The sequence below is a fragment of the Corvus cornix genome, chromosome 1 (assembly GCF_000738735.6).
Source record: "Corvus cornix cornix isolate S_Up_H32 chromosome 1, ASM73873v5, whole genome shotgun sequence".
Classification (NCBI taxonomy): Eukaryota; Metazoa; Chordata; class Aves; order Passeriformes; family Corvidae; genus Corvus; species Corvus cornix.
The window spans coordinates 92,677,066-92,748,916 of record NC_046332.1 but is presented as its reverse complement, the minus strand read 5'-3'; the positions used below and the strand labels follow the sequence as shown (position 1 = coordinate 92,748,916).

At 45.3% G+C, this 71,851-nt stretch overlaps 1 protein-coding gene and 2 long non-coding RNA genes across 3 annotated transcripts in view; all 3 read left to right on the top strand.

The window, feature by feature from the left end:
- The first annotated feature begins 18,873 nt into the window (after positions 1-18,873).
- Positions 18,874-51,004, top strand: LOC104686121. Its single transcript, XR_005601548.1, has 2 exons — positions 18,874-19,134; positions 47,746-51,004. It is a non-coding gene; the product is annotated as an uncharacterized LOC104686121 (long non-coding RNA).
- Positions 27,233-29,025, top strand: SOX1 (SRY-box transcription factor 1). Its single transcript, XM_039549882.1, has one exon. The coding sequence runs from the start codon at positions 27,831-27,833 to the stop codon at positions 28,950-28,952; it is 1,122 nt and encodes a 373-aa protein (XP_039405816.1). The 5' UTR covers positions 27,233-27,830; the 3' UTR covers positions 28,953-29,025.
- A 15,990-nt stretch (positions 51,005-66,994) lies between the features above and the next one.
- Positions 66,995-71,851, top strand: part of LOC104686120 — a 6,363-nt gene continuing 1,506 nt past the window's right edge. The window contains exons 1-2 of the long non-coding RNA XR_751265.4: positions 66,995-67,470; positions 68,790-69,200. This is a non-coding gene — a long non-coding RNA (uncharacterized LOC104686120). The remainder of the gene's footprint in view (positions 67,471-68,789; positions 69,201-71,851) is intronic.

The window sequence follows — 71,851 nt, the reverse complement described above, 5'->3', positions numbered from 1 at the left end:
GTGGCTGATGACGATGAGAGTTTCAGCAAACTAGCAGAGACAGTGTGAACACTTGCCATTTTTGTTTGGAAAAGGCTTCAGTAATAATGTCACTGAAATGACTCATCAGCCTTTCTATCTCTCTGTGCAGTGTTTTTCACCTTTCTCATTCTAAGGGGATGTTAACTTGTTAGTGAAAATCTAATAAAGGTCACATAACCTGAGTTCTCTGATGGTCTCCGCATATTCATCACCATCCTTCATAACCACAGTGATCCAGAGTAAATTATACACCCCTTAATAGGCCCAGGGAAGCTTCTGGAGGAGCAGGTTACAACACAGCCACCATCTCCCTGCAGGTAGTCTGCCATGTACCAGCACTTTTACTACTGTCTGAACACAAAATTTGAGGCTTTTTCATCTCTGTTGCCTTTGGGAATTTTCCTAGGGTGATGTATATCTTTGTAACATTTAGACTGACTGTGTATTTTCCCCAAAACCCTTCCAGTTCTTGAAGTATCTTTTTTTGCTGGTAAGTTCAAGAGCCCTGGCAAGGGTGTTTCCCTGTTCATTTCACTGAATTAGTTGACTTTACTCCAAAAATAAGTAGACTGGAGAGGAAGTACTAGGGAAGAGGCAAGGATGTATTACTTAATCTATAACATAGCTCTTGTTACGGGTAAAGAAAACACAGACGCTCTCTTAGATTTGCCTTAAACCAGCTCCTTCTTCTATGTTACTTTTAAAAACCTTCAAAACCATGATGACAAAAAACTAGGGCTAATGTCTTCCCTTCTGTACTATCTAATTTAAATGTGAGTTCAAACAATTATTTACATTAATAACTCTGAGTTAAATCTACCAGCCTTGCCAGAAATGTCAGAGAAACAGCAGAAGCACCAGCTGAACACAATTCTAAATAGGGAACTTCTCCCACAGCTTTTGCCTCATTTGAGAGCTCTTTCTTACTGGTAGGGATGACTTAGCCTATAGATTCTGGCAGCTTCCCTTCCGATTGTTTTTTTTGTGCCAGCGTGTAATGGGAGTGTTTAATTTCAGTTAGCAGGTCTTGTTTCCTGTTTCCTGTATAGTAATTAACATATCACCTTCTGTGCAGAGAGATGAAAAGTTTACATTTTAACTGCTAGGATCAAATCAGAAAGCAACTTTCTCTCTCTAAGAGTAGCTATTCCAAAAAGGTATGCTCAAATTATCAATAATTTAGTAGCTTGTGTGCTAACTCAGACTGTGCTTTCATCTTTATGATGATTGTTGTCACTGTTGCCATTAAACACTGTAGTTGCTTTCTGCTGTTTTCTTTATGGTACTTAGGTGTCATTGCCTCTGGCATCTCTGTGAATAAGCTTTGCTCTCCCAATCCCATAAAATTCGATGTCTCTTCCCACTCTGTCCTAAACTGTCCTGGCATTGGACCTCCTGCCAGGGTTCCATACCTACAGCTGCTCCACTCCCATCATGGGGACGCCAGCAGGGCTGTGCCTGGCCAGATGCGCTCAGGCAGGGAGGATGCTGTGAAGAACTGAGAGCCTTCTCCTACTGCAAAAAGGGCTGCTCTTGCAGGTTCAGAAGTCAGAGAGCAGGTAGGGTTATGCCAGCAGCCTCAGGATCCCTGTAAAGGCAGTAAAATCCTAAAGCCACTCATGTGCTCATTGGTGTCAGGACTTAGGAGTAAGTCTTTCTCTGGCTGGCTTCCACACAGTGGTTCTGAAGGCAGAGGTCTGTATTGAGGCAAGATCTGCCACATGATCTTTCCTATACATAAAGTTTGGCTTAATGTTACCTATGGATTTTTTCCAGGTGCAAGGTCACTCCCACACCAGTTCTATCACAGTCTGTTCTCTCCATATGGCTACGTGTGTGACAAAAAATGTCCCATTGTTTTGTGACTCCATCATGCTCCAGCAATACAGATTATAGATTCTCCAATGCCTGGAAAATTGGTTTTTGGTTTTAGGCCTCCTGTAATGGTGCATGGACATTTACATGAATTTTATCTTTCTCTACATACCAGTGTTTATTTAGTGCTTTTATTTGATATTATCATTTTTATACAACCTTCCCCCTATGATCTTATCTCCATCACATGCTCTTTAGTTGTTGTATGAGTTTTAGAGGGTTACTTTTGAATTCCTCAGTCTATCTGTAATTGTTACAGCTTTTATCCTTGGGTGTTACCCATTCTAAAAAATGCTGCTAACTTTGAATGTCAAGCAGATGTCTTAATAGAACCTCAGTGCTTCTCAGCACCTGTTTCTTCCCACTCCTGGTTTAAGTAAGCACACATAGTAATTAGTCTTCCAAGCCAGTAATCTGGATTCATTTTTGTTAGGCAAAAATATAACCTTTCTGTACAGGTGTTCTCTTTTAAAAAGAAGCCCAAATACCTTACAATAAAGTTCTGTTCTCTTTCTACCACATTCACTCTTTAAGTGAGGATTTTGACTTCTGTCCTTGTCATCCCATTATATGGTCCTTTGCAAAGAACTGTCAGAGAAAACTGCCTGAAGGCCTGCAGCATCAGTGTATGATAATATAAGCATAACTCCTAGATCCTTGTATTCCTCTCTGTCATTAGTTTCATTCTATATCTAAGAGCACAGATATCTGCTCTGTCTATAAATCTAGACATTAACTGAGATACATAGCCTGCACAGTCATAGAAGTACTGATATTTCTATTAAAACCCCTATTTTAAAAACTCATCTTTAGCAGGACACTTTCTTGGAAAGTCCATTTTAAGATAGAAGCTCTTGCTTTCTTCTCTCTGTCCTTTGAAGTGGACTTGTTTCTTGTGTATGCCTGTGGTCCTCTTTCACCATGGGAAAAAAGGGATCTTTAGGATCAGCAAATTGAGAACCCTGGTTTTACAAGAAGTGTGTCATGCAGAAGCCTTGCTGACCTTTCAGGGACTTTTTACAAAGCCAAGACTTTTAGACCATGTGGAAATAAATACCTAGTGTGTGAAGATTCAGTAAATTAAAGAGTAAATTCAGTATATCAATAAGAGATACAAAGCAGTAGTTTTTACACAGAAGACTTTTTTAAAGCTGCTTTGCCCCAAAGAGAGTGTCAAATTAGTTCAAATTTCTTAGACTTGATTGGAAGAATTTCAATGCCTGTATCAACAGTATTTTCTCAGTCTGGTTAAACTTGCAACAGCATTATAACCATTCTGTGACATTTGATCATGCCACAGCATTAGTATATGATAAAGGTAATAAATTAACTGAGTTAAACAGTAAACAAGCTAGATGAAACAAATAATCAAAAGCTGGGCTGTAATTCTTAGATATCTTCTATGATGATATATAATTAAGATACCATAACATAGACAAGACATGCCAGATTCTGTGTGCTTAAGTAGAAGCAGGGAAGGAGGAATTTTACCTACACAAACTGACACAACTGCCAGCATACAAAATTATGACATTTTTAAGCATTTGTTCACTAGAGAAAATAAAGAATAAGAAGTATTCTTGCCCCAAGATAGCACCAGAGAATTGATAGAAAAAAGGTAAGAGTTGGGTTTTACAGCACAGTGGAGAACAAGTCTTTGTGCATGTTGGTGGTCTGATGGGGAACAAGATGCTGAAGGGAGGAGAATATGTTGTTCAGCTGAAGAGAGGCCTAACCTTCTATTTTGTACTTGTGAAAGAGCCTTTTCAACTTCATGATCACAGTATAGGTAAGTGAATATACATCTGAACACTTGCACTTTCAGCTACCTGTTTGTTAATGGCTATAGCCTGGGAAAGCAGGCTGGTGCCCAAGATGGAATTGTGAGTGCAAAGCATTAACCTTTCAAATATCCCAACTGCTGAAAATCACAGTGTAAAAATATTTTGGTGATAATGCAGATTGCAAAGCACAGTATTAGAGTTCATTCCCCAGTTCAAAGGAAGTGCAGTAAAATCCGCAGGACATATCAACTTCTAAATAAACACCTCCAAAGCCTAACTTGAAAACAACTGAAGATGTTTGGGAATCTGTGAAGTAGATTTGTCTTCAAGGAAGCCTGTGACCAGCCCTATCTACAGACAATGTCTTCATCTCAGTGTATATTTTTGAGTCAATGGTAAAAGCAAGACTAAGGCTTCTTAGGATTAAAGATTTGTGGTCCTGCTCCAGCTGCTTCATGCATCACTCACCAGTGTAAGAGCATATATTGCTTCCTGAGGATTTCTCCTGTCAAGACTACTTTGATGCAAACTGCCAATTTAGTACTTCATACAGAAAGTTTGATCTAGAAACAGAATCGTGAAACAGGGATCTTCTTTCTAAGTTCGGAACCACAGTGTATAGTCTGGATATATTCTATAAAACCAAGAACTGGCACAATTGCTAAGGTTATGTAGTGTCACTGGACAGTCTTGAAGTTCCCCACTGAAGATCTGGTGTGGCACCAGTTGGTAGGTGTCCAAGGCTGTTACTCCCTGGTCTTCCCGTGTCCCACCTATACTGCTAATGGTCTTCTGGGATCAGACATGCCTGTGGTAGGATTTCTATCATCTAGTTTTAGATATTCACATCTGAACTTGTCACCTCCAGGTCTTAACTTCCAGTGAAGAAAAATACATGTAGTTCTAGAGAACTACATTTTAGACATGTACTTTGGTAAGAAACCATTTGTTTCCACTGACTTTACAAGGTGTTCAGATCACCAGCTCAGATACAGACTTTGAGAACACAGACTTTTGGCAAGGTACATCTCACTCAGTTTGTCTGTATGAATTGTCAATCACAGAACCATCTGCAACTTCAATTACCCGAGAATAAGAAAATGGTATGTCATTTTTCATTTTCTTCAGTGCAGGTCACCCATATGTCCGTTCTTTGGCAGCTATTTCACTTCCTAGTGTTGCTTGCTGTGCTACTGTTAAATTGAGCAAAGTCCTTTTCTCTTCATTGACCTTCTAGCAATTAACTGGCTCTCTTTATTACATCCTATTTTAATGTCAACAGTTTTATGCTAGAGTTCAATCACTTGGACACTCGAATGACTTCACAGGAGACTAAGAATGAGAAAGAAGTCCCTTTAATATATTTAGATTGGAATTATAGTAGGTAATTAACTTTAAAACACATTTGTATAAGTGAGATTTTCTGAGTACAGCCAAACCAAACATAATTGAAGTTATTCCATTCCTTACTTGAACTGTGGTTTTGCTTTCTGTGTTGTATAAGATATGCCACTGATTTTCATAAGATAACTTTTTAGCTTTATTTCCAAGCCAGGCTAACAAAAATAAAAAGTCATGGAGTTTGAGGGTCTCTCAGTTCCTAAAGATTCTCCATGTACTCCCATGTCTTTAAGCAATACCTGGTTTCACTTTGAGTAGCAGAGCTTAACACATAAACTCTCTTTGGGAATGTAGAGAGAAACAGAAGAAGTAGAAATAGAGATTAAGAATTACCCTATTTTGAGTAAGATTCCTTTCTCAGTACTGGATATCACCCACTTCTGGCTCCTCAAAGGAATCACAAGCTTTTTGTTATCACGAGGCTTCAGAAAAATAAAACTAAAAGATCCTTCTCACTTATTTTGGTGTCTTTAAATAAATATCATGAAAATCATGAACAAGCACAGTGTTCCCTGTAATTAATCTAGTATTCTTGCATGCTTTTGTATTTTTTTCTGGTATTTGTTGGACATAGATGGAATAAGGGGAATCTTTATAAATTTCTTCATGGAGTTTGTCTGCAATAAAGCACCCAAAGAGAAGTGCATAAAAACAAAACAAACAAAAAATATCTAAAAAACTTCTTGTGGACCAATAGTATATTACACTGTCTCTAGTACTGGCTTTCACCTTCTCCTCAAGAGAACATTATCTTAATTCTAGATATATTCAAGTGTACTCCACATCATCCACTCATGCCATTGTTTTCTCCCATTGAACTCTGTTTTGCATCCAGCAGGAGTTCTGGGAAAAAAAAGACTGATGAATCAGCACCATGAAAACCATTTTAGGATTTGGGAAATAGCTCTTCTTCTGGGATGTCCATCTCAGTACCTGTCCACAATTTGGTCTTAAGTTGTGTTTTTCTTTGCCCCCTGGACAAATGACACTGTCCAGGCAACACTGGAAGCAGCATTTTACAGGTATAGCCAGGGGTGGTATTTAATGCAGAGGTAATGTCTTGAAGACATGAAGAATACCTCTTGGTCTTGTTGGAAGTTCAGTTCAGCTTTCCTGAATTTATGGATTAACAGCATAAAACCTTTGGTGAGTTTGTTTGTGGTCTTGGCTCAGCAAACAATGTCAATGTTGTTACAAATTTATGTTGATGCTTCCTTTCATTACTAAGCCATAGTACAGTCACAAAACTAACTTCCTTATAAAAATCAAGCATAAAATTACATATCTCTACTTCTACCACTGACAAGAGATAGAATATTGTCCCTTGTTCCTGAAAAATGCCAGTGTGGCTTTTTGTAACTTTATGCCAGCCACAGAAAGAAACCCTTTGGTTTTAAGACAAACCCACCACAAGCCATTTTCTTTTAAAATCATATGTACCATCTCACTGGGAGCTGTACATTCTGTCATCCAATAAATATTTCAATAAACAGAAATATGTACCCTCGCTTTAAAATTTTTTTAAATAGTTTTTAAAATGCACAGAAAGCTGCACAACACATGTTCTAGACTTTTGTAATAAAATATATTTTGGGAGAGATAAGATAAAACATAACATAATTAGTTTTATTTATGGTAGTTTTGGATTTGTTTTTTAAAGAGACAAACTGAGCTGAGATAAAAATCTTGTTTAATCATTTAAAATTTTTTATCATGTTCATTTCTGCATTTGAAACATTTAAAGGTTATTTTTATGTAAATTTTTATTTGTCTAAGTAAATGCACGTAAGTTCTCCACCAACAGGGACTCATGCCCCTGTTGATCAACTGGCAAGTTCTTTTTCTCATGTGAAGAAACAGTTAAGCGTGTTAAAATATATGTCCTAATGTGGCAAAGCAAACACTTAAAGCTCTACCCTTTTACATGAACACCAAACAAAATATTCGTTGAACATTAAGACTCAAATAAGAAAGCAGCAGTGAGATGCCAGCGCTGTCTCTTGTTTCTCATAACATCAATTAAAATAGCAGGGTTGTGTGGAGGGGGGAAAAAAAAAGCACAGAAAAAAAAAGGTTACCAGTAGGTAGGCAAGGTAGAACTGTCACTGTTTGTGACTCCAAAAATCTTAAATGATGAGAATTTAGCTAGTGTGATTTGTGTTGCACACGGGTATGTGAGTAGCTTGTTAGCCCCCACAATTAACAGGACTGGAGAGCTTTGTGGCAGACAGCAGTGTGAGGCAGCAGCAGCAGCAATGGGGAGCAGGAGCACAGCCCTCGCTGCACCTGGGGGCCCAGCACTCTGACAGGTGGGCTGCAAATTCCACACCTGCCCTCCCTTCCCCTCCCATAAATCTGCCCCTGGGAGAAACCTGGCCAAGGCAGCCCATTGCACAGAAAGGGTTATCTGTGATTTCTGTGATCAACTGCCTGATTAGGCTGGATGTCATTGAGGGTGGTGATTATCTAATGGGGCCACTGTGATCTCTGTCGCAAGGAAGCTCTGCTGGGGAGGAAAAACTTGCAGAAGACATCAATATGCATTTGTACAAAATACCTCAGGGCATCTTTGCAACCAACAGACTATAAATTAAAAGAGCATTTTGTCTGTTAAGCCAATGAAGGAGACGTGCTTGCATTAGATTTATGTCAGAAAGTGAATCTTAGTGTTAGCAGTTTTCTTTCAGCTAATGCAGTTAGCCACGCTAAGGTATGAATTTAATCACTGAGCTATTCGGGAGGTATCAAGCATAGACATTAAATAGGGTTATGCAACAGCCGTCTGTACTTGCTAATTAAAATGTGGAAAACAGCCAGTATCAAATTATTTTGTTTAGACAATTCATGGCTGGGTTAGGTAGTTCAGCATGTATGCAGTGGTTTCACTCTTTGGTAAGGCTTTTACAATTTCACAACGACCTCTATCATTCTAATATACAGACTCTAAGTATGGCCAATGTCATTGTGCCCAAAAAGAAACTTTAAACTTTTGTAGTGAAGTAGGATTTTTAATAAATAATTGTCATTTTATTTTTGTAGTCTGGAAAATATATTGAACATAATTTATAGAGCCTGCACACTACAAATTCTGTTCACTAGTAGCTTCACCTACCTATTTCACCTACATTTCAACTAAATTATGGTCAATTCTTGGTTTTAGAAGACTCTTCTTTAGTTTAAAAAAAAAATGAGCTATGATTTTACTTTTAAATGGACTCACATGAATCCTAGAGAATTTGCTTTCTAATGGTCCCTTATTCCAACAAAATTTACTTTTGCAAGACTGAGTTGTAGTCACAAGTTGCACCAAAGTGCTTTGCGTGTATCCAGCAAGCCAAATCAAGGAAAACATTCATTCAATCCTTTAGCCTATTCCCTGTGACCCACCAGCTTGCCCCAGGGAGGGAACTGGATGAGTTGTTCTGGCAGTCTGTGTCCTGTAACTCTTTCCCCAGTGCCTCAGTGCACACCCCTGCTGCCCTGACAACATGACCAAAAGTTCATCCCTTGTACACACACACTGCCTGCAGCCCCTGCTAAATGCCACATACATGTGGGAATGCAAAAGGCTACAGGGACCACCTTCCTTTATGCTTTTTTGTTGCCCATTCTCCCACCTCTTTAAGTGACTGGAGCTGTATCCTTTGTTGTAGGGTGCTCACCCAGTAGTCATGAATCTCAGTGCTTTAGATGAGGGATCTCACTGCCATACACGCTACAACTCTTTGCCAGTGCATCTGAAAAGAAAGCTGAACGAAGGGATTGGATGATCTACCCCTGGCATGGAGCTAGGCCACATCTGAGTTGTCTTGCCAAAGCAAAGGGGTAGGAAAGCACATCTACATTCTTTGATGTGACACAGCTCATATGGCCCACTGTAGCCAAAAGTTCAGCACTCCTTTATTAGTGCCTGAAAGCTCAGTATGTGCCATCTGTCCGTCTGGGCAGTTAAGTGAAACCCCAAAGGAATGCTAGAGCAAGAGCACGTGACCATAGGCAGGGTTATGATGACCACTTTAGTTGCTTCAGTGACCAGTGTAGGAGGTCTGGCCCATCTGTTCTTCGCAGAGTTTTTTTGTGGGGTCCCAGGTTCCTTGTTCCTGTAAAGAAACTATCCATTGCCATTAGTTTTCTTCTCAAGCATGCCACCCTTTGTTGAGCTCAGAATTCAAGCAAGATAAGCAGGTTTGTGTGTTCATAAGAAACACCACAGAAATGATAGCACAGGGGCCAAGCTTAAAAAATTACATTTATATTGTCACTATTATGGTTTAAAGTCAACACCTGCTTTGGATGAAGAGAGCTTCTGCCCTACAAGACTTCCATCTGCACTTCCCTTGCCCTACCATGCACAGGTGGTTTTGCATCCTTCTAACACTTCAGAGTAACCATTAGCAACACAAGTGTTAAAAACTTTTTAAACTAAACCTTGAATTTCACTTCACTGTCAGTGACAAAATTGCAGCCCCTGCAAAGGAGTAAAAGGAAGCTGGAATTCTTCATACTTCTGAGTTAGAAGAAAAGATGGTTTGAATAACTCTTCTGACAAAACAATCTGGGTTTTAAGCAACATAGATTCAAAAGGGAATCTTAAAATCAATGAGCAGAATGCTTTAGGAACTTCCCCAACCACTATTTTCCTCCTTGCATGAAAATGACTCATTAAAAGGACACACCAAATTGCTTTCCATGTTTGTGAAAGTGAACAGCAACACATTTGGAGAATTTGCTAAACTGTTACATTGAATGTGATATATAACAAGAGGGTTAGGAAGCTGCTGCATTAACATGTGGGAGATGATAAGAGAAAAACACAAATGTCAATGTAAGAATAGGCAGGAAATTTCAACTTGCAATTATGCTTTAGTTTTTCTTAACAGATGTTGCAGTTTGTAAAACAGAAAGAAGCCTAGTTTTGTAGTTCATGCTCCCAATTTTCAATATAATTTTAATGTAAGTGTACAAAATGTTTGGTTTCATGCTTTAGGTTTGTTTAGGTTTTGCTGCAGTATTTTTGCCCTCCATCCTACACAGTGCATTCATGACATTCATCTGTCTCAGCTGGAAACAGAACAATATTTTTAGGCCCACATATAGACACAAAGTGAGACTTGATGTTTATATTTAGTGATTAAAGACTGCTAAATACAGAGATTTCATAGCAAGGAAGTCTTTTAAATGAAGTGTATTACACACAGAAAATAACTTCTACCCATCCTTCTGTAGGCAAACACCTAATAGGGCCAGTGTCAGAAAACTGGTCCATAAAAAGAAGAAAAAACAAGATTTGCCTTTCTCTCCCACAATCATAAAGTCCCAAAAGGACAATGCTCTTTTTTTTTTTGGCTGAAAAAGGAAGTTGGATTTGGGGCATGGGCAGGAGCATGGCAAGTGCATCCAAGAATGCCATTGCTTGATAGTCAAAAGCTATCAGAGAATGCACATCAAGCTGCAGGCATGATGCTTCTCTGTCCTTCAAAAACTGCCATCTAAATCATCTAGCTGAAGATCAAGCTGAGGTTTCACTCTCCCAGGCCAAAAACATGTTCCTTGCAGAATTCATATAAAATACAGCATGATTTCTTTGGAAAAGCTGCAAAGTATTCGTATCTCTCCACAGACTAAGATGATGAACATCCCCTAGAGTCTTGCCCCACAGACTGTGGAAGGAGACTTCTCCAGTCTTTCTCCTCACCAGTAGTCCACTTGGCAACTTTTGTTTCAGGCTTTTGGTCAGTGAAATGGGAGTGAGGTCACAAGGACCTGAAGACAAATGGAATCAATAGGAAATCCTGGAAGGGTGTCACCCCTTGAAAACACTGAAAGAGTGTATTTATGGACATGATTTCACACTCCATTAGGAAGGTGTACACCTTGTGAAACTCAGGGCAGTTGTTCCTTATTAATATGTCTAGCTGAAAGCAGCAGTTGAATCAATGTTTTAGCAAAAAAGGCTGTTCACTCTGATAATTAAGACGAGTTGGACAGTTAACCTATCAATAATATCTGTGTCAGTCAATTCAACAGAAAATCTCATTTTCATAAGAAATTCAGGTGGAATACTCTGCATGCTATTCTGTTCCAAAAAAGAATCTAGTAATATTGCATTAAAAACATGTATTTCTTGAAGCAAATATTTCATTAATTTGACCTATCTGATCACATTGGTGATAATATTTTTCATGACACAGTAATACCCATGAATTTTACTGTTTGCCAAGGGAAACTTGTTACTATGAGGATGCATCCTGAATGTGTTCAGCTAGTTCAGTTCGAAGGAAACAATGGATATAGACATGGTAGGTTACCATTCAAGTTGGCAGGGTTCCCATTAGAAATATTCTTTCTTTTGAATATCTCTTGCCATCCAAGTCCTACATGATGCATATAATTTGAGCATTCTCCTTAATGAATGATAAAAGAAGAACAATGTCTGCAAGGGAATTTCAGGGAAGATGTGGGTAGGATCCTGTGTTATGCTGAGTGAACACCTTCAGAGCAGGCAGTCAGAGTAGAGGCCCTGATCCAGAGGTTCTTGGTGGGAATATGACCAAAGAAAATTTTGAATCTAGCCCAGAGAGGGCACAACACATCTCCAGAGGTGTTTAGCTGCCAGCAGGATAAAACCTCAGCTAAGTGTATATAAAACTAGAGGACTTTATGTGTTTTTGACATTTAAGGATAGTACTGTAGAGCTTGACAAGACAAGCTGACACTGTACCGTGCCGTAAATCAAGTCCCTCCGGACTGATTAAAGAGCATGGCATGGCACCCTAAATTACCAAAAATAAAATATGTATTGTTATATATTGCTACTATATGTTTTCTACAGTTTGTATATGAGAAAGTATGATTAAAAGTCGATGAGACTGTTTATAAATTTTGATTGCTTCATAATTTTAACTCTGAGAAACATTTTTATCATAATTATAGGCTTTCTTAAAGCATTTATGCAGATTGTTTTATTCAAAAGGGGTTTATTCCATATAAACTCCACTCTTTTATCTCTCCATAAAATCAGTGTGTGAATTCCCAGCAACCACAACTGCACTAGACAGTCATCACATTAGTAGCAGAGATATTTTCAAACAAGACCATATTCCTCAGATTTTTCTAAATATTATCTCCTGCTTTCCCAGCCAGTGAGTGTCATGGTGGTAAATAGTAATGATAATCTTGAGTACATTGGTTGCCTCTTTCTGTCTCTTTAAAAGTATTAGCAAGTTTGTTCTCATAATTTCTCTGTGATGTTCCTGTGTGCTGTAGTAACCAGTGTATCCAGGGTTCAGTGGAGGCTTGAGGAGATTAAGCCAGATATCTCACATCTTCAGCTCAAGGATATTTAAGTCCGGGGATTTAGATGCAGAGCTTATGTTCATTTCAATGACAATTTTGTGTCTAAGTATCCTGGAGCCCTACAAATACTGAAATCCAAAGGACTTACCAGGGACCTCAGGCTGTTTCTTAATAGTTTTTAATAGCCAGTTGATTGCACTGTTTCAATGCACATGAACAACTTTTGATAGCTGAAACAGGGTGTGAGTCCATGACTCCCAGCTCAGATTGGCTCATATCCATATTGCCTACGAGGAGAGGGCTCCGGACAAAACCATCCTCTCTCCTTCCTCCAGGTTTTCTCACAAAGGGTATGAGATGTCCATCCCAGCCAAAAGCCCAGGATTTCTGCAGTGGTAACAATCAGCGCATCAGGACACTTTGGTGAAGCATAAGGCAGCAAACTGACAGCACGGCTGGACCTAATGTAACAGAAAAACAATCTAACACCCGAGTGACCCAGGGGCAGTCCTGGTAAAACAGCAAAAGTGAATCATCTTCACTGGAAGAGGAGCTGAAAGGTTTGGAGAGTTTCATAGCAGTCGGTGTCTCAGCAAGCTATGCCTCACTGTGATCTACTCACCCCAATGATTTGAGAAGGAACTTCTCCAGCACTGGAACATCTACAGAGTAAACAGAAGAAAATATATACCCTCTTTTTGCATATACTGCTGGGGCATCAAATGGAAAATATATTGTCACCTCCCCCAGGAAATACAAATACATGATGTTAAATGTATACAAAGTATGTGCAACCATTTCTGCCACTGCCATAAAAATCTGATCTTTTAGTACATGTGCTTGGTACTCAGAAAGAAACTGATTTCTTAAAGCCTTATGGCGTTCTGGTGGGTTCATGACAATGATGCCAGTCTCTAAACACTTCATTCTTCAATGAGCAGTGTTAGTTTGCCTCAGTCTCTTTGAAGATAAGCCTGATGCTAAGCCATGCACCCTTTTAAAGCAATACCTTCAACTTTCATGATGTCGTCAAACAACTCGATTGCATTGCAGTGGGATAACCTAATCTTCACCCCACGCTTTCTACTCATAAGCCACTTGAAAAACTGTTTTGCACTTTGGTCTTGTAATGTATATTCTGCACTTGGATGGTGTGGTTTGGACTTCAGATCCTACTGAAATGGGAAACAAATCTAAGACCTAAAGACCCCCACCCCCCTCCCAAGAAAAACCCCACCACACTGAGAAAACAATTCCATTACTGTCTACTGCTCCAAAATTAAATGAGAAAATCAACACAAACAATTAGATTTCCCCTGTTGATTTTAATACCTTGCATGTTACAGAAGTCATAGCTTCCCTCTGATTTCACTCCAGTATGGATCAGGCATCACTCCACAGCAATCACAGGAACCAAGCCCATGGGAGACATGATTTTGGTGAACTTTGTTTTTCCTGTCTACAGCACACACCCCATTTAACCCTTAAACACTAAAATTGGAATCATCTTTGTTTACATGTCCTGTGTCTTTTTAGTCATTTTCCATCTCTATCATTTGAACTTGTTCGATGATATTTCCACCTTGAAAACATGCTAATATTAACATCTGAAGTATGGGGATAAACACAATTTGATTTGCCTGGATTTCTTATGACACTGCAGTTGGAGAGGGTGCCAATCTGTATTTCAGAGCAACTGTCGGACAGGCAGGTTGTCACTGGACTTAATTTCAAGACTTCATAAAACTGCCGCATTTAGGAAAAAACATTTAGCTATGTCAATTATATTTTGACTTCAGAGGCTTGCAACTATTTCACGGCAGAATGCTGAAAAAGAAACAGCTGTGTCTATGATGGAAAGCAATCAGATATTCATACAAGTATATTGGTTAAAAAAGCAAATATTAGAGGTAACAGAATGTCCATTTTTAAGTAACAAGAGGAGATTTTTAATATCTATCGAGGATGTCAATACATTTTTTTCCAGATTTGTTGATCACTTACTTGTTTGAAAATAAGGATCACATTCTACCATAGCCTTTCTTTGCAGGCAAATGGGCTGGATAACAGCTACAGGCATTTTTCTGCATGAGGAAATTGAATAAAGACAGTTCAGGCTCCTCTCCAGAGTCAGGGACCAGCCGCAGAGCCAGCCGCGTTGCCCATCAAAGTTGCAGCTACAATTGATTTAAAATAACTCAGCAGCAATTATTCCACAATAAAACCTGATTTCTTCTTTGACGATGTTACCCGACGCTAGGCTGTAGTTGGTGTTGTCAAGCCATGGAAGCCCCTTACCTCGGGGCTGGTGTTTGGGACCCGAGGAGTTCCCAGTACCCTCAGCGTGGAGCACTCCAGGCGAACCGCTGGGGTTTTTTTAATATATATTTTTTAAAATCTGGGGTTTCTGAAGCGGCAACTTTCAGGTCAAACGCGGCAGCAGAGTGTCTACTGTACTGACCCAAGAGTCCTGGTACGGGCTGGGGAAGGCTCCGAGCCCCTCTCCGCCAGCCCTGGGTTGCGGTCTACAACCCCGCAGCTGCGGCCGGGAGCTGCTGCCCGCCGCCCACAGAGCGGGGGCACCTCTCGCCGGGCGCGGGGCTGCGGACATCCCCTTCTCCCCGTGCTTCCCGAACACCTGGGGCAGGATTAGCCAGTCTCAGGCATTCATTGTCGTTCTGCAAACTAAGTGTCGGAAGCCCCCACAAAGCAACAAAAAAAAAAAAAAAAACCTGCAAAGAGGAAAACGCTGTAATCAAGCAGCAGAGCTTTGGGGGTTTGGAGACGAGTGTGGAGAGAGTTCGGATCAAACGGGATTTAAATGTAAACAGCAGTCACTGCATATGATCAATAATCACCCCGTGTGCATTCCTCTACTCATTTAACATCGGCTAGGACAGTGCAAATATTGCAAGTGAGTACCCGACAAGGAAATCAGCTGAGCACGTGTTTAAACTGTGGTTAATTATTAATTTGAACAATTCTTTGCAATTAAATGTTTCATTTAATCGCCTCATATCGACTTGTCTAGGAAGCTACATGTCTACCTTCCAAAACGATAATGTGGGTGTAGACTTTTTCTGGGGAATTTGGTACAATTCATACAGTATCATTCGTGCAATGAATTATCATCTTTACTCTTCTTGCTTCGTTCTAACCAGCTGAGGTAACGAACAATTTTTCGTGTAAATACTTAGGACATTTTTTAGATGTTCAAAGGAAATTTGTCAGGAAGGTCCCTCAAAGTACAGGGGGAAACCACATCTCGGTGAAGATACGAGTCTTGGAAATGTGAGTTCAAAAGGAAGAGCAGCTCATGTTTTGAATGGTAACTTCCAAAGGAATTAAATGCGACCAATATTTTCCTGCTACCACTCATAATCTCTTGTCATGTCCTAGGCGGGTGGGCTCCACCCTTTGCAGTGGGTCTGGCCACCTCATTGCACGGTTCCTCGTTCACCCTACGGAGTTTGTGCTTCTGCAGCTGCCTGCTCGCTGCGTCTGTGGTCTTTCCTTCCCCTGCCGCCTCCTCCTAAATCAAATCCCTCGGGTCCCGCTGTAGAAAACAGTCCCTGAAACCTCGGAACCTGCAAAGTCCTTCTTTTCCTTCCTTCCTTCCTTCCTTCCTTCCTTCCTTCCTTCCTTCCTTCCTTCCTTCCTTCCTTCCTTCCTTCCTTCCTTCCTTCCTTCCTTCCTTCCTTCCTTCCTTCTTTTCAGATTTGGAAGAGCAATGACAAGTTGAATGAATTAAGAGCCTTGGTTTCTCCGTACACACGGCAATAAGACCCTTTCAACAAGCCATCATATTTGTCCTTAATTTCGACTTTCCCAAGCGCTGCTCTCATATTCCACTGTTTGAAATGTAGGAAGATTTAGCATAATTTGGAGGTCAGATTTCTAAATAAGCCTACTTTAAATAACAAGCCCACACGGGAGATTGTCAGTATCTTTATTTTGTATACAGTTTACACACTGGCACCGCTTTTTAAAACCGTATATGTGGGTTAAAACTCAATTTTACAACCCCCATTTATATGAGATGTAGGTTTGACATCTGTTTGCCAGAGTGTTTTGCACTTAGCCTAACACCCACTATTAAATGACAAAATTGTGGCAGGCTGTCAAAGCCAGCTGACTGACAGCTGCTCTACTTTACAAAAAAGCCCCATTCAAATATTTGCAGGGTTGAAGCTTTCTGTAACGCTGTCGCCATTCTCCCCGTTATTTAGCATGTAAAATATAAGTCAAAGTTTTAAAGCTGCTTTCCAAAATGTTGCCATTTTTCCATATAAAAAGAGCGAGCGGTGGTTGCTGGCGGGGATCCAGCGCCGAACGTATTGGGTGGATATTTCGCTGGGTCCCCGCGTTCCTCCTATCTGCACAAACCCGATAAAACTGTCATTTAGCAGCGTTTCTTAATATTGCAGCTAATTAGAGCCGGCGTGTTATTGAAGTGAGAGCAAAAATCCACTTAAAAGAGAGGGGAGGGAGGGGGGTGGAAAAAGGAGGGAGGGGAATTTTCCGTGCAGGCAGAGGTACGCAACCGGGCACGGCTCACAGCGAGACCCCCCCGGGAAAAGGGACGGGCTCTGGGGAGGGGACACTGAGGGCATCCCGGCACTCCCGCAGCGCCCTCCCCCCCCCCCCCCTCTTTTCTGCCCCCCCCACCCCCCCAGGGGTCCTTCTGGGCAGCTCTGGAAGGACGTGCAAGGAACGGCGCTAGGGGAGGGCGAGAGCTGAGCCTTGGCCGAGATCTCTCCCACTTCTAGCCCCACGGATGAGGACGTAACATTTAATTCAGGTCATTAAACAGGTTTCCCTGTTCCCCCTCCAAGCATCAATACGAGTCTGTAAAGGGCAACGGTGGCTTAAACTTAAAAGCAATCTGCTTTTTATTCCAACATCTCTAATGTTTGTATGTGACTGAGCAACTCAAAATAGCTGACGAGGTAATCCCTGCATGCTAAGGAGCCTTTGCAGCAATTGCTGGGGTTTATTTGAAACTCGGGTGCTTCCCGCAGCTTTTGCGAGACAAGCAAGGCTCTGGCTGGCAAGCGAATCGGAGGTTAATGTTGGGGGTGGGGGGATGTATGTATTAATTTATTTTTTGAACGAAGACTAGATCCACCCCCTAATAAAAGGAGACAGTCCGGCCATAGGAAGGCGGCTGCCCGCGGTGTCCGTTCCCAGCGCTCTGGCGCCGGCACCGTTGACCCCCCCAAAGGGTACAGCCCCGGCAGCCACGACCCGCCTGGATGCTACAGCCGGCTCCACCGGCGGGCAAAGCCAGCCCTCTGCTCCACTCCTCCCTCCCTCCCCGCCGCACATCCTCGGCACAGACGGGCAGGCACACACCCGCACAGCCGGAGCAGAACGGAAATCGGGGCACTCTCAGCTTTACCTGAGAATCTTTAGCTGATTTGTGTCCATTTTAATAACCTCTATCGACTTTCTTTCCTAGAGCGGTTGTCGTGTTGGCAGAAAGGGACTGGGAAAGAGTCTTTCGGGGAGGGAAGAAAAAAAAAAACCATGCAGGAGGAAAACTAACGGCGCTGTCTAGGAAAGGGGAGGTGATGGCAGTGAACGGTGCAGGGGGGAGGAAGAGCGGACCCTCCGCAGAGATCCTGAGCGGAGAGGGGGAGGTTGACAAAGCCTGGCTCCATCCCGAGGGAAGGCCGGGAGAGGGGGAGCGAGAGGGCGGAGGGGCTCTGAGTCTCCCTGTGAAATTCAAGTTTATTGTCAACAAAGGAGGGTCTGACCAGGCTCGGAGCCTCCGCTGTCCCGAGCTGTCGGAGGCAGAGTGCGGCGGGGGGCGCGGGGTCACTGGGCGGCCGGGGACCTTCAGGGTACGGCGGGGAGGGCAGGAGCAGAGTCCCGGGGCGGCCGAAGCGGGCGGTGAGGGACGAGAGGAGGCGCGGGGAGCCCCACGGCGCCGCACAGGTGCGGGAGGCAGCACCTAGGGGCGGCTCTTCACTTCCAGGAGGCATCTCTCCCAGAGAAAGGGGCAGGGGACAGTGGCCCAGCAGGAGCGGAGAGGCAGAAATGCAAGGTTAGAAGAGAAAGTGCGTGTGAGAGAAGGAAAGGGGAAGAGAAAGAGGAGGAAGGCTCCGGGCTCCACCTCCCCGCTCGGCGCGGCGCTCCAGCTGCTCTCAAACCAACTGCTCAATTCTATTCACTGCCGCGACGGAACAAAAAAGTGGCTATTTATTAGAATACTTGTTTGGTATTGTTCGGTGCCACACAAAAGGCGTTTCATTATGTTGGGGTGGGGAGAAAAGCCCCTCTCCTTTTTTTTCCCCTTTCCTTTTCTTTTTTTTTTTCTTTTCTCTCCAGACCGAAACAATAACTTGAAATTGTCTTTAAAGTCTTTTCTATCAATAATAAATTTCATTTTCTTCTCTGTCTCCCGCTCTCCCTCTCTCCCCCTCTCCTGTGCAGTGTGTATGTGTGTGCGTGCGCGTGTGTGTGTGAGGGGGAGAGAGAGAGAGCGAGTGAGCGAGAGAGCGCGAATGGTGAGTGTGCGTGTGTCGCCGGGCACTCGTGGCTCGGGCACAGCCGCCTGGGAGCTGCGGCTGGGCGAGGGGCGAGGAGGAGACCGCCGGCTCCGTGTCGCGCTGCCCTGCACCTGCGGGCACGGTCGGAGGAAGGTGTGAGCTAGGCTAGAGCAGAGGAAAAAACCAAACCAAAAAAGTAATAATAATAAGGCTGCCCCTTCAGATGATATATTTGGGAGGAGGCTGGAGCCGGAAGAGCAACTGTAAGTGTGCCTCTAACTTTTGAGGGGGTCTTCACCCTGTCTCGGGAATGGAGGAGGGGAAGCCGGCGAGGGGAGGGCTTCCAAGTTACTTTTGCTTCAAGGAGGGAAGAGCCGTTTGCAGTCACTGGGTTATCGGCTGTGACACGGATTTGGGGGGGTGCGGGTGTGGTGTGACAGCGTTTTGGGCTGCCCCCCCTCCGCCTTCTGGGGAAGACGCCTCACTGGGTTTTGAGGCGGGGGAGGAAAGCGGCGGCCGGGCAGGGGCAGGGGGCTGCGGGAGGGCTGGGGCGGGGAGGGCGCCGGGGGCGGCGGCGCTGCCTCCCGAGCGCGCAGCGCCCGCTCCCCTTACACGTTCAAAAATTAACATGTCGGTGCGCGGGTGCCATTTAGTGAAAGGTGTCTTGGGCAAAGAATCAATTTCGCTGTGACTGACCGGAGGGCTTGGCTGCATTAATACTGCCAAAAAAAAAAAGGGAAATCAATAGGCAGAGCAGCCCTCAGCTATTACAACTAATTCCTGCTTAATCTCTCCCCCTCGGAGAGAGCATTCACATGGGCTTCCAACACTGCTAATGCGGCCGGGCTGAGCCCGGCTCGATTTTCCCAAGGAACGGGGATACCCGGATCCAATCCTCTGTGAAAGTGACAGCTGCCGGGACCTCTCGACAGGGAGGTTGTGCCCAGCCTCTCGAAGCCAAGCCCCAGCCCGGAGGTTAGGGCTATCTGGCGTGGTCCCACCCAGGGTCTTACCCTCCCTCCCCAGCTCCAAAGTGGCTGTAGAGTTTTTCACTATTGCTGTAAAGTATCGGGATATTAAAAAAGGTGAAATGGATTTTCCCTCTCATAATTGACGGTGGTATTTGGGGTCGATCAACAGGCAATGCAGCAAGGTTGTACATCTATCGATCAGGGAGGGGACGCGTTTTGGCTGAATCTCTTTTCAGAAACAGGTGTTTAAACATGATAGCGGCTCCAGTCAATTAACCCATTAAAACCCCGTTTTATCGCATTGATTCCGCAGGCTGCCATAAAAGGTTATGTTTTGAAAGCCTCTTTGTTAAGGGGGGTGGGGGTTTGGATGGATGGATGGATGGATGGATGGATGGATGGGTGGATGGATGGATGGATGGATGGGGATAGGGAGAGTGGTTGCAAATTGTCCCCAAATGCCCAGTATGGAGCAGGCAGTGAGATGCCGAACTACCGTTTCTTCCCACCAAGCCAGGCTGCCCCAGCATCTCAGCGCGCCCCGTCTTCGCCCGCCGCTCCTGGTCCCGGCTCCGTGGAGGAGCAGAGCGGCCGCTGCGGGCCCCGGGGGGCTGCCGCCATCCCCTGCCCGCCTTGGGGCGCCCGGCTGCGCAGACCCTGAGGCAAAAATTGACACATCCACCTCGAGAAAGGCATCTCCCGTGAGGGCTGCACTTCCCACCCGGGGAGGAGGGGTCCGGCCGGGGGCGGGGGCTACCGCCCTGCACCTGCTGCGGGCCGGGTCAGGCTGTGGGTGCAGCTAAATTGTAGCCCCAGCTATTTGCAAGCGCTTTTCCTAAAACAGGACAGTCTATGAACAACCTGCCTCCCCCCTCCCCCTCGGCCCCAGCACCTTTTTCAGGTTTGCCAGTCTTTGCCGTAAAGTATGTGTTTGCTAAAGGTGTCAGTACCGGGTTTTTTTTACTATCCCCCTTTACGGTGACTATCAGAGAATCCGTTTAAGGAGAATGTGAAGTATCAGTCAGTGATCTGCTGAAAAACAGGTAACAAACACCCCTTTTCCAAAAGGCAAATAAACACGGGATCTCGACACCGACCAAGTAACCAGGATGTCACGTTGGGGGGAAAGAAACCGGGTTTTTCTCTTCCCTTCACTGGGGTTCGCTATCCGCCTTCCCATGGCCAGAATGCTGCACTGGATGGAGCAAGAGGATCATGTATTTCCTCTGGGTACCTTTATTTTCCAGACCAGCGGTCTGAGATTATTTAGATGTTTGTAGTTTTGCCCTTGTTTGCTGTTTTCTAAAATAAGCACTGAATGCGCTACCGAAAAGGTTTGAAACCGTGTCAAAGTGATGTTTTAATCTCATTGAAAGGTGTATTAAACGAGAAGATGTAATTTGTGTGGGATGTTTCGATGAAAGGAGAGATTGGAGTGGATGATACTTTCGCTCTTCTGTGAACCTCATGTCACATTTATATTGAAGCCTGTGTAGCTAATCTAATTTGCAATAACAGGATGGCCTGCAAGAAAGAAGCTTCTATATTATTTAGGGCTTTTTCTTACCTCGTTTATTTTTTTTTTTTTTTGCACAAATTCATTCTGACTTGCCCTGAATGATGCCTTTGCAATTTGGGGATAACTGACGAGGATGCAAACCAGAAATATTGCCTTTATGGTGTTCTGAGCGACGCGCCACAGACATAACTACCCAGGTTGCCCTGCTATAAATGGGATGTCGCATTTGGGCTTGTGAAGCTCTTTTTCCGTGACTGACATTTCAGCAGTGCAGTTTTAAAGATTAACTGGGTAATAACTCCCCTTGTCGTTCTAGTCCGACAGACTCTCCATCGCCGCAGCTCTTCCTTTTCCTTTAAAAGTTTTCAGTTACAAAATTAAACTTTTAAAATATTTTTCTTTTGGTGGAAAGTAAATTGCTGGGTAGGTTTTCTGTTGGTGGGGGTTTTTTTTGTTTCTTGGTATGGGTTTGTTTTTGTTTTTTTTTTTTCTAAAGGGCCACTCGGTAACTCGACTGTAAAAGGTAAATGGTCTGGCTATCCTTTTAGGTAGAAATCCCAAACCATAAAAAATAGAACAGTGTAAACCCTCATCTCCCGCGAGATGCTGTGCCATCTGATCAGCACATATTCCCGGCATGTGCCTTAGTACTAATAATTTTAAAAGAAATTTTAAAATCTGGACAGACTTTAAAATTACAACTTTTGTGTAATGTAAGAAGGTGTATTCAGCCTGTTAATTACAGGGAGTTGTGTCATTGGAATGTTATCAATTACCTATTCAGTTTTACTGTAATTACTAACAAAATTAGACAAGGATGGATCACAATACAGGATATTCCTCTTTCGGAACAATACTGTGCTGGAAGTCGAGCTGATGCGTAGCATAAACAAACATTTTAGAAAATGCTCCTGCTGGCAAAACTTCGTAAAGACACGATTCTGTTTTTTCTACCGACTCAGAAGTCCCACCGAGCGAAGGATCGGGGCTGTTCCAAGCCGAGGGGGCATCCAGAATGTCCTGCCGGGAAGAGGAGGGGGGAAGCAAATCTCTGCTTAGGCGCGGTCTGACCGTCCCGCCGTCCCACCGAGGTGTGCCTCGCCTTTCCCTTGGCAATGTCTGTCCCGGGAGCTGGGCTGCGACGGGACACCCCCCGGCACACCCGCCCGCCGGGACCCGCTGCCGCCTTGGGGCGGCCGCCGGCTGCTGCGGAGATCAAACGTGTGGGGAGATCGATAGTACTTCTTTTAGGCGCAAGGAAAATATAAAGCTCATTTTCAAAGCCAGTAAAAACTAGAAAGGAAGGAGAGAAAAGAGGAAGGCTGGGATATACAAACTCTTCGGAAAGGGGCAATTTATCGACACTGCGGAGAGAGCGGTGATGCAGAATTCCTTTAGAAAAATGGCTCCAGCCGCCCTTTTATCTGACACAATAAATACATAAATAAATGGAATTTCCTACACGGAGCAGCAGCCTGCCCTCTGGCCGCTTTGATTTTGCCCGGAGCAGGCTGGCCCTGAGCACACCCCTGTGTTCCGTGTCGCGCCCCCTGCCCAGCACCCGCGCCCCGCAGGGAGGGCGGCTCTCGGCAGCCGAGCCTCGCCAGCCCAGTTGTGCAGAGTACCTGCCTGCTCTCATTAGGACTTCAGAAACCCTTCGGTCCCGTCCCGTACCACCCTCGGCGTTCCCCCGCTGTGCTCCCGACTTTGCCCAGGCGCACCCCCGCAGGACAGTCTCGGTGCTGGTGTCCCTGATTGCCCCCTCCCCTCGTGCTCCCAGCGTGGCGGCGGACGACCCGTTGGTTGGGATGGAGATAGAGGGAAAGCGGCCTGTGAGCCACTGACCCCGGCCCGAGCCGCTCCGGGGAGCCGCAGCGAGGTCCCGCAGCGGGGCCGCCGCCGCTCGGGTCGCGCTGGTGTAGCAGCAGTCCGGGCTGTCTGGGAGCGGCGGCCGGGAGCGGGGCGGCGGCCGGGAGCGGGGCGCGCCGAGGCGGCGGCAGGACAGCCCTTACTCTCCTCACGCTTCCAGTTGGTTGGCACGGCTCTCCTGGGCGAAGGGGGGAGACATTTCTCGTCAGGGAATTTTAGCCCTTTGCATCCCCCCCCTTTTCTTTTTCCCCCTTCCCTTTCATTCATAAACCTGGTGGCTATAGACGCAGCTTGAATATTGACGTCTCTTCCCCCAACTGCTCCTCCGTTAACCCAATTACAGAATTCATCAAGAACTGTGTTGAATTATCTCTTTCCATACAGTATCAGCATTAGCCTAATTAAAAGCTATAATGTCTGATATAATGATTAAATCGTTAGCTCTGCTGTAGGGAAGCAATATTTTGTTTTCCCTTCAATTAGAAGCTGATTGAGGTTTTCAGAGCAGGTCAGCTGTGAAATTTGAATTATATGTGTGAGTACCGTTCACAGGGTGAGCCCCTACTCGAAAGCTCCAGAGATTCTCCATACGCTTTTACCCACCAAGCTGAGAAAAGACAACAAAACACAGAGAGGCCGTAGCTGATTTGGGACTGGGGCTGTAGGATTGCACAGAACGCTGGAAAAGAAAGCGAGACTCTATTCAGGCGCCCTTTTTCCAACCATCCCATCTCGACTGGGTATCAAGCAGGTCGTGTTGAAGGCTGTGGTCCCCGAGTCGCCAAGTCACCGAGGCGGGAAAATGCTTTCCCTCTCTCCTTTGCCTGCCCTCCCTCCCGGTTTGCTCGCTTTGGCCCAGGTAATGGCACCCCGGTAGCAAGGGAGTGCTTTGCATTTCGTGCCGGCTGGCGGGTTTTGGAGTGAAGTGCCAGAGGAGCTGCAAGCGAGCGCACTCCCTCCCCGCCTCACGTTTCAGACAGGGCTGGCGAGGGACCAGGCAGGATCTCTCACGAGCGTCTCCCCACGGCATCGCCCCGGAGCGGGCTGGCGCTCGCCGGCCCCGACCCGGGGCGAGGGCGAGGGAGGCACGGCGGCAGCCAGCAGACGGCGATCGCCGCCTGCTCCGGGGCGCCCGGTTCGGCCCCGCCGCCCCGCTGCCCCCTCCTCGTCTGCGGGGGCACAGAGCGCACAGCGTCGGCCGGGCCCTCGGCGGGCGACCCCCACCCCGAGGGGGCGGCCCTCCAGGCTCAGCAGGGCGCGGGGAGAGGCACCGCCCGCCGGGGCGCGTCCCACCTCGCAGCGCGGAGATGGGGGGGAGCCGTGGCCGGGGGCAGGCACTTGTCACTGCGACCGGCCTGCGAAAAGCCCTCGCCGGTACTTGTCCCCTCTGCAGGCCCGAGGGGAGACCGCTGCCGCGGCCGGACATTTAGCCCTCTCCGGTTCTGCTCCCAGTGCGGGACCTCCTCTCCGCCTCCCCTCTGACTTTCCTGCAGCGTTCACCCAGCACACACCACACCCCCGGCCGCCCCCACCTATTCCCTCCACCACCCGACTCCTGGTTCTTTGCAACCCCCCTTTCTGCAGGGGAAAGTCCAAGGACCTCTCATCTCCGGGAGCAGCCCCGGCCTGCACCACCCCAGCCCCGCAGCCCTGTCAAACGACACTCGCCAGTGCTTGACCTCGTTCCTTGTCCCGTGAATCGGGATCTGCACTACCTTTACCACAGAAGAAAAGTCCCTGTCTGCCCCCCCGAACTGGCTTTTACACCTTCCTCCCCCCCCCCGTTCAGTCGATAGACACCCCCTGGCCGAAGGTGAGTGGGGTGCACCTGGGCGAGAGGCAAGAGGGACTCACGGCAGCAGCATATCCTCGCTCCCTGCTCTCTGTCCGCGTTTCTCCCCGCTACCGCGTTCATGGTAGTTTGGCTGCTTCTAGGGGAGGGAAGGGGCATTTTCTGTTTATTTGCCGGGGATCAGGAAAAAGAGGTAAAAAGTCCAGGAGGGGGCAGGCCCCGGGACGGTGTGGATTAGCAGCTTCCTCTGCACCAGGGAAGGGAAAGTTCAGCCTCGGGCACAGTTTCCCTGTACGTGAGGGGGAGGGAAGCTGGTGTGTATGCCCAATTCCCAGGGATAAGGGTGTGAGGGGGAGGGAAGCTGGTGTGTATGCCCAATTCCCAGGGATAAGGGTGTGTTCCCACGGGGTCCACCGGCTGGCAGGACGCATAGGACTCATCCGGAAAAGAATGCCCCCCAGCGATTCCACCCATTTATTTGTCAGGAAGCCTTTAGGTGCCTTTATATCAAATTTCAGGGGAAAATACCACTAGGGCCTTGGGTGGATAATGTGCAAGCCATGACATCTTATCTCGCAGTTTTTACTCCTCATCTTCATTTGGCCGTCGAAGTGGAAACACGCCTTTCTGCAGCAACCTTCTCCTCGTCTCCCTCCCCTCCTACCCTAACCAATTATATTTTTAATACATAATTTAACAATCACAACGGCCTCCCTTGTTTTGCTGTGGCAGGTATGGCAATTTGAGAAACTGTCAGCTGGAGAAGCACGCGTGTGTTCCTGCACCGTCTTCCATGCCCTCTTTGCACCCTTAGGTGCACTGGGAGAGAACAGTCTCCTCCCAAAAGCACCGGCACCAGAGTTACTAGCATCACTCAGGCTGAGCTCAAAGGGCCTAGAAGCAGCCTGAGCCTTTGGCCGTCAGAAGCGGAGAGGCACTTTCGCCTCCCCAGCAAACCTAGATTATCGTGATGAGATCACTATTTCATGACGAGTCACTGGAAATGAGAAAAAAAAGTCTGATCCTAGCCCAGTGCCTAAGGCTGGTGCTTTGTACACGGTACATACTCCTCCTGCAGAAAACTTCTGGTGGTAATAACAGCAATTGGGGGAGTTGCAGCGTGATTCCAGCCTTGGATGGCCACTAGGGTCAGGAAAATTAACACGGACCGTGAAAAGAGCAGGCATGCTGCGTGTCCCTTTCTCCACCTGGTGAAAGATGATGGGGGTGGCCGTTTATACATGCGTGGGCATTTGTCTGATGGACTTGCCATTCCTATGGCTGCAATTAAAGACTGCAGCATGAATTTCTGTGTGGACCATTTTCTCCCCCCTATAAAATAACTATAATCTCACAGGACAGCCAGGGCACAAAGGTAGTCTTTTAATATTTTCAAGGGGAAAAAATCATGCACCTGTAGTTACTGTATACAAAGATAACATGTTTCCGTGTACCTTCTTTAGTCGCAGGTGCTTTTAACTCCTCTAGGACTAAGTGAATAACGACGGCGTCCAGCCTCTGCCTCATGCCTGGGCCTGGGAGCAGTTTTAACACCTGGGAGAAATGTCTGAGGGGGCTCCAGAGAATTCTCCAGAACGAATTCCCGCGGAAAAGGCGTGTTTGCGTGCCGATCGCAGGCCTGCGGTACCGGGACGGACAGCCTGGGGCGCCTCAGCCCCCCTAAATACTGCTCGACGGTCGTCTAAGTGAGGGGCGCGCCCGGCGGGGACGCGGCAGCCCGAGGCTTCAGGGCTCCCTGCGGCGATGCCCGGCGGGGCCAGAGGGGTGGCCGGGGGCCGGGGGGGTGTTCCGGCCCCGGGGGCGCCGTCGGGGGCCGCGGGCGGGACGCGGCCCCTCCGCCCCCCCGAGCGCGGCGCGCCCCGGTGCACGTCACCGCTCGGCGCGCGCCATATGCAAATCAGCGCCCGCCGGCGCGCCCCCATTGGCCGCCGCCAGGCGATTTAAGGCGGGCTCGGCGCGCGCCGTATGGCTGCGGCGCCGCTCGCCCGCGCGCCCGGCGGCTCCTCCTCCTCTGCCGGCCCCGTCCCGGCCCCATCCCGGCCGTCCCGCCCGGGCCGCGGGAGGGAGACCACCGCCAGCAAATTGCTGTGCCGCCGCGCCCCGGCCGCCGGAATCGGCGCGTGTTTTGGTTGGGCTCCTTCCCCCACCCCCTCCCTCCCCCGATCCTCCTCCTGCATTTTTTTTTTTTTTTTCAGTTAACGTTGAAATACTTTTTTTTTTTTCGCCTCCTTTTCGCGTGGCGGTGGGTTCTCCTCTCTTCTGCTCCGTTCACCTGCGATCAGCGGATGCAAGTCACACACGCTCCCTCCCCTCCCTCCCTCTCTCTCTCCAAGTTAGCAGCAAAGAACAAAAAAAAAATAGCTCCGTTAAGGATAAGAGCGGGAGCGGAGGGGTGTGCGCGCGTCTGCCGGGGAGCGCCGGCGAGCGGAGGACACCGCCGACGGCTCCGCACACTCCTCCCGCCGCGCCAAGTGAAGCAGCAAGTTTGCCGTGCACCTGTTTGAGCAGCTCGAACCCCCGTCGCCGCCGAGCCCCGAAAGTGATTTGCGAAAGGGAGAAAGTTTTCGCCGGCAGGGCCGCCGATCGCTCTCCTCGCGGTTTTCTTCTCCTCCTCTTTTTTTTTTTTTTTTTTTTTTTTTTTTTTTTTTTTTTTTTTCTTCTTCACACGGCGGTCGCTACCTAGATACAAACGGGTTTCGCCTCGCTCACTCACCGTCCTCCCGGGCTCCTCTATGTTTGATTCATTTTTCACGTCTGGCACCGGTGGAAAATAAAAAAGCTATTTGAATGTACAGCATGATGATGGAGACGGACTTGCACTCCCCTGGCGGAGCCCAGGCCCCCACGAACCTCTCGGGGCAGACCGGAGCGGGAGGCGGCGGCGGCGGCGGCGGCGGCGGCGGGGGAAACAAAGCGAACCAGGACCGGGTCAAGAGACCCATGAACGCCTTCATGGTGTGGTCGCGGGGCCAGCGGCGGAAGATGGCCCAGGAGAACCCCAAAATGCACAACTCGGAGATCAGCAAGCGCCTGGGAGCCGAGTGGAAAGTCATGTCGGAGGCCGAGAAGAGACCGTTCATCGACGAGGCGAAGCGGCTGCGGGCGCTGCACATGAAGGAGCACCCGGATTATAAATACCGGCCACGGCGGAAGACCAAGACCCTGCTCAAGAAGGACAAGTACTCGCTGGCCGGGGGGCTGCTGAGCGCCGGGTCGGCCGGGGGAGGCCCGGCCGGCGTCGGCGTGGGCATGGGCGTCGGCGTCAGCCCGGGCGGCGTCGGGCAGCGGCTGGAGAGCCCCGGCGGCACGGCCAGCGGCGGCTACGCGCACATGAACGGCTGGGCCAACGGCGCCTACCCGGGCTCGGTGGCGGCGGCGGCGGCGGCGGCGGCGATGATGCAGGAGGCGCAGCTCGCCTACAGCCAGCACCCTGGCAGCGGGGGGCACCCGCACCACCCGCACCCACATCACCCGCACCACCCGCACAACCCGCAGCCCATGCACCGCTACGACATGGGCGCCCTGCAGTACAGCCCCATCTCCAACTCGCAGGGCTACATGAGCGCCTCGCCCTCGGGCTACGGCGCCCTGCCCTACGGCTCCCAGCCCCACCAGAACTCGGCGGCGGCGGCGGCGGCAGCGGCAGCGGCGGCGGCCGCCTCCTCGGGTGCGCTGGGCGCCCTGGGCTCGCTGGTGAAGTCGGAGCCCAGCGTGAGCCCGCCCGTCACCTCGCACTCGCGGGCCCCGTGCCCCGGGGACCTGCGGGAGATGATCAGCATGTACTTACCGGCCGGGGAAGGCGGGGATCCGGCGGCCGCTGCCGCCCAGAGCCGGCTCCACTCCCTGCCCCAGCACTACCAGAGCGCCAGCACGGGGGTGAACGGCACCGTCCCTTTGACGCATATCTGAGCCCCCGCCGGCACTGGAGTGCCGGAGGCAGCCACGGGCGCGGCACCGGCTCGGCCGCCGGCCCCGGCCCCGGGCCGGCCCGCAGGACTGCGCGCCCCGCCGCTGCCACCGCACGCTCAGCCCCGGCCGCCTGCCCGCACCCCGGCCCCGCGCCGCTCCTGCCCCGCTCCCAGGTTCCCCCCTCTTATTTTTGCCTCTCGCGCCCCTTCCCTCCCGCCCTCCCCCACTTCTCTCTTTTTTTTTTTTCTTTCTTCCCTCCTTTTTGTACAGAAATGTTTTGATGTTCTTGTAATAATAATAATAAATAATAATAATAATAATAATAACGAGAGAGAAAAAAGGTAACGGTTGCTTTACTTACCTTTTTTTTTTTAGGAGGACTAGTTTATGAAACTAGTTTTAGACTGAACTTCTGTGTTTTATCGAGACTTTTTGTACAGTATTTATCATTCACCCAAGAGACATAGAGCGTTTATTTGCAAAAGAGGAGAAAGAGAAAGAAAAAGAGAAAGGGGGGAAACGGCGGCGAAAAGAAAAAATACCAATAATAAACACACAAAGTTGTAGGTGATGCCAACTTTTATGCCGCGCGGAACCGCTACGATTTCAGTCACGGATCGCTTCTTGCGAAGGCTTTTTATTGACTAATTAACTCGAAGTTGATGAGGAAACAGTTCTCATTTATTACTCATGTACTAAGACAAATCCAAAAGAACATTTTAAAGTTTTTTGTAGATATTCCCGCGGGTTTGTTGGGTTGGGGTTGGGTTTTTTTTGGTTACTTGTTTGTTTATTTATAAAACTTTTTTTTTGTTTTGTTTTAGAAGCTCCGTATTTTTTTTTCGGCGTTTGTAAAATTTTATTGTATCTGGATATTTTTGTTTGCTTGTTTTCTCTTTGATTTTGTTTTCTTTTTGTATCATTTCATGTAAATGCATTGTGGAATAATTTTTATTTAGGGGTTACGAAGGAAATCAGATTGTGTATATAGTTTACTAAAAAGCCTTTCTGCTAAACGGAAACCCTAAGGATGCTTTTTTTTTTTTTTTTTTTTTTTTTTTTTTTTTTTTTTAGTTAAATAAATTTCAAAGCGGAAAAAGTCACCTGTTAGGAGAAAAAAAAAAAAAAGCTAACTGGAGAACATAGTAGTGTTTGCCATGGTAAGCCTGGAAACACAGCAGGGAAACCTAGATTTTGGGGAGGAAGTTTTAAACAGCAGCGGCAACACAGAATGAAGTGCAGTCTGCAGTAAATGTCGATGTTACCTAACCTGTGTAAATCAGAAGGGATGAAGGTAGATTTAATTTTAATATTCGTTCGCTACTCCAAGGGAAGGCAGTTTACTGCGTTACTCTTCTAGCCGTGAACGTTCATTTTGTGGATTTTATGGCTGGGCTTGCGGTCCGGACCTTGCCGGGGCCTTAACTTTTCCCCTGCGGTGGGGGGGCGGGGGGAGGGGGGATCGGGCGCTGCCTGCCCCTGCTCGCCTCGGGCCCCTACTCGGCCGGGAGTTCCCGGCGGCCCGGGGGACACCCACCTCCCTGGGGAACGAGAAGACACCGTCCAGCGCGGCACTTCCCCTCTAATTAACACCATGAAAGGAGAAAGCGCTTCGTTTTGCGCGTCCCGAAAAGAAAAGCGGCCTCTAAACCTCATGCTCGAAAAGCAGTTCCATCCCTCCGGAGCATTCCGGGGGGCTAGAGGAGAGCAGCGAGGTCACACGTTTCTCCCCCTTCCCCACCCCCCCCGCCCCCCGTTTTCAGCGACTGGTGCGAAAGCTGTCGAGCAAAACGATGCGTGTCATTTCATTGCAGAATGTTGTTTAATGCTTTGAAATTTAATTTAATTTTTTTTCTAGCTGTTGAGAGATACTTTTCTATATGTTAGAATTAAAAGTTTGCTGTAAACTACTGTAGCAAATGAATTTTTAAAGTAGTCATAACTGCTTAAACAAAAGGAAAAAGAATTAACTTCCAGGACTTTAATGTCAATCGCAGCAGGCTGTAGGACTGTTCATCTTTTAGCTCTGGTGAATAAGTACTGCATCCATCCAGGAGTGGGGAAGTTTAGTTAGCTAATGAGGAGCGGGTTTGGACGCTGTTACAGATTACACTTCTGTAATGCTGACATGTCAACTGACATACGTAACTCTTCAGACTCCTGTCGATAATTTTGTATACATCACTCATACTGAACGCGAAATTTTCATGGAAGCTGTCTGTTGATTTCAACCCAAAATATCCCCCACGCTTTTTTTTTTTCTTTTTTTTCCTTCCCCCCCCCCCCCCATTTGAGCCTTTATTAAAGTGAGGGGTGTGAAGAGTGTGCGGGTTCAGACAGTCAGCAGACGACTTTTAGAAGTGTTCAGCGACCAAAAAGAGCATACAGAAAGCAAGAAACTGTGAGAAACCTTCTGTGGCGTTGGTCGCCTCCAGCCAAATACAGTCCTAGACGAAATTTAAAATATTGTTAGCCGTACCTTTAGGTATGCAGATTAAGCTGGATACCTGTTGAACTGTTTCTTGAAACGTGTTGTCCTTCATGTGCATACGTACTCGTAAATATCTGTACACACCGGAGATAGCATCACGACCGAAGAGAAGTGTGTGTGTGTACATGTGCACATGTAGACACATACACGTCTGGTGCACCCTTGTTACGTGCCTTTTTCTTTAAGGGTCATAGCTATTGAAAATCACATTTAGTGACAATGCGGAGTAGAAAAATCCCAGCGAGACGATCGTGTATCTCTGAACACGACTGACGGAAGAGGAATATTGGAGCGGTCAAGGGAGAAAAGCAAATAAACATCTGTTCGTTTGCGTCCAAACAACAGAAGTACAATGGGGAAGCGCTTAAAAAAAAAAAAAAAAAAAAAACAAGAAAAGAAAAAAAGAAATATTATATTTCTCTAAATGAGCTCCTTTTAACGAGTTTTCCCTCGTACCCTCACAATTTAGCGGCTCAATGGCATTATGCCTAGAATAATAGGAATACCTGCACTTTCATCACAAGGGGATTAAAGAGACTCAATCTCGGCTATATTCAAATAAGCTTCGAACATCCTCAGCCCGCCTTTCAAAGTAATACAATTCGCTCTGCGAACGTCGCCTCCCCCCCCCCCCCCAAAAAAACCAAAAAACCAACAAACCAAAACCAAATCAAAAAAAAAAAAAAAAGCCAAAAAATCCACCAACCAAAAACCAAAAAATCCACCCTATCTCCATAAAATACCAAAGCCATCCACCCATCCCACCCCCTTGATATACCATCGGGGTATAATTTTTTGCTGTTCGTGATTTATTGGTTGGTTTGGCAGTTCAGTTTGATTTGAGTTAAACTTCACGTTTGGGTATTTAAACAAAACAACTTTCCTAGGCAGATGAGTTGGGGTTAGGTACAGTAACACAATTATGTCTTCGGGCTTTTTGCTGTGCGAGTTATATATAAGAGAGTAATTGAATATGCAAAACTAAGAATAGGTTTAAGCGATTCAAGGTTTAAGTACATTACATCTAAAATTGTATGAAATGTTCCTCCTATAGCATGATTGACAGAGCTATTAAAATCACGTATGTGGAAGAATTAAAGCAAAAAGTCATCTCGTTTTCAGTAAAAGGAAGGAAAATCCAGGGAGTAAGGCGAAGGGGAGCGGGGCAGCAGTGCTTTCTCTGCGCAGTTAGGATGCGTGTAGCGTGGGGAGCTTGGGGTCAAAGTCCCCCGTGGGCCAGACCCCACCCCCGCGGTCACCGCTCTGCCGGGGAGTCCCTGTGCCCTGGGAAGGGGACGGCGGCAGAGGAGCCAGAAGGACAGGAGGCACAGAGAGATAACAGGTTTGATCCGCTGCAAACTTCGAGCCAAAACACAAACTTGGCCTGAACTTCACAGCTCTTTTCCCAACGGTTCTCCCTTTTAAAAAAACATTTCCCCCCCCTCCTTCCCCTCCACGGTGCGTGGCTCACTGAGCTCGTAGGAGTGGCGTTGGGCCCCGGGGAAAAGCCGTTCCCTCCAGTTCCACTCCCCCACGCCTTCAGCCGGAGTCACACCGCAACAAGCCCCGGGGGGGAGCATCGGTGGGACGGCTCTGAGCCTCTGCAAGCAACGGAGCGGGGGAGGAGGGCACAACGAAATTGTCCATGAAGATAAAAAGGGACGATTCCAGAAATCAGACTCAACGCGCCCATAGGGCCACAGCGGGACAAGAAGCTCCGCGAAATGCTCCTTGGCAGGGCGGGGTGGGGGGTGGGGAGGACCCTCCCTCCCAGCTGCGCCACATGCAGGCGACATCAGGCCGGGTCACCTGAACGTCTGACGCGGTTACAGCATTTTATCATCATGTGTAAACTGCCACGGAAGGAAAAAAATATCCTATGAAAGAAGAAAAGCACCACAACAGCACACAGACACGCTCCCCCGCCGAAAACCAAACCAAACGGCTGATCTAAGCGTTGTTGTAGAGTAAAACGGAGCTAAAAGACGCAAACTGGCAGGTGTCTGTGGGTTTGATGGGTTATCTGGCCGGGATGCTCTCCCGGGCCTGGCGCCGACGCTCTCCCACGCCCGACGATATCCCCGCCTTTCCCGGGCACTCACCGATTCTCCCGAACCCTTTTCTGCCCCTCCCTCCCCCTCTCTGTACACTTTCTGTCAGCTCCCCCCAGTAATCTCCAGCTCTCCCCTTCCCTCCTACACTCAGCAACACGTGGGGAGCGCCGGGAAGGGGCAGTCCCGTGGGGGCGGACAGCGTCAGCGTGCCTGTGTGTCTGTGTGTCCGTGTCAGTGTGCAGGGGGCTGATCTTGCATGAAGGGCCCTCCTTGCTAAGCCAATCCCCCCGGAGCCGTGGAGCAGTGGGCCTGGGGGATATTGTTCGTGGGGTGCGAGTGCGTCCCTGAGAGCTGCAGCCCCAGGAAGCGAGGTGCCCCCGGTGCCGTCAGAGGGACGGCAGATGAATGATGCAAGAGGAAAACGGGGGTGGAAGGAGGGGAGAGGGGTGAGAGGGAGAGAGAGCGCGGGGAGGAGGAGCGGGGGGGCGGTGTTTGGAGAGCGAGGGATTAGCGAGGAGAGTCCTGACCCCGAGATCAACGGCCAGTCAAACCCGTTTACAATCACCCGGCAGAAAACCGACGGCTCCCGCTGCAAGCCGGCGGCCGGCCGGGCAGCCAGCGAGACCAGACCCCCCCGTGGACAGAGCGGGGTCTGCTGGGGGAGGGCCCGGCCCTACTGCGGGGAGAAGGGAGACGCCACAGTCGGGAGGGAGTGAGAGGAGAGGTGCCAGAGGGAGGTCGGAAGACTGCAGCGGGTGGCGGTGGGGGGAATGCTGCGGTGCGCCCCGTCCCCCGACCGCAGCCTTCGGGCCCCTCACGGACGAGTAGGGGGAGAAGGGAAGGAGGGACAGTTCCAGGCGTGAGAGGCGGGGGCGGGCCGAGATATCTGGGAAAAACAAGAGCATTGCTGTCAACCGGGAAAGGCCTCTCTTGAACTCCACGCGGGACCCTCCCGGGCTGGGCGACACCAAAGTCCGGCTCCAGTCATGCGTTCACGGGCCGGCGGGCGCCCTCCCGGACCGCGGGCCATCTGCTGCGCGGCTACCGGGGGCGGGGGATGGCGGTGGGGGAGGGACGGCCCCCGACGGGCCGCCGAGCGGGGCCGGCAGTGGCGGGTGGGCGCCTCGGCTGCCGCTCCGCGCCCTGCAGGGAGCCGGTGCCGCCGCTCCGCCGTGCCGCGCACACCCCACGCACACAGACACTGCACAGGGCGGGGAGACGACACAAGCTATCTGCTTCTTTTTGGTGGCGGGTGGGGTGAGGTGGTGGAGAGTGAAGCAAGAGGTCCCTCCACCCCACGACATTTTGGCTCCTCCTCTTCCAGAAAACTCAGCACCCCAAAAAGACAGGATGCTGGGTGGTTCGGCGCTACCCCACGACCAGCACCGAGCACCTCTGTGCACATCGTCCGAACCGAAGGGGATCTGAAGCCAAATAGCCTGGCCCGCTTCGGGCACATCCCTTGTAAAAGTGCAGAGTGAAGCCCCAGGCAGCTGCTGCCACGCGTGGCCCCACTCTGCGGAACGCGGAGCCGTCTCACCCCGCTGCCCTTCCGACTCCTCAGCGCCACTGGACTCATGCAGCTCCGCAGAGGGCTGGCGCTCGGGACAGCCAGGCTGGCACCAGAGGGTACCGGTCAAGACTAAGTGACTCTCCCTCGGTTCGTGCTGAGGTTAGGGATGGATGCTGCTTTCCGTGGGGAAAGTGAAGCCTGGGGCAAGTGGTTTCACACGGCCGAGGCGAAGAGGAGTTAGACAGCCAAGCCTGGCTGAAAAGTCACTTCTGAAGAGGCAAGGCCAAAAGACAGAGGAGACAAAACAGAAAATGTGGCAGGACAGGGTCTTGCAGAGCTCCGAGCCGGGCGGCTGGTGTGAACGGAGTGGCTGCAGCGAGGGGCGTGGGGGAGAGGTGGGAGCCGACTCCCGCTGCCCGGGTGGTAGGAAGGATAACAGATTGTGGGTGCGGCGCGGGCAGGGCCTTGCCTGCCTGCTTCCACGCCTGCCTGCCTGCTGGCTCCAGCCCCGCCGTGCCTCTGCTTAATAATGTCAGGAAAAGCTGGAGCACAAGGGCGGCCCCGAGCAGCAGGACAGCTGGCAGAGGAGCTGGGGAACCTGGTGTGCAGGTACAGATGTAACGGGAGGCTTTCGTTAGAGGCTGAAGCGGAAGCCCATTGACTTTTACATGCAGTGAACCACTCTACTGCTGGAGGAAAGTTTGCAAAAGTAAAGATTAACAAACGAAATTTCAGAGGATCTTGAGGATCTTTGATGTAACAGCGGTGTGATATATGGGGCCCGCTCCTGTGGCTGCATGACCAAAACGGTAAGGGATGCTAGCAGGAAACCTGGAAGTCCTTCCCAGTCTTTATGCCTAAACCCAGGACACACCTAGAGATGCCTTTGTAGGATAGGCTAGAAGTTAGTAGGAGCTGACTGAGCTGAACCACACGGCTGTATGTGCCAACAAAAAGTCTGGAAGTTCCAAAGTGAAAACCCCCATCCCTTAACGGGGTTGTGTTGAGTGAGGGGCAACCCCCAAGGTAAAGGACACTGGTCCCTGGCTTTGGGGTGGAGGCAGTGGTGCCTTGTGACAGAGAACACACACCCCACCCCCAATTTACAAAGCCTTGGGGTGCCCCCGTGCAGTTTCATGCCTATCTTTCCTGGATGGCGTAATTCTCTGAAGGGAGGAGCCTTCAGAAAGGTCTCATTTCAAGAAAGTCATTCAAATGCTTTAGCACGGCCTGTCAGGACGGGTTTGGGGGTAATATGCTTCATGCTCGGTAAAATCCCATTGTCCACGCTTTCAGCCCGGACACCTCTCATTGATTTGGAGAAGACGTGTGCCACGGTTAGCTGCGGCTCTCGGATAGAGGGACTATCTCTCAGAAACCATAAAAAAAAAAAAAAAAAAAAAAAAAAAAAAAGAAGGACAATGAAACCGAGGAGAAGCAGGAGAGCATCTGTCTGTGGTCAAACAATTGGGCAAGTGCTAGAGGGTGAGCTGAGATCCGAGTGGGAAAACGACACTTTAGCCCGGGGCAGACCGGCATGGGCTGAAGAAGTGCGACCGACACAGGGGGGAAGGACGGGAGTCTGCAAAGTGTGCATTTAGGAAAAGAATAGCTTTCACCGGGAGGAGGTGAAATATAGTTTACCAAGGCGTAAAACTCCATAGCAACTAGGAACTAGTGGTGAACAAAGGCATCATACATTCACGGAGCGGGGTGAAGTTGCGGGAGGGGTGCAGGGGGAGTAGGGAGACGTTTATTTCCCACCCAAAAATTGTTAAACCCAGATTACAGAAAGGTTTGGGTTTGTTGGTTTTTTTATCTTTCCAATGCAGAAAAAGTCTATAGGAAAAAACCACTGGAGAATGGATAGTTCAATCCTAATCAGATTAGAAGAATGAATGGCTGTTCAGGTTTGGAGCTACAAACACAAGTAGCCCAAGGACAGGAAAGACCTAAAACCCCAAGCACGGGAGTTCAAAACGAAGTATCGACACGAAAGCACAATTCCCACCCGGTGAGGAAAGCCCTGAAACCACCTACGGTTCTTCCGAGTTATGTACACCTCAATCTTCGTCTTTTCTTCCTTCCTTGCACACAGAGCATTTTTATCTTTTGGAAAAATCTTGAGTAATTACTTGATCAAGTGATCAGATTAACGTTCCGTATTACCTTTCATTTTACCTGTAGGTAGCAGAAGAGAGAAAGAGGTTTTGCTTTTGTTAAGGGTTGGTTTGTTTACTTGTTTGTTTGGGGTTATTTTATTATCTGTGCCTTAGTGCATTATCAGTTTTACCTTCCCCTAAATTGCTTTTCAGTCACGGGACAAGCGAAAGCTTCATGGTTCGTCATCGTCCCCCTCTTCCCCGATGTCAGAATGTAGGAAATAGTGCAAACCCCAAGATGCTGTGCAATCGAGTCACTGTGAACATGTGCATTTTCTACCTTGAAGGACCGTAAAAAAGAAAACTAAGCGGGAAACGTCTTTTAAAATACATGGCTGTAGGTGAGCTCAATCCTGCAAGTTTCAGGACAGAGTACGAATAAGGAAAGCGTGGAGTTCAGCCTGTGTTTTGCGGTGTTTTGGACAGCCGTAAGAGTGAAGAGGAGGGATACGGGCATGCAGCGCGTTTTGCAAACGGGGAATTTCGGTGCTCTCCTGTCACTTCATTACTTATGTGTCTTATGGAACAGTGGAGAACAAAGTAATGAGAGTAGAACATGCATTTCTCCCTCCAAAAGCACTTCCTCCGTTCATGTTCCTCTCAGTTTCTAACTTTCTAGCAAGGCTGAGTAAGTTTCTGCTACACCTCCAACCAAAATGTCCGTTTAGCCGGCTAAGTTTGGGTCACAACGTAGGAACAGTCTCCTAATCGTTTTGTTTTGACTAAACAGCTGCAGAGAAAAGTTCTGCCTGATTTTCCCGAATATAGCAACATCTCAGTTTTAGAGGTCACAGACCAAAGCTAACTAGATAAATGGGACAAGCTGATCATTATGAATGTGCCATATATCCACATATTTAAGATAAGGAAAGCAACGAAATGGCATTATTGCAACAGGCATCCTAGTGTGACCAAACGAGCCCAGTTTTGTACAATTTGGTGGGAGCTTGCTATGTGGCTGTATTATTCAGTGGGTAGTTTCAGATAGATAAACTAAATATGTCTGTGCGTCTCAGACACGTTTTATATCTTTCATAATGTCTAAACTATGTGTTTATGTTTTCACGGTTAAGGTTTGCTATTTAGACGTCTGTATTTATCATCTGTCTTAGGGTAGCCTTACATGATCAATACAAGAAAATACATTTGATAGGTAAGCTTATTGCCATGAAAATGGACAAACTCAGAGTTCGTTGTTTAAAACACGGTCTCTGCTCCTCAGGATATTCTTGTTGATCTCCTTTAACAAGGAGGCTTATTTAAAAAAATACTGTAATAAAAATCAGTGTGTGGATACCAACTGCTTTAGAAATACATGCAGTGACGTCATGTCCTTGGGAACATCCCATCACACTTTCTGGACGTTTGCTGCAGAATGCAAGTCCCTCTCCATACACACATGGCTGCACACCAGATTCTGGTACCGTCGAGCCGAGGTGTCTTGTCGTACCTTCTAGTTTTAATATCACATGCCCATTGCCTAACAGGAAAAGGACTCGCTACAGGCGCGAAAATTGAGTGGGTGTATGGAGGCAGAAAATCATAGCTGAAATTCACAGAGGATCGTGTGGTGCAAGACATAAAAATTTGGAAAAAAAAAAAAGAGGAAAGGGCAGAAAAAGTATTACAGAAGCTCCGTTTCTATTCTGTGGAAGAGTTGGGCAACATCTGGAATGGAGTTCTTTCCCTCACTGAGTATCATATAGTAAGCGCAATCCCAGAACACTTGAAAGGGAAACTTCGGCATTCCCTCCGCCGATGCGCACACCTCGCTTAGCGAGAACACCAGGCTCAGACGGGTTTCCAGTGTCTCTCTGGAGACGACAAATGGAACTGTGAAACGCTGATTTTAACAAAACTCTTAGAGTTTTCGGTGGAAGACGTCTGCCTTTTCCCTACGGACAGGGAGAAAAAGATCTTTCTCACGGAAAGCAGGGGTGGAGGCAGCAGTAGCAGAGCTTCCTGCCGCTCTGCCTCCGGCCCAAGGGGCTGCTGATTCAAACCGGGCCGGGCTTGAGAGGCCGTAACTTCGAAAATCGACCTGATTAGACAAAGTAGTTGCCAAAAGTCATTTACTGAAGCCCAGCACCCGGCTATCCTGTGCACACACACGCCCTTGTCCCACCCCCCGACAGCGCCAAGTAGTTTCTTACAGAAGGCGGTGTGAGCGGCCCCTTGTGCCCCGCTGTGGCACCGCCACCCGGGGGCACCCGGCTGCTGCCCTGGCGCTTCTGCTGAGCAGGTTCAGGGCTCCCTCCAGGCCCACCCGCATTCCGCGTGGGGAGCGGGATTCTGCCCCGCCGGGGGGGAGGCGGCCCGCAGCGGGGGTGCGGGGACTGGCGGGGGGAGAGCAGGAGGTCGGGTAGTGGCAGCGGGAATGCGAGTGGGGAGCCCCACGCCCCCGGGGAGCAGCTGCTGTGGCCGGGCTGAGGAGATAAACGCCTCTTGTCCCTGGAGAAGGGACACGGGACAAAGGTTCACCTGACTTAGGTCAGGGAACCGGCGGCACTCAGGCTGAGAGGGGCTCCACTCTGCGCTTCCCGAGTGGGACAGGTGGGGCTGGCCCTGGTGGATTTTAGCGGGGGTTGAATCGGTCCTCGGGGGTTCCCTGTCCAGAGAGCCCGGGGACGCCTCATGGGCCGGTACCGACTGCGGCGGGCAGCCCCAGAGCCAGGCTTGTCCCCTGGCTGTCTTGCTCCACTCCCTAGGCCCTTTATTTTTTGTCCTCTAGTGACCAAATGGCAACTTCTACGACCTAAGCTGCAGTCTGTCTGCTTGCCTACCTTCCTTCTCTAAAGACGTGCTTCAGGTCATTTTGAGGGAAGTCAGCTACTTACGGGAATTTGAAAAAGAGTGACTGACTTTAGAAATATTTTTAGGAAACCTGCGAAAATGTTCAGCTTGGTAATGCAGGATTTTTGCCCCTGCACAAAACGCAAAATATGAACACATTTAAAAGAATACTTCAGAGAGGAAGAGAAATAAATCCACAGTCATTCAGCAGTAAAACAAAGTCAGAAAATTTTCTCCTCCTGAACTACTGGTCACGGAAGAAATGCCTTTTCTTATATCGAAGAACAGATATTTTAAAGAGTGTTCCTAATGGAAGGAACTTTGTATTTTCTGCTCCAACAGCGGGGTTCTGTATTTTGCGGAGTATTGTTGTACCACCAACACAGGAAAAATACCATTCGAGAAGCGAGGAGTGTTGACACACAATTTAAGAGCGAATTTCTTAAAGAACAGTTTGCTTCCACCTGACAACAAGATGCTAATAGAACCAACATTTAGAATTTTGCCACTGTACAGAATACTTTCTGAACTTGTAAATAAAAATAAACTCAACAAATATTATTCTCATTTTGGAATCTTTACAATACAATTACTGCAGACTGCTAAGATCACTCTACTGACCCTCAACCATATTACACAGATACTGCCAAACTGAATTCCCTTATTATTTCTCAGAGCCAACACTTGTTAAAAAAGGAAATGCAGAGTCACTAATTTAAATGTTAGCTTTCTAGAAAAAAAAAATAGAAAGAGAAAGCCAGGAAAATGGTGGTAAGCTGTCTTTTAAAATTAAATAAATTTGAGAAGTCTGTAGGAAAATGGCCTAAGGGTGACCAGACTAGTGTTGTCTCTTCCTCAGCCTCCAAGTCTTCTGCAGGTTATTTTTCTCCAGTATAAATGTAATTTAATAGCCGAGATGGATATTGTTTCACTTTCAGCTATCTGCTCTATACTGCGGTCTCATTCTACATTAGATGATTACCTTACTGTCCTATATGCACAATTTAAAGGGAATTACCTATTACTTCAATTATTTGTTTCTTATCAACTGATGTTACACTACAAGGATTTGCATTGAAAGGACACAAAGAAAGAGCAAGTCATGGCACATTGCCAAATAAAAGAGTAATGTTCTGGTGAATTTAGCCCAAATAATTTACTGCTATATAAAAGTGGAAAAGTGGAAGGTGAACCCTTTGACCAATAAATCTCTTCTGCATGTGAAACCCTTATCTTGTCCCCTCCAATATATTCCACACTAGGAAGCCATCATCACTGGCTCTGGTTTGTTATTTGTAAACCTTGATCTTCTGCACTCGGTGTCCTAAATATGGATAATTAGCATCAGTTTATCACGCCTCTGCATATTTTCTCTTCTCTCCAAACATGCATGCTTCTATTGGCTGCCATTCTGTCACAGAAGATTATGGAGACAGATTGCAGAGAATGAATGTGCTAAACGAGATTAGGAAGGAATAGAAATAGCAACTTGGCCAATAAATTCCTCGTGAGAGCCTTATCATACAATTACACGTTGACTTGTTTCACACTCTCCCAGCCTCTTAATCCAACGCCCCCACCAAGAATAAAATTTCACTAATTTCTGAATTACTGCATATCCTCATGACTTGTCACTGAGAATGGTTGGAAGGAGCAACACGGTCGAAAATAGCACATCAAACTTCCAAAAAGAAACTTTACACACAGAAGGAGATGTGGCTTTAAACCATTTGTGGCCATATGTAGAAGGTTTTGTGCAGCAGCAGTTTGAAGGGTCAGGATTTCAACATTAAGACATGCTCCTCTGAGCTTTTACTCCCTAACTCTTTACATCAGAGGTTACCTTGTCCTTAGAGGGACTTGGGGATCAGAATACTGTGTGTTGATGCTGCTAAACTATGCAGTTTGCTGTGCAAACGACTCTCCAATGAGCCCCTACAAACTCGTCAGAAAGCAATGGCGAAAACACCTACTGCCATCATCAGTTTCTGGGACATTCCTGAAAATTGCGGTAATTGAGAAAGCAATTGCCAAAAGCATGACAGCAAAGCGAGACAAAATCCTGCTGTACTCACAAGAAACATCTACCAGCTCTGTGGAGTTAGTTTTGTCCCTTCTGCCGCGGTTATTTCAATGTGGACATCAAGAAAACATGATTTGCATGACGTAATTCAGAGGCATGGCTAAAACCTTCATGAGATCCTCTCTGCAAGTGTTGCAAGTCTCCATTTCCCCCCTTATACTAGCTCAAGAGGAGGGCTTGCAGAAAGTATTAATGTTGTCATAATATTGTTTTCATTGTTTTAGATACGTGTAGAAGAAGAAGGACATAAATTGAATAAAAGATCCCAAGACCGGAAGAGCGTTCAGTTGATCTATGCTCATAGACTTGATGTCACAGTGCACTCATCTTACAGTTTTAGATTTAAGGACATTTTACAGTGTTTATTACAGTGAAAGGACTTGCTCTAGAAAGGAACGTGGTTTTATAACTCAAGTAATTGTTTCCCTCTAATAAATGTGAATCTTCAACCCCGTACAGAACTCAGACAGAAAGTATGATGAAGTTGTGCTACGTATTCCCGAGTTGTTTAGCGTCACTCCTGCCTGCGCAGTCAGATGCTGGCAATGTAGGATGAATGGATACATGTCGCAAGTGCTAAGGGTGTTCGAAATAAAGGGATTCCCTCAAGTGGGAACTTTCCCGCACGCTCTTCCCCAGTGTGGAAATTATCCAGGCTGTAGTGGAGAATCCCCTCTTCCCCCGAGCTGGGGACCATGGAGTGGCCACGAACCTTGGGTATGGCAAACACGTCCTGCAAGTACCCCAAAGTCTTGGCTCTCTTGAGTTATCCTGAAGTGGTTTAAGTGATGGTGGGGTTGGTGATTTTTTTCTTTTTTTAACCTGCCTGTTACTTTTCTCTTGCTCTCCCCCGGAGTTTTGTTTGGTACTAAACCCTTCCAGATGGAAAACCAGACTGCAGATGAGAGTCATGCTCACCCAGAGCCTTAAAACCACACGGTTGCAGAAAAGATTGAGATGAGAATAATGTGACCCTGTGGGATAGCAAGACAGCCTGCTACCTGTTTGCTGCCATAAGAACTTCTGCAGTCACATAAAATTTTAATAACTCTCCCTTATTTCCTTTTTCTTTTTCTTGTTATAGCCATAGGCTTGCATACATATTCATATGCACTTATATCTATACGCATACACACACACACACACACACACACACACACATATATATATATATGTACACACACATCACCCGAGTGAATTGGTTAGCATCGGGCAGAGAGGCGTTTGCCATTAATCTGGGAACAAACCGCTAACCTCGGTGACTGGTATTTTAGCTTTTCTTTTCTCGCTTCTCTCAGTGTGGGGAGAGCAGTAAAGCTTGTGTGGACTGATTGTGAGGGGCTCTGCTGGAATTTGGCAGGCCAGGGGCTTGGAGAGAAGCCCCATGCTGACTCCTATTCAGCGGGCCAGTTTTCTGCGAGCTTTGGAAGTTTCACTCAGCCGTGCACTCAATGGCTTCACAAAGCTGATTACAAGCTTCAGCGCATTCCTGAAGGAGCCAAAAGCGACGCAGGTGCAAACGAGCCGAGGGAGCCCCTTATCCCGGTGACAGAATGGGACAAGCTGGGAAAGGCTTGGACCACACAAATCCAAGGCTCACCAGGCAGCAGCAAGCCTGCCTTGGGAACCGGGGATCATTATCCTCTCCATTCAGCGGGGACCCAGCGGCGGCAGCGGCACGTCCCAAGGCTGGGGACGGGCTTTCCGTCCCGGCTGGGAGCAGAGCCGTTTCACCTGGCATCCGCTCTCCGCTCCCCTCGCGGCTGCCTCAGGCACGAACCTGAGGTGCCCCTGCTCCCCCGAAATGATTTGTATCCCAGCATCTGTTAGTCTTCAGCCTGCCGCCTGAAATACCTTGCCGTTTTTTTTCCTCACTACCCCATCCCACACGAAAAGCCTGTTCGTCTTCCCTTCCCCAGATAAACACGGTGCTAAGGGTCTCTGGAAACCCAGCACAGAAAACGCACTGATCCGAAATGGCAGGTTTCCTCCCAGCTGAAGTTCTCTAACAAACACCCTATTTGGAAGCCTGCCTTTAATTCCAGAGAGAAGCCAGCCGAGAGTGCACCCTCCTCCCCTCCCAATTACTCGAGCCACCCGATTCCCACAGAAACCTCCAGCAACACAAACGCCTGGTGAATGCTTTCTGACTCGCTGAAAGCAGCCCACGGTCCCTGCCCTTCCTGCCTCCCCGGCGAGCGAGGGGGTGGCGAGGAGTCGAGGGGGGTCTTGGTGCCGGAGAGGGTGAAGCGTGATTACTTTTAATTAGGGGTTCTCGGAAGGAGTTCCTCTCGCCTCCGCTCCCTCTCCCCCTTTCCTCGCTCTCAGCCCTTCCCTCCAGCCGAGAGAAGAAGCTGCACTTTACTTCCCTGAAAAATTAATTACGGCCCTTCCCCGCTATCAATTACGGAGGAATCAGCCTTTCCTAGGGAGAGGAGAAATAATCAAAAGGCTTTTCAGTCTTGCTGAGGGGGGACGACCTCGGACCGCCGAGCACATAATGCGGCAAGGGGACTGCCGCGCTTCTGGCCGCTGGTTTCATATGCAAATGGCGAGCTGCCTCCAAGTTATCATTATGGTTTTATTTTTTTCCTTAATGTTATTATTGTGTCGGGGTTTTAATAGCCACATGCTCTACCCTTCCCTTTCAGCGAGGTTTCCTTGGCGATCAGCCACGCCGCTTCTTCCCCGGGCGCGTTGCCCCCGCCCCAGCGCCTGCCCCACGTCCATGTTAATTTCGCCCTATGGAAATGAAAGCGGCCCGGCCGGGCAGCTGATATTAAAGCGATCCCCCGGCCCCGAAGCTCGCCCTCCCCGCTCCTCGCAGCGGCCATGCCTCCGCAGGAGCGCGGCGTTTCGGTGCCGTGGGCCCCCCCTGCCCCCCGAGCCCGCCGCCCCTTTCATGCTTGTGAGATGCTGGGGAGGCAGCGGTGCGTTTGCTTGTGCGGAGCACACCGCCTGCAAGCGGTTGCCTTGGCAGAAAGGTGCAGCTTTCTGATGTTCTTTTGTCTGATAACTAATTCAAGTTAATGCGATCTTTATGTAAAGCTAACAGCGGATAATTGTCTATTTTCTCGCCAACAATCTCCATCACAATCACTTATCTGGAAACCTGCGGTTGTATTAATCGTTATATTCCCCGAGATAAGCGTCTCTCGAATTATCAGTAAACACTGGAGGGAAATTAAACAAACTCCAGAGCCACTTAAGTTTCCTCGCAGCTTTTAGCCGCCTTCTCGGGAGGAGGGGGAGTTGGGACGACGACACCCCTCAAACCAACCTGGGACTGGAACACAACATGAGAGGGGTGTGTGTGGGTGTGGGTGTGTGAAACAGTGAAGAAGGGCCTGAAATTTTGGATTATTTTGAACAGCCGAGGGCTGCTGAAGGCGCCTTCCCTTTGAGGTGCCCTTGTGGCAGACAGACACGCACCTTACGCCCCGCTCGTCGGGCGGGGGTCGGTCTTTAGCGGCCCCTGGGACCTTGTTGGCAATTCCTGTAAATCATATAATTAAGTGTATTAGTCTCTGCAGGGAAAAGACGAGCAGCTAGGAGAGAATACACCCAGAGATTAAGCAGGAGTCGCATGGCTTTAGGTCTGATACACGAGAAGAGAGTTCTGCTGCCTTCCGAGAATCACCGTATTAGCACAATTATTGGCAATATTTATACTAGAGAGTGATCTGAACCCCAGGAGGGTAACCGAGAGTGCGAGAGAGCGAAACTACTGTGGGAATATGTTCTAATGCTCAGATCCCATCAGTTCCGTTAGGTGTAAAGAAATTATAGCAAATTGTGCTGGAAACCCCTCCAGGGAAAACATACTTGTATGACAAAGATTTTGTCTTTTTGAGTTGAAGTCAAAACATCGGTGTCAAATTAAACTCATTTTAGGGGCGCTGCCGTGTGTGTGTGTTTACTGGAGTACCTGGGTGGTGGGGGGGAGAAGGGGGGGAGGGAAGAAAAAAAGCAGCTAAAACAATGACATTTCAGTGGTGAATCTGTGCCAGCAGAGAGTTTACAACTTCTTCGGGAAGAGTGAGGCGTCCTTCAGCCTCCCTTCGCTGCCCGCCCGGAGCCCGGGCCGAGGCCACCGCCGTCCTGCCCGGCCACCTCAGGGCTGGATGACAGCGCTCTGCGCGCTTCGCCCTTCTAGGAGGGTTTTCCACGTTGAAAGTGCTTTATGAATGTTAACTGAGTAATCCTGGCGTTTAGTTATGGAGCAGGCACCAAAGAATTTCAAACTCGCCTCTGTGATGAGCTTTATTTACATTTGATTTAAGAGGTTTTGTTTGGTTTTTGTTTGGTTGTTTTGTTTGTTTGGTGTTTTGTTTTTTTTTTTTTTTCGCAAGCAAACTTTATTCACGAAGGTTTCCAATGGCACGACTCGTGTCTTAACCTGAGGAAGCTGAGGTCTAGGACGGAAAAGGAAAAAAAAAAAAAACAACAAAAACCAACCAAAAAACAAAACAGAAAAAAAATATCCCCCCAACATAACCAAACATAAACAAAACAAAACACCTCAACGAAACACACAAACCTTCTATTACTTTTTTGTGTGTCATGGCAGGGCGTTTCCAAATATGAACGGTTTCTTAAAAAAATAAACAAAAACAAAAACAAAAAACCCCCTGCTTAAATTCTTGAATTATTTCACTTGAGCTAAAAGTTCCCAGGGTAGCTTTTTCTTATGGCATTTGAGAATCATCCCACTTCATCTCTCACCTGAATCTTGTCATCTGTGCCATCTTGAAGTGATCTGTGAACAATGCTGGTCCCTTGGACAGCCCAAGCTGGTCAATCAGGCAGAACAGACTATGCAAATGGAATGGAAAGGCGAAGCGATGAAGAACAGTGGCCCCCATTGTCTTGGGCATTTCAAAGCGAAGCCCAGCTGCAGCAGGCGTTGCTGTCTCGGACCCTTGGTTGCTACTCTAATGTCATCATTGCAAAACATCACATTTTGAAAACTCTACAGTCTGAATGCATGATCAGCCCTCCACAAAGATTTCACTTTGCCGTGACATCTTTCGAAGTCACCAAAAAAAAAAAAAAAAAAAGTGGAGGGGGGAAAAAAAAGGAGAAAAAGTACCACCACCACTGGGGACTGGGATCCCAGCCACATTGCCCGCTCACATCCCGCAATCCCGGTCCCTCCACTCCTAACTGCGGTGCAGCTGACGCCTTTTGCAACCTTTTGGTGAACGCCTCGCCTTTCATGTTGTTCTTAGCGTCGAATCGGATGATGATTTAAGTTGCATTTAACTTATTTTCTGTCGGGTCTCTTTCAGGCACTCTAATGAGCCAACGCCGATGAAACGTCGCTGTGAGCAGGCAGTGAAGTATTTATTCACAATCGCTTCCAAAACTTCAGATACGCGCGGCTTTAAAAGAGTGAGGCAATGTCTTTGCGAGTGATTAAACCAGCAACTAAGCTGGGTATTTATGGGTCCGTTAGGAGTTTTGTGAATACTCGGTTTCTTAATACACTCATGCAGTTGTCGCTCCTGGATATTGCTGCCAGCCCTGCTCCAGCTTCGCCTCCCGGCACTGGTCCCAAAGTTAGCTCTGCCACGAGCAACGAACTTCCAGTTCAGTAAAGCTGAGGGATGTCAGATGATTAATGTGCATTTTCAAGGGACTAAATCACTGCCCGTGTTTCACTTATTGTTCCTTTTCATTTTCTTTTGTCTGTAGGTGACATTTGTGATCACCATGTGGTGAGCAGAGGAAACTCCCCTCTCTTCCACCCTCATGTCAGGAGCCTGTGCTCAAGGAGCAAAGGTCTGTGCCACCGATATCTAAAAATGCTGGGGGTTGTCTTTTCCTCTTCCCGGTGTCTTATCTCACGGGAATTAGTGGATCCGAAGCTTCTTCTCCAATGATAGTCTGACTCCAGTGAGCCTACAGAGATGGATACTGCCCAGCCTCTGACACTGTGACAGACACAGTGGTCACACACGAGAGTGGTCACCCTTCAGTGCAGACTGTTTAGCATTCATGTGGGAGCAGAGAAGAAAGTTTCACCAGTCTAAGAGAGCTGAGCTAAGAAACTCTTAAATATGTTCTTTGCAGGACCGAGAGTAATTCAGTGCTTCTTTCTTACCCCTTAAACTGGCTCTTTCCCTTTAGCTTGCTTAATGCATTCTTTAACATCACATAAATTACAAAGGAAGCAAAGGATGGAATTATTCAAAACTAAATAATTATTCACTGTGATTTGATTGGCTTCCTGAAGTTAAGGTTTCCCCTTTCAGATTGCTGTGGTGGATAAGAAGGAAAAGATGAGAGTAACAAAGAAAACCAAAGAGAGATTGAAGCAAATGGGGCAAGTAAATTAATGCATAGGTACCATTTCATCTTCTGGCTGGAAGATCTTTCCCCTCACCAAAGAAAGTTTTCCAAGGATTACTACTATGTTAAAAAAAAACCCTGCTTTCAACTGCATCAGCCCCATGGTGAAACGAGTAATGCAGGAACTCAGACTGCTACCTGCCTCATACAAATGTTTCAATAGAGATGATATGCACTGTAAGCACTCTTCTCTGCCAGCTATTTGATCACTTAGCACCTTAAACCTTTACCTCCTAGACAAATGGATTCCCTAAAATCTATGTTCTAGGAGGTGTTGGACATGCCTCAGGTCTGGGTAACTCACTTACTGACTCGAATGCAGAAACCCAGAGGAAAAACAATGTTGTGAAGCCAGTGCCTGCACAGAGGACAACAGCAAATGCACATGGCCAGGGGCCAAATGCTCTGGTACTGTCAGTGGGCGCATCTTCATCTGGGTCTCTGCTGAAGCACTGCCAGAAAGATGTTGTGAAGGAGGAATTCCAAAGAGGAGCAGCTTCTTGTCACACATCCCATGTAGGTGTTGCCCTGGAGCTATGAAGAAGTGGGAGACTCCTCTGTGCCCACCACAATTCCCAGCTGATGGTGAGACGGATGATGTCCTCAGGGCCCAGACGATGGGTGGGCGACAGGGGCCCACAAGGTCATGTCAACACCCTTGACCCAGGCATGTCCCTCTCCTACAAGAGCCCCATTCTAAGATCATGCTGCCAGCTGGGCCTTACCCCTTCTCAGCACCCTGTCAGCCTCACATGCCAGGGATGAGAGCCCAAAGGTTGGTTAGCCACCTCCATGCAGGTTTTTTGTCCCTTCATGGAACCAAACCAGTTCCCATCACATCAGGTTAATGACCTTGGTTCTACTGGGAAGGAAATGGGCCCAAATCTGCCCTTTGGGCAGGGTGCTTGGATAAGCAGGGGCAACCTCCTTCCCCAGCAGCCCCATGTTGGGCAGGGGGAACTAACTGGAAACAAGATCAGCTCCTCCCTTGAGAAGCTGAACTTTGCTTTTCTCTCACAGCTGGAACTTCTGCCCTTCTCTCTACCAGCCCTAGTCCTGGTACATTCAGCCACAGTTATCTCTGCTCATGCACTGACTGTATTTTTCATCCAGCCCAGTGTAGTGCCATCTGGCACATGCACACACTGTGTGGGGGAAGAAAACCATATATTCAGCAAATGGAGCATACACGGTTTAGGTTTTTTTTGTCTTGTTTTTCTTATTCTTCCAGTTTCTGTTTAAAATTATGTGGAAAAGATAGCCAAAACTCCCAGTTATGAGATTAAAAATTATTGGACAGCAGAGACGCCAGGAGGAGACAAGAACCCCTTTCTGCTGAAATACAGGTTCTTCTTTTCCTCCGTTTCATTTCATCTCATGCTCAGATAAGGAACAGAATTACTTTAAAATGTTTACATTAACTCTTATTATTCAGGATTTGTTCTAGTCTTTCAAATAATTATTTTACTGTAAGACACGTGTGAGTGATATGTAACAAATGACACTCCTCCAAAGCAGTAGAGCACTACGAGACATCCTGCAAACCTCAAAACCTTTGCTATTTTTATTGCCATGATAAAAATTGATGCAAAATACATCTTCAGAGTAGATGTAAAAAACCTCACATAGTGTTTTCAGTGAAGCTAGCACATATTGCATTGCCACCTTAATTCAAAGACAGTTTTGTAACAGAATTGTACAATCAAAGCATATTTCTTCCCTGGTAATTCATGCACTGTAAGATTATCAGTTGAGTTGCCCATAGAAAAAGTACTACACCATGTATTGTATTACTTGATTCATTTTCTTTCAAATTTTACTTTAATTTTAACTTTGGCTAATTACTGTATTGTGATCTAAGTCAGAAATCTCAAATTAACTATCAATGTAACTTTTGAAGAAACTCTACAAATGCATGATAATGATGAAATTTAAATTCCTGTCAGTTATTGTGTAATGTCTACACCATGGAAAAGCAAACCTTCAGGTATTTTAATTCCATTTAAATATATAGCATTGTGTGTTTCCTACTTCATTTTTCAGAGTAGAATTCTGAACTATAAAAATACTACTAAAAAACCTGTTTGAGGTATTTATTTATTTTCTTTTTCTAAATTGGATTATAGCTTTGATGAAAATGTGAAAGGAAATAATTTTTGGGAGCAAACTGTCAGCTACTCAGATTTCTTTGGAAAAGCAACTTGTTTTACAAGTACAGATGCAGACTGGTAGAATTGTTCTCTGATCCTGCTAAAATAGAGAAACACATTCCAGTGCAGTTGATGTCTGTATGTCGAGCTTGATTCTGGTCTCACATCTGTTTAAAACTCAAAAAAGCCTTTGCTCAAGCCCTGGTCCAACCCTGAGTGATGTCACTGTATAATGACTTCTGGTGGGCTGCGGTTCAAGAACTTTTACACCACCGTGCCTCTTGCCACTAGGCTGAAAAAGGTTATTTGTGCTACATCTTTCTTTTTCTGTGAAACCAGATTAACTTGGAAAGAATTAGAAATGCTTGAAGAGAGATGTTCAAGGTTACTTTTTATGGCAATACTTTTAATTTAAAATTTTTCTTACAAATAAATGCAATTTGTCAGCAACATAAAAATTTGCATTTTCTCATATAATTCCGCTCATCTTTGATTTTTTTGGTGAATCTCAATTTTACATGTATGCATTCATCGCCTTATTTCTAGCAACACAACATTGAAAATTTTATGTAAATAACAAGCGAAAAAGGAATCTATTGTAAAATACAATGTATGACAAATTCATTGAAACAAGCAAAATAATTTAAATAATAGTTCTTCATGAAATGTAAGGAAAGCAATCCCATACCTTCACTGATCAAGGCTTCTGTGTAACTTGGAAAAAAGTGATGAAGGAGGATTTTTATGCAGTAATATAAGGAGCTCGTTCCAGTTGTTAAGCACATAAATAGAAATTCAGCAAGTCTTACCAAAGAAGGTCATAAACAACCACAACTGAAAACTCAAATGTCTCTCTGTTTTGTACCGTAGAGGGGGAAAAAATAAGAAGATTTTTTTTTAGTGATGACTCAGATTAGCTCCTATTAAACTTAGCTTTGACTCTGAGAAGTGCAAAGCAAAGCAACCAGAACTTTGCCACTCACTCTTAGAGGTTGTTTTACTTACAGACTGGTAGAGTTCCTTTTAAGTATCTCCAGCAAAAGAGGTACAAAAGAGAAATCAAAGTGGAAGAAGCAGTCAGATGCTACAAATACAATGCAGAATCCTTTTGTGTTGATAAGCATCAAAAGGGAACAAAGAAAACTTGAATCTACTCATTTTTCTTCATCCTGTATGCACTGAACAGGTTAAATTATAAAAAAAACTTGTCATAAATGACCTTAGCTTTCAGAGTTTACAGTATTTGCATAAATATTATGATTTTGAATATCCAGGATTAATGTAGTTTGGTTAAATTATCTATAATCTATAAAATTTTATCAGTGATCAGACAGTGGCAGAATAATCTTTCCATGTGTTGAAACGATGTTGTGCCACTCATGTGGACTGAAATGGCTGAACAGACTTGCCTCATTAAACTCCATCTGGGAGGACAACATGTCGGGGAAGAAACCCCGTCATAATTAAACATCCCATCTAGTTTACCATATTAGTGTTAGGTCATCATAAATGGTGGGTAAGTGAAACAATGTTTCTTTTCAGCGGTAAGTGCTTCTAAAATTCTACAGAATTTAAATGCTTGGAAATGTTTTCCAGCTCACCTACTTTTAACATCAACTTTAGCCCTTGATATCCCTATTTATTCCTCTAACCCTCCTGAAGTGGCCTTCAAAATGCATAAGCATGGATTTATCGTAAACTTCACTATTGCAGCTCCACTGTGGTTGTTCTGATCATTTCAGGACAAATGCGACTGTTTAAACTAATGACTGAACATCTATTGTGTGAGTGCTGTTTCCTGGTTATCTGGTTATTATTTATTTCCTGCTTGTTCTATTGTTTCTTGCCTCACGAAGACTCCTGTTTGCTCTGATAAAATTCCTTATAACATGGCAGCAACACCAAGGGTTGGGTAAAAGGGCTCCTCTGAACGATAACACAAAGAGCATATAAAGAATCCATCACAGCAGTCAGTAGTATAATGTAATTTATTTTCAGCAGACACCCTCTTCACTACTGGATTAGTCACTTCACTAATGAGCAAATGACCCATAACTCACAGGAGTGGGAACTTTATGTGCAGGTCTTGCCTTTACCAGTGCAGATGAACTGCAGCATCCTCACCATTATACAATCACTTAATATTTATGGCTCCTTCCAGTCTTTCTTGGGCATTCCATACATTGTGGGAGTTTCAGGTGGGTGAAAAATGCAGGACCCGGTGGCAAAACAGACTTATAGGGGATTCATATTTTTTATTGTACTAAAAAGCATTAATCAAAGATGGCTCTTGCATCTAGAATGCACCAGGATCCCATAAGCAGACAACAAACCAATTTTAAAAAGCAAGCTTTGTACGTGCTAATACATTCAAGATGCTATTTTCTACTACTGTATACTAGGCATCTTTGGAATTTATTGTCCAGATCTCACTTTAGCATGACTTTAAAGAGAATTTATCAGGTCATACTCTGTATGAATGCAGCTTGTCTCACTGTGCTAGGAGAAATTGACACTGTGAAATCTAAAAAATCCAGAGTTTGTCAGTAAAAGGAGAGTTTACCGTTTCAGTAGAATCTACGAACTTGTGAGATCTTGCTTTTAAATACATTTTCCCCCCTTTCTTTAATTTCACATATAGAAAATATATGTTTACAGAGCCCTGTGGAAACCCACCTCAAAAGGGAAGGGAGGATCCAAGATTCATAGATACCCATGGTCAAAAGCAAACTACAAAAGTCAGAGGGTCTGAAAAAACCAAGTTTTATTAGTAAATTGTACACACGACATGGAAATAGATAAGTAAGTCCCTTATGCTACCACATAAACACACAGTGGTGCATTTTGAATAATGGGTGGTGTCAAAGAGAAGAGAGAGGGATTAAACAGAGGGAGAGAGAAAGACAGAAAGAATGGAAGAAAGGAAAAAAGGAAGATCACAAGTCCTGGCTCCAGTGTCGATCCAGCAGATGGGTTGCCCAGGGTCCTGAACGGATGCTCCCTGGGCTTAACAGGGCCTTTGTTTTTACAGAACAGTTTTCCCAGCCTGGAGCTGTTTCTTGCTTCTATGCAAATTAGTTATCTTGTGCAGTTCATTCTGCTAGACCTTTCTGGAAATGGGTAAGTGGGCTTCAGGGTCTTTCATGGTCTTGATCCTCCCCTACTGGGTTGGCTTTTGGTCAACAGTCCATGCCCACTTCTTGACCGCATTCTAGCACTTGCTTGTTCTGCTTATCTCCAGGAGTCAGAACAAGGGTATTAGTCCAAGAAGTGCTGCCCAACATTCAAATGGTGCATTTCTCCAGCCACATCCTGCTCTCTCTCATGGGCTGCTCTTATCAACCATCCTTGGTTGCCTCCAAAGCTTTCTGGCTATCAGTGTTTGAGACATACACATTGGCCCCTTATCTTCTGGGTATTTACAGGCCCAGAAAATAGAGTCCATGACTCTATTAAAAACTCAGATTGCAGGAAAAAATGCCATCAAAAGTCTATAATATTCAAAATTTTAAATTGTTGGATTACCCTGTGTGATCGGGGAAGCAGAAATGGAAGCAGAAGTACGTTCTCTATCTCATTTGGTAAAAAATGATGACAAGACTTCCATAAGCAGCATTATTTTTAACATATAAAAGTAAATTCTAGGACTCATTTTGTACACTTTTAATACATTTAAACTAAACAATCTGCTGTAGACAAAATGACTTTTAGCTTTGATGATAGGGCTGAATCTCTTTTTCTGAAAAACCCAAGTTTATCCCAACTTCATACCTGAGAGAACACAGAAAATTTATCTGCCTGACACAATAAACCCCATGGTAATTAGAAGGATTCTAAGCCTTTATAAATATTCTAAACCTTTACCCACTTACACATGAGGCCAGAAGAAAAAGGTTTCTGTTTTCTCAAATCCTCAGTAAGACTTTGGACCAACTCCCACTAAAGTCAACTACACTCTTTTCTGTAGATCTGAAATCAGGATGTACCTGAAATTCCCTTATGTTGCTCTGCATCAGTGACAGTTTTGTGCAAAACCTTGGACAAAATGTTGCCAATGTCTCTCAGGATAGAATTTAACTGAACAGTAAAATGGAATGATTGGCCCACTGCTTTGTTTTGCATTACATTTTTATTGATGTAGCAAATATTATAGGTGTTAGGTCTGTGAATACCTCTGTCTTTCCTGAATTAATTCTGCTTTCAAATCAAAAGCCTGTGGTTCAAATGAAGTATACTTTAGAAGCATGTTTTATTTGGAGACTTTTCTAGGATGAAAAATTCACCACAACTTTCAGAAGACAATTTCAGTGGCTAATTGCCATCACCGTTGACCATTTGGACCTTTTTTCTAAGTAAAAATTTGTCTAGCCAGCACTTCCAGGTGCAGTGTAACATGAATACCTTTTCCTGATAGGCTGAAGAGTCCTCTACAGCCATCCTTTTGCCCCCATAGAGACACTACATGGTCAAGTCATCCTTTAACACGGGCTTTAATATGATTTATCTAGGCTGAGTACCTTCCCTTTCTTCTACATACTCTGCCAACAATGCTTTCCAGTCTTTTAACCATGCTACTTGTTCTCCTTTGAAATCTTTCCAACATCCTCCAGGTTCATAGCCAGATGTTCTCAAGAAGCTGTGCAGAATTAAGACCATTTTAAACCGGGAGCAGTGGCTTGTGTTAAGTTCTTACTAGAACTGTATTAGTCATAAAGGCATTAGAAATAGCTAGCAACAACTTTAAAACACCAAACAGTGACATATCAGCTGTTACGTCACGGTTAGAGCTTTAGGTACAGGGCCTTAATGGGAAAATAAAAGATGTTAGTGCCTTCAGCACTTACAGATATCAACCTCTTCATTGGGGTTTCTAAATATAGATGTAGTAGCCTGAAAAGAGGTGCCGTTCCAAAATCTAGAAGCCTTCTCCATTTGTTTATTTGCAAGAGTGCTCTAATATCCTGAAATTTTCCATCTTGCTTTGGCTGAGGGCACTGTTCTTCATCTTGGAAGGTTGCCTAGTGTTTATGTCCGATGTTAAGATCACTGCAGCAGCATGGTTGGGGGACCAATGTTGTGCAAAAAAGAGATACACTAAAATTTGTAAAGCATTGCGCTTGGGGGTAAAAGTAACACATTAAAATTAATTGAATTAACATTTTCTTTGGATAATCATACTATTATAATTCATACATGCTGTAAAATCCCCACTGCAGCTGTTTCATGAAAATGTTGCAGTAACATGTAAAGAGACTTATAAAACTTTAGGTATTTCAGCCTGTGGTTGACAGTTCATAGACTGGTCGATGGCACATTGTATGGTTTCATACAATGAATGAGCAATTGGCATTTCTCACCTAATCATGCTTGTATTTTCTGAAGTTGCTTAATAAAAAAAAATTGGACAAATGACATATTCTGTTTTGCTGAAATACATTTTACTAGTAAAACAAGCAATACCCTGTAAAACTGTATATCTGTTAAAATAAGCAAGCAAACAAGCAAGCAAATGACATAGTCCAGTGCGTTACTTAACCAAAAATGCTCAGTAGCTCAATATTTCCCATGATCGAGTTTTTCTTCTTGTCTTTTCTGTCAGGCTTTTTACTTCTGTTGATTTTATGCATGCTTTCAGTCTGTCACTGTTTCTTACACTCCTCCTGTTTTTTTCTCTCCACTATTTCCTTCTGTCTTACCAAGTCCATGCAGGATGAGCAGAAACACGGACTCCTCTGACCACCCCAGTTTTCAAAGGTTGGAGTTTTGGGTTCTAAATAGAGGTGAGATAGGGAATGTTGATATCAGGGCTAGGTTGTTCAGAGAATTAAAAATAAGATTACAGGGAGAAAGAGGGTAGGACTGAAAAACAAATCTTAGCAGAGGGGGTTTAAGAAAACCCTGTCTGTTGTGCAACTCTACAGCCGGTTTCTGAGGGAGGGCTATATATTTGAGCAGTCCTCCTAAGCCCTGGTCCTGCCAGGGCAATTTCTCCCATTTTATAACTTCAACACCACATTAAAATTGTCACTGTGTTCAGTGCACAGCCATCTCCCTTTCCCTCATCCCCCCTCACTCCTGCAAGATGAGTCTAAGGTGCAGCGACAGCCATGAGTCAATCAAGGATGGTTCTGATTGTAAATGCCTGCAATGGTATAAATGACAGTGCCGAAGGAGATTATATTCAGAGCCACATACATACTGCAGAGGTCCCACCTCGAGATTAGCCTAAAATACCACCCAGATCTCCAGGTCCCTCCCAATTAGCGCAGCCAGGCAATCTTCCTGGCACTACAGAGGCAAAGACATATTTTTAGCTCAGTGCTGTGCTCTCTCCCCTGAACTCCTGGAGCCCCGCTGAGCCGATGGAGTCCCAATCAGTGGGCTAGCTCTGATGCTGCCCCTTCACAAAATTGCCTGTAAAGCCAGTTCAGTGAAGGGATCTGTAATGAGCTCAGCAGCTTGGGGCTCTCAGTAAACTGCAGCAGTGAAGTGAGTTCATGGCTGAAATGCCAGCCGTTTTATTCATCAGTAGCACATCAATTAGTAGTTTAACAGGCAGAGGAAAGCTACAGTGAGTGTTCATTTAATATTAGGATGATTGTAGTCTGCATTTGTGCTAATTCTGGCAAATTTTCCACGTTTCAGTTCTTGAGGAGAGCTATTTTCTTATTTTTTTTCGCCATTACCCATGCTACAAAGAACCTTCCAGCTAAGTTCAGTTGTAATGTATCGAATCAAAAAATAAAGACTAGTAAATAAGAAGTTAAAGAAATTATTCTTACAGATTGAACAATTAATGAAGAAAGAAAAAAGATCCTGTAGGACTCATAAATGATTTGTGATGTTGTTGTTATATTTACGGTTCTGGTTTATTACTCTCAGAGACCATTAAGCATTAATGATTTGCATTATACAGGAAACACTTGTGAGTTAATCAGTGCCTCATGTTCTTCAGTGGTTCTACCCTTTCTTTCTTCCTGTCTTACAAAGAGCTGATTTTACTACTTAATTAGTTCCTCTGGTCAAGGACTGTGGACCCAAGTGTTGTCAAAGTTAGCAGAAAGGAACATCTGTCCACTTAGCCAGAGCTCTCTTCCACCAGCAGGAGGGATGGACAAACAATTGATGGCAAACAGTATGTTCACCAAATGATGGGCTATTATCATTTAACAAACCTATTGGAACAGTTTTGGGGTTTTTGTATTTTGTTGTTACTTACAAGTATTCAAGAAATACTTGCTGAGAACATATTTCAACCAGTTTCAGCCCACTGCATGCTGGATCTGTGCCTTCACTATTCATGCTTAATGCTCTCCCACAGTAACCAGTCTCCCAAGTTACATGGGTTTGTTTCTTGTCCATTACTGGTGAGTGAAACTAATAAATAAGAGTTTGTAATTATGGACTAATTTCTGCCTTCCCACTGGAAAAGAGAATCTCCTTTTCTTTGTGGGCAAGGACAAGCCTACCTAGCTCAAGCTTCAAGATTCCTGGACCCTCAATTCTATTGGAAATATAGAAGAGTTTTTTGAAAGTCAGCAGCAATAACAAATATTTTTTTCTGATATGCTGTTCCTAGGAGTCTCTGATGTGAAGTCACAAGCTTAGGACAAATTTAATGCTCATTTTCGTTCACTAGCATTACAAAAAAGTCTAATTCTCAAATGCTTCTATGCTCTCTTCTCAAGTAGAAAAAGAACAAACCAGTTCAGAACTTTCTGCTATCCCTGTTCTTTAATACACCTGCATAATCACTGCTTTTTCTGTTATCTTCAAATGTATTCTGGGGATCAACGGCAGTTCTCCTGACATCTGCTGCATGACAGAATGCTGACACTTCTTCCTGCTAAGTACCCCTCACTCTCCAGCAGTCTCTATTATAGTCCATCAGTCAGTTTCACTGGACTGTACAAGCATCTCTGTGTCTCTGCCATGTGCTGAGGCTCCCTAGAAATGTGGCTTTGTCTCTTCACCTGATTCACCTTTTAATGGCTCAGATTTTCAATGAACACTGCCGTGTTCCTTATGGTCCCATTTATATGTGTTTTCTGAGACTAAAATAGTCCTTCCAACAAGGTGATATTATATTCCATACTATGATGTTTTCTTTTCATTTATTACATTCCTGTTACGCTGATAGTTATGTATTTTCTGTTTTCTGAAATTCCTCTCCCACAGTTGCTTCACCTGTCTGACCCATTCTTCAGTCCGCATGTCTTGACCCATGTCTGTCACCTATGAATTCAAAGCTTTTATCTTTGCCTTGAGGATCAGCATCACTTGGCTATCACCTCCCTGATAAGATTGGTCAGAATGACCATCAGACAATGCTTTTTTCCTCAAAATACGCTCCTTTTTTTTTCTTTGGTGAAGATGGCCATGTTATTGCCAGGGAGAACAAAACTGGATGTTGTAACACTGGAAACTCTCAAAATACAAATCTGTTGCCAATCACCATGTCTTCTTCCACCTGTTTTGTCAGTTGGCTCCTTCCTTTTCTGCTCTCCAGTGGACATCAGATCCAATATGCATTATATTTTTCTTCTTCATAAGCACTTACACCCAGTCTCTGAGATGAGACTTTATATCAGGAATATTATTTCCCAGAGTTTCTAACTATTTGGAGTTTTTTCCTAATTCTCCTGCATTTGAAGAAGAACAAGTAAGGAGGGACAGCTGAGAAAGTTGTCAATGTCTCATTGATGGGACTCATATGATTTTCTTCTTAGATCCATGGTCTCAATGCTCCTTTTCACCTTCAATTCAGTCTTCATGCTATTCTGGGAAAGGAACATATTGTGATTTCTTTGGGCTTTTTCTGGCACATCTCTCACATTTTTGAGTCATTAAATTATTAATAAATGTTATAAATTATATAATAAGTATAAAATATAATTATATAAACACATGCCAATGGCATCTACTAATGTGAGCAACTGCACGTGACACATTCATGTAAATCTTCCTTCTGAATGGCATGACCAGACCTTTGTTTGCTCCTCAGGCCTTTTGAGAGAGGTTATTGAAAAGATGCCCACACAGTTTTGTCACTTTAACATAAATGCAGAGCTACCAAGTCTTTGTTTGGTGTTCAGTAGGATCTTTGCTCAGTGGTGCTGTTCCTCACTGCACTGCCTCACAAACTAAAACTATGTAGTAATCTAAAACCATGTAGTAATATGTACACAAACTGAGTTACGTTTGGTCCAGCCTCCAATTTATGGACAGGCAATAGGAACAACTGCAAGGAATCCCAGACCAAGGAAGGAAAAAGATGAGGTGACCACAGAAAAATTCACCCTATTTCATAAGGATCTGCCTTGCACCCTCAGAAGGCTGATGCTGGCTGCACTCTTGAGATTGCCACAAAGATTTGTCACACACTGTGGATCCTTCTTTTTGATATGGGAGGGACACAGCTATGTCCCTGCAAGAGCCTTCCCATCACAGTTCCAGCTGTGACCATGGGGCTCTTCTTCTGCTGTAGTATTGACAAGTGAACAAGGAGCAGCAGCAAATTCAGAAAGACACAGGGAGAGGTGCATGGTCCTCTTGCAGATACTGCTGGCACAGCTTTATCTTCCTCTGCTGCCCAGATGTGAAGACTTTAGATGAGTTGTCGGAGGGAGGCAATGGTCAGGAAGAGAGGGAAGTTTCTTTAACTAAGCAAGATAGTGTAGGATTTTTTGAGCCATTAGAGGAATCTGGTGGAGACAAGTTCAACTTAACAGGACAAAAGTAATTTATATGTAGAAGACACCTCTAATGTGTCTCTTTCTGAGGGAGAACACCATAAGTAGGAGATATATATCTAGGAAAACTTCTTATCACCATTACAACACACATATAAAATTATCAACACTTTTGAAATTATGATACCACTTACTTTGACCCTGATACAGGGAGCAACTGTCTTACCTCTTTTATTTTTATAAATTTGTCAGCAATTTATCTGGAATAGAAGTGTAATGCATCTTTTTTAGTTCATAGATAAGAAACCTGTCTCTTTATACAGCAATGAAGATGGGCAACGGTACAGTATAATTCTAATACAAATGGTATAATAAAATCCCACTTCAAGGAGAATTAAGTGAAAAATAGAAAGTAAGTCTGCCAAACGTATTTTGATAACAGGAGCAAGAATACTTGACATTAGATTGTTATATGTTAAGATAAGCAGCTACTACCTCATTTGGACATTACCAGAGCTTCTTTATACATCAAAGGTCTGTTGCCAGTTTCCAGAACATAAATTACAATGGAACTGTTCTGTAATGGCATCACCAGTACTGTGTGAATATAGCACAAGTATGGTATAAATGTGATACCTGATAACGTTCTTCAAGCCACCAAATAATCGCAAGTCATGTCTTTGTTTTAAACTGAGAAACAATCAGAGTTTAACCAAATGATCACAGCTCTGCTCTCCAGTGACTAGCCTAATGCTTTAGACAATATTTTGGGCTGTCCGAGGCTATTTTTTCTCTACTCCTCGGTAACTGGCCAAAACAGTCCACTTCACTGTTCAGCCTCTGTTTGTTAGGTGCCCAGTTAGCTTTCAAAAACCTCTAGAAATCCTGAGTCTGGAAATTTCGGTGATTAAACTCTTGCCTGAGCTACTTTATGATCTAAATGCGTCCAAAGGAATCTAAATGCCACCTAATTCCAGGTCAGAAGATAAATTCTCTTTCTCTCTCAAAAATAAAAAAAAAAACATTTTTTCCAGGAATATCTACTCCTGAATAGAGCCTAATCATGAAGTTGAAGCCACAGAAGTGGCTGCCTGCAGAAGTGTTGAGGAGCTCAGACAGACCTCTTCTCCTGTGGCATCTCTGGGCAGCTGCCTTTGCAGCATGCAGTCTTTGGAGATCAGCTCTCTTCCCTCCACTGAATTCACAGGAATCTCACACAGCACCCAGCTGGGTGGGCTCTTGTCTCTTTGTCAGTGCTGGGTGCCTCCAGTCACAGTGCTCCACAGTAGGAGCTTGCCCCTTGATAACCTACAGGACAATGTGTGAGTTTTCTTTGGTGATGTCTTATTGTCATTCTTCTTCCTCCAGCTACGTTTATTGCCAATTAGAAAAATAGTATAAAATAAAATGCACAGACACAGAGTCTATATCCACACCTTCTGGGGAGTGCACTGGTGAGAGACCTTGGGACTGCTGTCAAACATGGAGCTGGCTGGTGACTACCTTGCCTTAGGGTAATGCTGTCTGCCCTAGCCTAATCCAGGCGTCTGCTGGCATCCTGTGACTTTGGGACATTACTCTCCACAGAATTCTGTGGACTTCTGGTGTAAAGTGACTTCTCAGTGTAAAGCAGGTCCGAGCCTCAGCAGAGGGGTTCTCTAGCATGATTCTGACAATGAGTGTTGTGTGACATGGGAGGGCGCATGATGGCATGTGGATGCTAGGTTGTACAAGGACTTGTGGGAGAGTTTACAGGATTGCTCAATGCAGAATTAGCCACGGCCAGGTGGCTTATTTGTCATGCATCCTTCAGCAAACTGGCCTATCAACTGCACTAAGATTTCCCTCCACAGGAAAACAAGTAACTTACTGGAGAAGGGGTTTGGGTGTGAACTAGCATGGATACAGCAAAGACGTGAGGGTGACCATGTTACAGGAATAAAAGTAGACTAACAGTGTCTGGTGTCACAGCCTTCATTGCAGACTTAAACACAGCTCCTACACTCTTAATATCCAACCCATCTATCCTAACAAGCTCTTGTCTGAGTCTGATGGTGGTTTCAAGCCAGGCTGCCAACCCTATCACAGTGTTTGGCTAGCAGCACTTCGCAGTACCTTCCCTTCAGCTGATACTTCTCCAGGTCTGCAGTTAGGCATGATGACAGGGAATACCATCCTCTGAATCCTGATGTTCTTCTAACACTTCATCACAGTTATCCCCTGGGCTGCAGAAAACCAAAGTGTTATCCCAGCATTCAGTGGAAAAAAGTCACAGCCAAACTTACTAGAACTGAATGGGGTAAGGGATGGCAAAGGCAACAGAAGGGCTACTATAAGAACATAGGTGACAAGAGGAAGGCTAGCCAAAATGTGGGCCCACTGCTCAAGGAGACTGGGGACCTGGTTATGCAGGACATGAGGTACTTCATGTCTTCTTTGCCTCAGTCTTTACTAGCAAAACCAGCCTCCAAGAATCAGAGACCGGGGGAAAGGTTGGAGCAAGAAAAATGTACCCTTGGTGGAAGAGGATCAGGTCTTGGAGCACTTAAACACACCAGACATGCATAAGTCCGTGGGGCCGGATGAGATACGCCCTCAAGTGCTGAGGAAGCCAGCAGCTGTCTCTGTGAATTGTGAGTCCACTCGCAATGATCTTAGATCAATCATGGTAATTGGAAGAACTTCCCAAAGGCTGGAGAAAAGCAAGTATCACTCCAACCTCCAAGAAGGGAAGAAGGACTCAGGCAACTAGAGACTGCTCAAACTCACCATGATCCCTTGGAAGGTGATGGAACCATCCTGAAAATAATTTCCTAGCACCTGAAGGACAAGAAAGTTATCAAAGGGTAGTCAGCATGACTTCATCTATGGAAAGTCATATTTGACCAACTTGATAACCTTGTATGCTGAAATGACTGTCAGGATATATGAGAGGAGAGCAGTGGGTATTTTATACCTGGGCTTCAGTAAGGCTTTTGATACTGTTGAATTATGGGTTGGATGACCAAACAGTGAGGTGGATTCAAAACTGGCTGAAATGGCTGGGCCCAGAGGGTGGTGGTCAGTCTCATGAAGTCTAGTTGGAGGCTTCTCACTAGTAGCATACCTCAGAGATCCAATCCTGTTTAACATCTCCACTAATGATCTGGATGACAGGGCAGAGAGCATCCTTAGCAAATTTGTAGATGACACAAAACTGGGAAGATTGACTGGTATGTCAGGGTCGTGCTGCCATCCAGAGGGACCTTGAGAGGCTGAAGAAATGAGCTGCCAAAAACCTCATGAAGTTCAACAAAGGGAAGTGAAAAGTTCTACACCTGGGGAGGGAAATATCCCAGGTGCCAGGGCATGCTGGGGGTTGCCCAGCTGGAGAGAAAGTATTGCTTTCCAGAGGGTCAAGGGAAGTGATCATTCTCCTCAGCACTTGTGGCATTGTCCTCAGCACAAGGGGATTGCTGTGTCCAGCTCTGGGCTCTCCAGTACAAGAGGACACAGACATTTTGGAGGCATTCCAATGAATATCCATGAAGATTGTTAAGGGGCTGGAGCACCTCTCGTGTGAGGACAGGCTGAGGGAGATGGGACTGTCCAGCCTGGAGAAGAGAAGGCTCAGGGGGATCTTATCAATGTATAAAAATACCTGAATGGAAGGTGCAAAGAGGACAGAGACAGGCTCTTTTCAGTGGTGACAAGGCAAGTGATAAGGGGCACAACCTGAAACTCAGGAGGCTCCTTTTATATATTAAAAAATACTTTACTGTGAGGATGATCAAGCACATGCACAGGTTGTCCAGAGAGTTTGTGGAGTCTCTGTCCTTGGAGACATGTCAGTTGTCCAGGCATGGTCCTGGGCAACTGGCTCTAGGTGTGCCTGCTGGAGGAGGAGTGTTGGACCAGCTTCTGGGGGTCCCTTAGAACCATTAACACTTTGTGACTCTGTGAAGCTCCTTAAAGAACCATGTTCCCCCGTAAGTCCTAATGGTTTGAGGAGCCCCAAGCCAGTGAAGATGACATGTCACAAGTGCAGCACAGTTATGCACATGCTGGGTCAGCTCATCAGCTACATTGGTTGGAAAGGGGAACCTGTAAGAGAGCCTTGGACCTTCAAATGAGGGCAAACCTCACAGCCAAGGCAGGCTGATGTTTGTCACAGCAAAGACAAAAAGTAGTGTTTTTGAGGACTATTAGCAGAGTTAATATTTACAGTAGCATGCTTTTTCATAAAGAAAGGGGTCAAATTAAGAGCATGGGCTACTGTATTTTCTTTGTTTAGCAGCTGGGGATCAAAACACGTTCTTACCATGTAAATGAGGGGTGAAATAACAGACCCTTTTACACTCTTTTTTGAACAGACAGGATTACAGCATAGATTGTGTTGTGAAACAAAGAATAGCTCCACAGGACCCATGACTCTTTCTATGAATCATTCTGTCCCCCCCCTCCCCTTCCCATATATCCTTTTTTTTCTGTAATTTTCTTAAGGGTAAATATCTTCTAGATGGGAATGCCATGTTAACTGAATGGCTAGACTTAAAAATGGCTAAAGTTGGCCATTTACTAGCTCCAATTTTATTTAATAAGTAGCAACTGAAAACAGTTATTTGCCTTCCTACTTGGAGACAGAAAATACCCTTAAACCATAGGCATATGCATTGTCAAAATTATAAACATATCCTTCCCCTAAAGTGGCAAATAGAAATAAAAGTCATAATACACCTCCAATATCAGGAGAGAAATTAGGGTGGAGGGCCTGGAGAGATGGGATATATGTTTTTCTACATAATGTTATGTCAACAACAGCCTTGTGTGAAGAGAAATTATATATGGAGCCATGGTGAAATTTACAAGAACTTCTGTGGAGAACCTGAAATGCATAACAGAACAAAAAAAAGATTTGGAGTTTACGTCACACTTAGAAATCAGAGGAAACAAGCTAATGCAGCTAATTCATGCTAATACTGGCAGAGAAAGGATTGCAGGTGTATCTAAGGACTGCTTGGAGGGCATTAATGGACATTGTTTCTCTCTAACTTTCAATGGGCGGTTTATCAAATACTCCCTGACATGCTTTGGGGTGAATGCTTCTTTTTGTGCATCTGAGGTGCTCAGTTCATATTCCCAAGGGCCAGTTTTGCTCCTTGGAGCAAAACAGGTGCAGTTATGAGTCTGCCCTGACTGGACTAGCTTCTTTGGTCTTTGCCTAACATCCAGTGATTTACAAAATCATCTTTTTCCTGACCTTCTCTCCCAGGAACAGGGACACAGCAGATAGCACAGAAAGATAGCTTCAAGAAAGAAAAATGCTATTTAGCTGTTGTAGCCTGCTCTTTCTCTCCTGAAATGCTAAGTGGCTGGTCACAATCTGGCCCAAAGCACATTCACTGGCAGTAATACTGTCAGATATTATGTATCACATATTACTTTGAAGAAATTTCTTGGACTCAGTAATTATTTCACTAGTGTTTTTTTCAAGTCTTAAAAAATGCCTAAGTGAAGGAATTTGATTTTTCATGCATATAAGTAATTTTAGGAAGCTGTGGCACTTTTGTACAGAAGATGATGCTTTGGGAGCTTTTTGCAGGATGAATACCTGCTATAAATATTATTTCTGTGTTTGAGCTTATTAAAATGTGAAATGGTAACCCTTGAATGCATACATATATCCCAAGTATTTTTCTGGGAATTGTTTTTTCATATTATTCTTCCCGACTTATTGAATCAGAGAATCCTTTAGGTTGGAAAAGATATTAAAGATATTAAAGATCATCAAGTCCAACTGTTAACCCAGAACTGCCAAGTCCACAATTAAAAAACCTGGCACCATGTCCCCAGGTGCCACATTTACACATCTTTTCAACACCTCCAGGGGTGGGGACTCCACCACTTCCCTGAGCAGCCTGTTCAAATGCCTGATCAACCTTTCAGTGAAGATGATTTTCCTAATATCCAATCTAAACCTCCACTGGAAGAACTTGAGGCTATTTCCTCTTATCCTATTGCTTGTTTCTTGGGAGAAGAGAGCAACATCCAGCTCACTGCTGCTTCCTTTCAGGTACTTGCAGAGAATGATAAGGTTCCCCCTGAACCTCCTTTTCTCCAGGCTAAATACTCCCAGCTGCCTCAGCCACTCCTCATAGCATTTGTGCTCCAGACCTTCCACCATCTCCATTGCCTTTCTCTGGACACACTCCAGCACCTCAATGTCTTTGAGATGCTGTTGACTTGCAAATCAGCAATAAACAGGGGCAGATTCTTATGGACAAGGAAAATGAAAACAGAAAAAGGGGAAGAAGGAAGGAGAGGAGAGGTGAGGAGAAGAGAAGGAAATGGAGGAGGAAAAGAGATCTAACACATTGATCAGTGAATGCAAGCCTTAAAAGAACCTGAGGACTGGTCACAGGGAAAACACAAAGCAGGTACAGCTTTATGTAGGAGATCCAGTCACAAACAAGACACTCAACTCATCAAAAGACATTTCTACATTTCTATGTGCTTACATTTCTGAAGTACCATCTGCAGAAGAAAACAAGGTTTTCCTTTTAGTAAGTACACAGCACATCAAGGCTGAACAATTCGTTAATGTGAACATTTGAGAGAAGAGCGATTACAGCAATAAAGGTTCTGACACATCAATTAAAGTAGTTGGGTTAGACTAAAAGAATATTGTAAAACACCCATGTGCCCAACTTTGTAGACAAAATCCATACGACTGGGGGGTGACGGGGGTGGCTTTGTGATCACGTAACCAAGGATTGTGAAAGTGGGAGCACACCTGGGTTAGCATGGGTTTTGTTGCTGGTTTTGTGAATGCAGGTTTAGCTGCACACACAGCCCCAGGAAGCCCATGGTCCCGGGGAGACCGGGGACAGAAGCTTTGCTCTTACATAGGCTTTAACAGTTTTGCTAAGAAAATCCAGTGAGGGTTTTTGGACAGAAAAATTGCAGGATTTAGCTGGAATGTGAGGAATCTTTGGGTCCCTAGTTAATTATGATCTGCTTTGTTACAGTAACAGAAATAGTGCTAGAGAAAAGGAGACAGTTCTTGTCTTGAATAGTATGCGCTGCTATTATTGTTTTATTTGTATTCTTCCTCCTTAAAAGTAGCTGCTGTTTACGAAGTATTCACAGTGAATCCAAACAGTAGGATGGAGACCAAGATTGACTAAGTGAAACCTGCCCTAAGTGTGCACCCAAGAGATCAACTGAAATCAATTTGTCCTGCAAAGGTAGGTGGTTATACATCAAAGCTGAGAAAAATCATACTGGAAGCCACGGGAACACTTTCAAGCGGGAAAACTGGGGGTGCCTATGGCATATGCCCTTATTACTGAAGAGTGTGTGCGTGTGTGCTTGCCTGTGAGTCATGGAGAGACAGAGAGTGGAGGAGAGAGAACAAGAGAAAGGAGGAAAGAAAAAAAGGAGGAAAAAAGAAATCACTAGAGAAATGCAGATGCAAAAGCACAATGGTTGTATAAAATTATTTTGAGCTTTTCGTACAACTTACATAATTCTCAAGTAGAAGAAAATAAAGCTGTAATTTATGCAGTTCTCCCTAGCAAGTAAAAATAAAGTTATTTTTACAACTCCCTATATTGATTTTATTTTTAGAACACTTTCTAAAACAAGTGGAGAATTCAATCCTACTCTCTGAGGCATGTCAATTTGTGCCCACATAGTCGATGGAAAGATTGAACCCTAAGTGCAGATCATGATATTCTGCTGTGATAAAAGCTGTTTCTGTTTGCTTTAACTCTTATGCATAGTGGCAAATGCCACCTGTGATACACTGGTATAAGTACAACTATCTCAATTGCATCCAGTGATTGCAATACACAGGAAGTTTCTGAAAGTTACCTGACTCTCTGTACTCAAATAAATGAATTTTCTCTAAGTGTTTTAATACAGGAGAAGGTAGTCAAGTTATAGACATAAATAAATTTCACTTGCCAGGGTTTTTTTCAGAACATGATACCAATTAACAAAAAATAATACATATCAAGAGAAAAACAGTCTATGATCTACTTTGGAATGCATTTCTTTATAACCCTGTTCAGGAAAAGCCTTGAACTTTTGCTTAGATCCTCCTTAATTGTGCCTGTAGGCATTGCTTAATCAGTACTATGGTAAACAGCCATGCTCCCAGTCACTGCCCTCAATATTTTTGTGCATTTAAGGACATGTGTATATTAATAATCAAGACCTGGGCAGAAAAGTGTCCTTCAGTCTACTCTTTTCATTGCCTCCCAAACACTATCATCTTCTAGTACTGTCAAATGAACTTGTTTCCACTATTACTTACGTCACTGTGGCTAAAGCAGAACCAGAAATTGTCAGAACCATCTAAATCGATGAAAATCTATCGCTCGGTAAACCTGAATATGTCTTACTGCACTATCTTTCCAGTGATAAGGGTTATAACATTGTTACACTGCCAGGGGAGTATTTCATTTTGCATGGTGTGAGAGTCCAGAGAGGGCAGCACGGCAGCAGACTCCCTTCCCATGAAAACTTCGGCAACATTTCCAAATGTTTCTTCATCTTCCAGATGCCTCCTGCTTCATAAAGCTCTTCACAGCCTTGGACCTCCCCAGGAAGCCTGCATACCTGTTTTCTTAATTGACTTTGGTTACTACCAGAACTGTTAATTATTAGTCAGCTTTTCGGATGGGGAACCAGCTGTGTTGTTTATCTGGCCGAGGTTCTGGTCTCCGTGCCTGCTGATCCTTGACATGGTGCCAGCCCATGTGTTGAGAATTACATGGCAGGAACAAATTCTCTTCTTCTCTAGCCATGTTGGCTGTCCAGGTCCCTGTCTGCCACAAGGATGAAGAACTGTCAGGTTCCAGATCCAAAAATCCGTCCTGCTCCCTCCTCTGTGCTACAGCCCACGCTGGCCTAGTTTTGAATCATGCTGGAAAATGGATAAAAGCAGCTAAAATTTCCTTCCTGTGTAAAGGTAATATGCCCTTTCTAATACTAATATCTCAAGGATCCCCAGATCTTTAGCGATTTAATAAATCCAGATGAATACTAAAAAATAGCGAGGATTGACAGGCCCTGTAATAATTATGATGAAAAATAAGTGAAAATGTCTGTTAAAATTTTGCCAAGAAACTATTTTTGTCCTCAGGCAACATTTTCTTACTCTGCTTGCATGCTTCAGTGTGCTTCCTTCCAAGCTGGCTATACAGTCCTATAGATACAATACATATGCACATAAGCATTACCTATATCTCTCTTGTTTGCCAAACCTGAAGTAATTTATGTAATTATACCCATAACGTATTTTATCCAAATACACAAAGAATATTTTTTTTCTAAATGCCACTTAGTATCTAGATATAACTTAAACCACTACTTAGTCTATCTTCCTTAATAGGATACTAAAAAGGAATTTTATGACAACATTATCAGTAGCATTTTGCTGATAATTAGAATAACAATAATAATACTGAGATATTTTTTCAGTAATAATGGTGTTATTAATGAGATTTTTATGAAAGACAGACTTCTTTAGTATAATTATGAAAATTGATCTTTTTCATTTTACTTATTCACTGAAATCAGATAAGTGGCTTAACTACATGTATTATTTCTAATAAATATTCAAAAGAATGCATTTAAACAAGGCACCTCATTCTATTCTTGCTCATATTCCTTGCATTTAAATAAAAGTGTAATTGCCCTGCTTTTTTAAACTGCTAGTTTGGATTAGCTGTCTAACCTGTACAGTGTAGCTGTTTTCTGTTTGCATTTTTAATAGCTTTATTACCATTTGGTGAAGCCTTAATTTCTCACTCCCTTGAAGAGTCCTGCCTTTAAGTCAGCTCTACAATTTAACCAGCAATAATCTGTCAAGATAAGATAAAGACCTGCACCAGATGAAATGCAGTATTTTTGTGTAGCATTCTGTCATTGTTAAAGGAAAGATCTGAGTATGTCAAAATGTAACACCTGAAAGTTTAATAAACTTTGCAGCATAATTTTACAGTTCACATTTTAAAATAAATTGTTCTAGAATACATTAGCTTGTTCACTAGTGAAATCAGTTAAATATCTATATAAATATGTTTGGGTGAAAGGAGCCAGCAGTTTCTCAACAAGGATAAAAGTTCTTTCAGTTTTCAAGCCTCAGATTAAGTCACTTCTGAAAATCCTTGCTTCAATTCAGTTCTATTAACTCTGCAGTTTCCCTGTAGCTCCTTCATAATATTTGGCCTTAACATCACTGCAGAGGTTCATTCAATATTACAAACACTCTTTTTCAGAGTTGCTAATACTGAGGCAATTGAAGTGAAGCATACTTAATTCCTTGCTTTCAGGACTTGTGCTGGTCTTCAAGTATTCCTGTTTCTTTTCACATTCGTGTTTCACTTATTCATGCAATTAATTTTTTTGTTTAATATATTAAGATGAGGTCCTAAATCTATGTTAGCATTAAATAGTAACTGAACCGTGTCAGGAATGTATGAACTAATATACTTATGGGACTGAAGAGTGAGGAATGACTTTCTCAGTTCTAGCTTAGCCAAACTTGCTATTCCATATGCAAATGGACATTAATGCATTTCATCTTACCAGGCATATTCAATGCAAATGGCAGAAGCATGGGGTCTGTGAGCTACTCCTGAATCCATGAGAGTAGATACGGGATCAGGTACATGGCTGGTCAGGGAAAACCAGAGCACTGTGCATGGAACTTTTTGGGCAGCCTTCTGTTCAAATCCTGCACCCCTCTGCTCTCTGGACAGATTGGACTCTGCTGTGAACTTTCTCTGCTCAACCCAGCCAGGGAGGTTCTCCAGGAAGGGACTGTTCTGTATTGCTCACGTGAGAAGGGCCATACAACGTGGCCTTCCAAGAAGCCTTAGGATTTTACACCTAATATTTTAGATATATATCTATTTTTAGTAATTGAACTCTTACAAATACTTTTTCCTTTTTCTTTCCCCTTTAAATAAAATCTGCAGTAAACTAAAAAGCCAGTACTAGTATCTATTTGCAGTTATTGAGCTCAGCTCACTTCTTGGCCTCAAGCTGTTATCTCTTCCCGCAATGACCGCTCCTCCCCTCTGAGGTTGGGTTAAACTCTCTCAGGGCAGTTTTGCTAAAACATAGACTTCTATGAAAAGGTTCCATTTTGATCAATCATCATTTTGAAGTGAAAAATATCTGATTTGATGCCAAATTCACCAGTCTGTTTAACTGCAGTGTTCCATCTCCCTGAGCTAGTGCTTGGAGGGCTCTGAAGGTTTGGCACCATAGACCCTGTATTAATTGTAAATACCATAGTACAGTGTATTTTCATTTCTCACATGTGATTTAGGTACTGCAGTGATTTAGGTACTGCAGAGGCATCATTTGACTTTGATTCATGAGAATCAGGCCCGAGACTGCAAAGGTTGTTAATAATTTAGCTCAGTTTTGACATAAAGTTGGTGATTCTGAGGGCCTTGGTTATTAGTTATGAGACAAAGAATCTGATTTTCAGAACAAACAGGGAAGATAGTTCTGCAATAAAAACATCTGCTGTGTGATTCATGAAACACACTGCTGCCAGAAATTCTGTTCAGGTTTAAGGTTAAGGCCATAGGACCGATCTGTATT

Coding starts and splice junctions, on each gene's coding strand:
- SOX1 (XM_039549882.1), top strand. CDS start 27,831: ATGTACAGCATGATGATGGAGACGGACTTGCACTCCCCTGGCGGAGCC.